The sequence below is a fragment of the Lygodium microphyllum genome, chromosome 13 (genome assembly GCF_053477565.2).
Source record: "Lygodium microphyllum isolate KBCC chromosome 13, Lygodium_microphyllum_v1.1.10, whole genome shotgun sequence".
Lineage (NCBI taxonomy): Eukaryota > Viridiplantae > Streptophyta > Polypodiopsida > Schizaeales > Lygodiaceae > Lygodium > Lygodium microphyllum.
In genome coordinates this window covers 50099018-50171106 of record NC_141147.1, presented here as the reverse complement: position 1 = coordinate 50171106, position 72089 = coordinate 50099018, and positions in this window count along the sequence as shown.

The window sequence follows — 72089 nt, the reverse complement described above, 5'->3', positions numbered from 1 at the left end:
TGTGAGCAGGTAAGCGTCCCTAATACTTTATGTGCTTTAACAATCTCAAAGTGGACTTTTATACTAATCGTAATATGGATCAGGTCGTCTTTTTCCCTAATCCGCAACAAACTCAATGGTGGTATGTAATTCCCATGACATCTAGGAGTATCCCCGTGTTTACCAAAACCCCCGTACCGATCGTAGAAGAGACACCTTTAATAGCGGCAATGACAGAAGGCATACAGGAAACTAGGATGAACTACTTGGAGGACCAAGACATCTCACCTATGGAGATAGAGGAGATAGAGGATGGGTTTTTTGAAAATGAAGCAGAGTCCTCATTTTGTGGAGAATTTTGTATAGATCTTCCAGTGTATACTGAGCTATGTCAAGATGAGATTGTGAAACCCTAAACAAAAGTGTCTTGATCAAAACGTTCCTTCCACTACATCATGTCCTGATTTTGCAAATCGGTTAGGACATTTTGTATGTTTTTGGAGTATGGTGTTTTGTATTGTCTAGTTTTTATTATTATTTTAAAATGAAGTCTTGCAAATTAAGTCTTAGTTTTATTATGTCTTGCAATTCATTATCTAATTGACTTATTTTTCCTTGTATGTGTAGGTTTAGGATTTGGGCACGGACAGTAGGATGAGCCGGGATTTTACAGATGATGACATTGACGCAATGCTAGCGCGTTTCTCACCGGAGCAGCTAGCACGGGCCAGAGATAGAGCCGATGCACAGCTTTCCCGTTCCACCTCAGCACGATCAGCACACTCTAGACGGTCCGATGCTTTGGTCTCCAGTAGACGCAGTCGCAAGTGTTGCTTTGCTTCAGAGTCACATGGTCGAGGAGGAGGTAGCTCTTGTTGTGGGGACGTAGATGCAGTCTCTCCCACTCACACTTCCACCAAGAAGTCAATACCATCTTTCACTGGTGGTGGCGGGCAGACGTCTACTACTCCCACTCCTTCACGCCTCCCACCGTTCACTCCCAGGGACAACAAGAAGTACACGAAACCCACTCCTCCAGGTATGTATTTTCGCATGAAGATTTCCATAGTAGCACTTATCAATTCAAATTGTGTTTGACACATTTGTATTAATGTCCTGAAAGTACCCGTTTGCAAAATCTTGCAGGTTTCTCATATCTCATAGATAAGTCCTTTGGCCATTTATACATGAATGATGATGGGAAAGTTGTCATCTCTAGGATGTGTGAGTTGTGCCAACAAGTATTTCGGCACAACATTATAGACAAGTGGAAGGAGATCCTAGATGCCAGCAAGGAGTACATAATTGATACATTGTATTGAGAGTTCCCGTATCCCTCTAGCAATGATAGATTTTCGAGAGGGTGGATGATGATGCATATGCATGACTATCAGTTGCATAGGCAGTCTACTCCACCTTCCCACAAGATGGGTAGCGATTGGAAGCTCTTGATCTCAGCTTTGCTCTAATACCACTGATGCGCAGATCGGATGCTGTACGCTCGCGTAGTGAATGCCGGAAGGTCCCCAAGAATAAAAGAACTCTACTTTTTGCACAAAACTCAAGGTAAAAAGCATGCACGACATGAACAAGAGACCAATTGGGTGCAATCTCCCCCCATGCCTTGTGTGAGCACTCCATAAAGCATGTATTTTATGTATTAATCATCTTCATGCTCAAAAAATAGCCCAAATTACAAAATAGCAAGCTTTTAGCTTTTGAGTTTGCTTTAGCACAAAATAGGAAAAAAGCTAATGGGCGGTGCCCAAAGAGTCTGGCATACCAAATACAATGTCCAAGTACAAATAACATAATCGTGCGCCCATGCGCATACAAAATAATAAATAAATATCCAACGCCTCAATAAATAGGCGTGACAAAATATAGGCGCCATGCCTAAGGTATGCACCCATCAAAATATAAATGATAAATCGAAAACTCGCTATCCTCCAATGCTTTCCTGCGCCACTGCTGCTATCTCTACACATCAACTAAAGCATTCACAATCGTTAGTAAAATAATACAATTAAATCGACAAAAGTGAATACCTAGCAGTCTTCATCTACATAAATAAATAAACTGGTTAGAAATCAATCCTAACCTTAATTTATTACGAGTGCGCACTCTAAACTCATAAATGTTTATTAATTTAATATGCATTTTGTGGAATCACCCATGTACACACTAAATTAATGAAACGCCCGAAAAGGATAGGCGTCCCCATCAACTTCTCGCACAAAGAATCCACTTTGTGTATGAGCCCCAGTCATCAAAGTTTACGGAATCCACGGTGGCATGGAGTCCACCGTAAAATATGCCTCCTGGCATCAGACAGGGGACATGTTGATTGAGCCAAGCCTCACGATCCCCACCATGTTGGTCGTGAGTGCTAGACATCTTGACAGCGATGTAATGGAATGATAATTTAATAATGATTCTATATTGTATATTGGGACCACTCCACTATATATAGTTGAGGTCTTTTTTTAAAAATTTTCGTACCTATCTCTTTGAGTTTGGCTCTAAACTTATCTATCTTTGAGGTCGGTTCTAAACTATGCTCACACACATACATTTTTATAACAATTAATAGATCTTTCACTATGTCTTGAAAGACACAACTCCTTTTGAAGCCTTTATTGGTTAAACTCTAGTAGTGAGTTGTTTGAAAGTTTTTGGAAGCATTACTTATGCTCATAGAAAGAAATTAGACTCTAAATCTCTCAAAGGTATTCTCATGAGTAATAGTAACATCACCAAAGCATTTTACTTTTATGATCCTAGAAAAAGAAGTATTTCTACATCTAGAAATATCATTGTGGATGAATATGTAGTTTAGAAAGATCTTGCAAAAGATACAATCCAAACAAAAAAAGGATCTCATTTCTCTTTCTCTACATCTCTATCTCTCTCACTCTCTCTCTAAAATTATAATCAAGCAAAACAAGCATCCCCCTTCACACTCATTTCCATTTCTCTTTCTTTCAACACTTCCTACCCTATATACATTGCAAAGATTGAAGAGAACCAACACAAGAAAAAATATAAAAACACTCTCTTCCACTTCTCTCTTTCAACACTTCCTAACCTACATTGCAAATTAAAGCAACACAAAGATTGAAGAAAAACCAACACTTTCTAACCTACATTGCAAAGAATAAAAACCAACACAAGAAAAAATTTGAAAACACTCGCTTCCATTTCTCTCTCTTTCAACACTTCCTAACCTACATTGCAAAGCAATACAAAGCAACACAAAGCAACACAAAGATCGAAGAGAAACCAACACTTTCTAACCTACATTGCAAAGCAAAACAAAGATTGTAAAGAAACCAAAACATGGCATATCGTCATGCTCTCTTCTTCTTCCACGACCTCTTCGTGCGGGTGACGCTCCTCTCCTTGCATGTGGCTTGTGGCTTGCTTCCTTGCTCACCTCCCTTTCTCTTTCTCTCTGCCTTTGCCTTGCTTTTGCAGTTCACGCGCGCGTTTAAAAGAAACATTCGGATTTCCGCGAAATGTTACTAGAGTAAGTCGTCACTATTAGTGTCGCTATTAGCATCCCTATTTAGGTCGCTATTTGCATCGCTATTTACGTTGCTATTTGCATTGCTAAATAGCGACACTAATAGCGATGCTAATACCGACGTATTTTTTGACTTAAAATATTTCGAGGATTAGCAACATAAATAGCGACGCCGAAAAAAAAACGTGCTACTTAGCGTCGCTATATGTGTGTACTCGTGTAGTATCCCTTGAAGAATTATTTGCAGCCCTCATTCGCCAACCATGATCAGTGTCTACAGGCCATGCACCATTTTCATACAATCCCCACTCAATGATATTTATCTCAGACCCATGGTCAAGTAACCCAACACAAGGAGTTTCATGTTCCCCTATTTTCACTACCGTTTCAATGGTAGCTCTAGCCCAATGATTTCTTGTGTAGTGACTTCGAGGAATAAATCCTAGAGTCTCTTCTCCATATTGTTGCATTTGCCTTACTCCACCATGTATATTGCTACACTACAATGCATTTTCAGCCACTTTATTCTCTTTTCCACATGCTATCAATTGATTAGTAGCATCCTGCATAGACAATCTTGTACTTACTTCATTCTTGTATTCAGCATGGATACCCAACAAACCAATTTCCTCTTTAAATTGCAGCAATGCACTAGTGGTGTCACCAAGAAACCGATGCTTCATTTTAATTATCTCAATGATCTCATCATGAAATTCTCGCTTGGCAATGCCAAGCACCTCTCCTAAGATCCGTTCTTCAAGAACCTTCTTATGATCTATGGCTATCTCAATGTCAAATTGCAACTTATATCATGGCTGCTTGCCCTTCTTTTTACCCTCTTGTTTGTTATCTTGTTTTTGCTCTTGATTGACCTCTTCCATAACATATTTAGGAGGTGACTGATTTGCAACTTTAGGCTGATCCACACTTCTTCTTATCATTCTTTTAGATGTCCCTACAATATCTTCATCAATTTTTCATTTTTCTTCCACAAGTACATCCGTGTTTTGTACCTTTGCTAAATATGCATATACTGAATATGCATCTACCGATGATTCCCAACTAGTTATGCCACAAATGTCTTGCCAGGCATGAGACATTTCACTATCAGTGGCCTTTCTCTTTTCAATTGCATGTAAAATATGTGCCCATATTTCAGCCTTTGGACCAACCATCACTTGGCCATGCATTCTATCCAACTGTAGACCAAAAGTAGAAGCATATACCGCTGCATAGGCATTTTGAACAGCCAAGTCTTCCAACAACTTTTGCATATCTCCCTTTCCAAAATTCAAAGCAAGAGGCAATCCCATTTCTTATGCATGGATCTTACCATCTTTCCAAAAGATAAGCTGTTGTGCCAACGCCTCCTGATAGGCAGCATAATCCTTTCTCTCGTGTTGCAAACTATCACACTACATACATCTTTTTCCAGGCTTAGGGACTATTGCCCGTCCCCTTTCCTCTTGTCATTTTTTGTCCAATTTTGCAACCTTCAATTGAAGATCCCGCATGCCTTTTACCAATTCATCTAAGACATGTTCCCTAACAGAGGGAACAATAGCAGGTACAGCCATAGGGTTAGCCCTAGAAGTAGGTGGCTTACTGGATACATAAATTGTCTTGCTCGTAATAGTGCGCAAGCTAGAGACATGCAATCTTTCTCTTCTTCTATACTTCTTCATAAGTGCAGTAATAGCTTCCTTGACATGCCTTCACTCTGTTTTCAAACCTGTCTCTGTAGTCTAATCCTCTAGCAAATCATCAAGCTTCTCTTGAAGCTCAAGATCAGCTGCGTGTAGAAACAATTCAATTTTCTGACTTGCAAGAGCTTGCTGTTCTGCAAGATCCAACTGCTCAAATTGACTTTCAAATTCTCTTAACAATTCCGTAGCCACAAGATCCTTATTGGGTTGTAGAATTCACTCTTGAAAAGTCTTGGGCGTAATCAAAATGGTGTCCTCAATGTAAAATTCTTCCCTGAGTGTTTTCTTGAAGGCCACCAAATCTGCATCTTGGAAGTATAATTCAGTAATCTGTGCTTTCAGTTCATGAACAGTAACACGTACAAAATACCGGCTCCATGCAAATTGAGCCCTCCCAAAGAATTCCAACTTCTGAGCATAGGTATATACATATGCAGATACATTCCTACCATTGAATAGCTTCACCTCATGCTCAACTGCTTGCAAAGCATTCAACACAACATTTTCTGTTGGAGTTGAAGCTTGTATCACCTGTTGTTGTTGTCTTACCTGCATAAGCATATTCATATTTTGCACCAACTGTTGCAAAACATCACTGGAGAATGTATTCGAAGATTCTCCCATCTTGTCTTTCCTTCTTCTGACGACCTTTCTCATTGGGTTCACCAATGTCACAAGGGTTTTTGTCGAAAGGTCGAATCCACCGGGGATCAGAAGGAAGTAGAGATAGGAGATGGAAGAGAAGATAGAGATTACACAAGCGGTAAACACTACAAAGACAAATCACAATGAATTGCATCAATATGTATTGAAAGAACCTAGAATCTTTGCACTACTCAAGCGAATCTCTAGGCATTAGATCTCCTGGAGCTTCTTCATAGAACAAAACGTGCATAAAAATTACAACTCCTTCTCTACTGCTCGAAACCCAAATTTGATGGCTTGGTTGGCTCCGAAAGGGGGGGACACCTGGTCGCGGATCTCCAAGATCACTCCTTCTTCTTCTTTCAGTTCAATCTACAGTTTTGAGTCTGTTTACACTAATCATGATGCGTGCGATTTAATCAATCTGCCCATTTTGTGAAAATCCCCTAATTGGCTGAAAAAGCAACTAGCTTTTTGCATACCATCCTAATCTAGATGCTTTTTTCTAACTTTTTTGGATTTTTACAATTAATAATATCAAAAGTAGGCTAAAATGATCCAGAAATCGAGTATTTTTGGATAATCCATGAAACTCACACTAGGTTTAATGGCTCAAATCATATTGACCTTCTAGATCAATAAAGAAGTCGGATGATGATGCATTCCATACTTTTTCACACAGTGTCCTCATAACATCATGACAGCATATACACTTTCAATGTATATACTCTTCATAATGCATACACTCTTTTCTTTTTACAATACAGGGAAAAGGTTTGGGATTATCATTAACTAGAAAGCATCTTATCCTTGAAGTATAACTACTTTTAATGAAAGGTCTTGCTCTTCTCAATGTACCATCAAACCATCCTTGATGGACTTGAATTTAGTGTAATGATGTTTATATATGTTTGAAAGGATTATGAATATCACAAGAGAAAAGGGATAAATGATTGTTGAGGAAACACAATTCCTCCACCACATTAAGAAATAGATGGCAAAAATATCCAATTCAAGAAAACCATCGTGTTCATACTATAGACAAAGTGTGTTTATGCTCGTTGACTCATAGACATAGACACGTGTAAGTGTGTAAACCTATGCAAGAGCATTTAGAGAGAGACTTTCATCTTGGATGTGCCCATAGCATTTTCAAGCTTTATCATGATGCCCATGTCTAGATATTGAGCAGTTAGGACAATCCAAGAGACTACATGTGGTGCTATTAGCTTTCTTTGAACACTTCTTGCACTTTTATAAACGTAGCACACTTAGCATACATGCTCTCTAATACATTGCTGCCTAGCATAAAATCACAATTTTTCTATTAGCCCCAACCTATGAACCTTAGCTTATATCACACTTATCACATATCCACATCAAACCTTATCAACTCACACTTAGATAAAAATTAGAATGGCAACACTGCATGGAAATATTCATCATCTCAAGAGGAATGCATTAAAAATTGTGCTGACGTAACCCAAAAATAGCAAGGCTAGCTCATAAAATGCTAACTTTGTCTCTTATGAAGCTTTGAACTCACCCATATTCTCTTGCCTATCATAGTTTCCAATATTTGTATAATCAAAATCTACATAAACATTACGCTTTGGAAAATAAGTTGCAATGTTGCTTTGGAGTAACTACAAAACATTTCAAATGCCATTTTTGTTATTGTTGTCATTCCTTATATCCAACAAGAGACACTTGAGAAAGTACACCAGGTTTAAAGATGATCAGCAAATGGCATCACCATGATCATTTCTTTTGCCCTGTTGAAGTATGACTCACTTGGAAATGAGCTCCTACACTCCAAGGCCCATAGGAAGCATATGTAGATAGGCCCATAGGAAGCATATGTAGAAGATATCTCCTCCTTTGATCGCAAAGAAGCCATGGAGTTACTATTATTAGGAGAACATTATGGGTCCACACACCTATTAATCAATATTCATGCAAGGTTTTTTCACATAAAGATTAGACTTGTAAATGCTTTTACTCAGCTTTATGCACCCAGGTCTATGCTTCAAACCTAAAGTGCAACTTCTATGCCTCTACCCGCATTGCTAGCTCTAAAAGTATTCAACATCTCTTGCTAGACGTATCATGTACAAGCCTTTTTTTCTATGTCAAATTTCTCCTTCCCTCATCCACAAGTGACTTATAATCAAAAAGTAATACCACCACATATACAAATGTCATTGAAAAATGTAATAACAGAGTACCTCTATCTTGTTGAGCTGCTTGGAAAACTAGGTATATCTATTTTAGTCTAAGAAGAAGCCAATAATGGCATTTGAAACGGAGTACAAGAGGCAACTTGTTTTGCTGGATGTGAAGCAGTATGGTCGAGAAGGATCCTATGGCATATGGGAGTGCAAGATGAAGAACCAAGTGTGTTGAGATGTGACAATTAGAGTTGCATCGCCATTGCCAAAAATCCAATGTTTCATGTGTGCACCAAACATATAGAGATGCCGTATCACTATGTGTGTGATTTCATCAAGGATGGGATAGTGGAATTGGTGGACTCTCCACAACACAGGAAAATGGAGAGGATATCTTCACCAAAGCACTTACGAAGGATCTGCTTCAAGTTCATCTTCAAAGACTCTGTATTAGGTCGAAGAGATAGTTCACCTACGGGTGGTAGACATTGAGGGGTGGTGTTAGATAAGCTCAATGCCCCACCCTCATAAGGTGCCATTTATGATCCATGGTGCTCAAAGTTGAAAGGCCCCCATTATTAGGTGAAGACATATGCGAGCTTGGTTGAGTCCTCGCCTATATGTCAAATGAGATCTATGTGATAGAATGGAAAAAGGTGACCATTGTGGGTCTAATCTTTGGGTTAGAAGAAGTAGTTAAGCTAGTAGCAACTTGAGGCACATTGCATCAGGTTGTGGGGTAAGGGAGTTATCAGGGGCCCCTATTTTGGGGTCTGGGGTCTGGGGGACCTGACACTAAACAGAATATCTCCTAGAATATTCCCTAGCGGACTAGTGGAGGCTCATATGGTAGGTCCTAACCACCTTCTCATGCTATAAAAGCTAAATCCATTCACAGCCATCTATAATCTATCTTTGACCCAGTCACAGTTAATTCAGCTAGCCTTAAGCTCTTCACCTATCTTCTTTCTAGATCTCCATCTAAGCGCCATAGTGGAAGCGTGTAACGTGTCCATTTGTATAATCCAGGACAAGTCTTAGCAGTCCATCGGAAAGGATGTCTAGAAAACTCCGCTCGGCACTCCCAAGGAATGTTACGGGTTTTGCGATCTAGGTCTTCTCGCGTCTGCCACGTAGCGGAAGTATCCTGGCCGTTTCCCACTTAGGATCGACCGGAATTAGGGTTTTCCTGTTTGGTCATTAGCTAACAGCAAAACTAGCGTCAAACCCGAGCGAACTCTTTATGCAAAAATGCTAGGTCCGAAGCGGATTCACGCTGCACTTGGTTCAAGGAGAATGGGAAACGAGAGGGATGCAAAGCTCAACCTCTCTGCCATAAGGCATAGTCCCATTCCGTTCCCCTAAAACAGCGTAAATCGGGTAAGACGTAACTTTAGGTCATCGTTCTCGTTATTCGTTTTGATGATGATGATCCTTCCACTGTTCTTCGAGATTTTTGAGAAAAGTTCCCGGCTAACCGGGACCACCCAACCGTAGGATGGACCCATGGCCCATCCTCCGCACTTTCCTTGGTTTTTTCTAGTTATGTAATTATCTAACACATTAATTTGACATATAACAATCAGCTTCTTTAATTAACCCTGTTAAGCACTGGTTCCTTCATGTAATCTTATCACGTGACATAGAAAAACAACATCAAGCAAGTTCTTTCAACATTTCATCATTTTATCTTTGAAATACAAGGAGTTCCGCCCGTAGGCTTGTCCATAATCTGCTCGAAGGCTATCCAGTAATCTCCAGGGATCACTATTCCAAGCTTCCGCCCATCAACTAGTATGCGGGCCTCGAGATCCAATCCCGAGTCACGTTAACCTCTTGTGCAGGACCCGAAAGGCGAGGGATTTACGGCCAGAGCCCCCCCTGGCACCCAAGTGTCCTCCTGCTCCAAGTAGAACTCAACGGAGAGACCTCTTGTGGCGGGTTCGGTCCACGTTCCCGGCGCGATCAACAACCCCCTTGGTTAGGGTCAGGCAGGCAGTCGGGGGTAACTGAAGCTGCCTCTCCCTTCAGGCATTTAACCTGAAGTATAGGTACTCATTTAATTTGTAATTTGTATTTCAAACAGAGCTCTAAAATCTCTAGCAAGCATAAACATTTTCGTTAATCAACCGAGTTGTTTGGCAAACTGCTAAAGAAGTTTTCTTTCCTTTTTGAGTGTATCAGCACTCGTTCCCAAGGTGTCTTGTAACTTGGCAAGATCTCTTACATTCCGGTGTAGGGCATACCCAACTTGGTTAACCCTAAGGTGCCTTAGATATCCTAGTTTCTGGTTTACAACTTTCCTTATTTAGCAAGATATCCAAAAATACATCTTTTTGCAAGATAACCTGTGTAGGGATCTGCCGTCCTTGATGAGGGTTTTTACCCTTCTTTTACCCCTTTCTCCTTGTGAATCAATAACAAGACTAAATGATTTCATACTTGTTGCGCAAGTCCTGCGATGAAATAATCTGTTTAGATTCTTTAAGCTGACGTATGTCTGGCCTAGGGTTTCTTCTTTTAAGAACCTTAGGGACAAACCCTAGTTTCTTATCTTTACGAATTTATTGTCCCTACGCTAAGGAAAGTAGTCAAGTGCTTAGGGTATGAATGTTTCTATGTTTAGATTGGTTTAGTTATCTTTCGGAAGGTAACATTAATCTTCTTGTCACGGTTTTGCTATCCTTGTGATAATTTACTTTCCAGTCGATACAGCTTAATTTTAACTTCCGTTTTCCTTACAGATGAACTCATGCCAAATAACAGCATTTGCCTTGCTAAGATGTGCAATTAGCAAAGATAACTTCCTAGTGATTTGAGCATCGAAAGAAACCTTTTATGAATTTAACCATTTACAACGATTCGTTGCGAAAGGAATAAGACTAATGGTGCAAGATATAATTTCAATACCTTAGGATTTAACAAAAATATACTACTATAGTAAATGGCTAATCTTGCTCGTAATTTATAATGCTTGATGCAATTTGAAGAACGCTAAGTTGTATACATTGTCATTCATAAGCTAAACTCCTTCGTTACAAATAACTCAAACAAATATATCCTATCCTTAACAATTTTTCTTTGCATGATCGACTTAAAACCGAATTAAAGCCAAGAAGAAAAACCTGGCTTTGAGGTGAGATATCCACATGGATACCGGGGGATGACCCTCCTGCAGCTACACCTTGGACTTTCTTCGGCGGCATCGTAGTTTGAATGTGAGATAGCCTTTTCCTCTTTCTTCTGGAATTCCACCGTCTTCTCCTTCCTTCGCTTTCTTTTGTCTTTTTCCCACTCTTCCTCCTTCACTCCTTCTTTTTACTCCCTCTACCTTCCCTCCCTTTTTTTTCTCTCACGGCTACTTTTCCCTTACGGGATATCATACGAGGCCATGATCATGAATTGGATTTTTAGGTTGAGGGGGGGAAATAATAAGGGGGATACAGGGGATTATGAGGAAAACTTAGGGAGTTGTGGGAAAAAAGAAGAAGAAAAGAAAAGAGTTATGAGGGTGAAAAGGGCTTAATGGAATAAAACACGGGGGGGAAAAATATAGGAAGGGGGTCTTGGGGGATTTTAGGTCATGGGGGGTGTGTGGACACCAGTTTGTTTGATAAAACTAAGAAAACAAAGCTCAGCTACTAAGAGAGCACATGCATAAAAAGGTCTAAAAAGTGAATGAAGGAATCAATGAAAGAGAATGAAAGTCTTCAAGGTAGCCTAAGGACAAAGTAGCCTATGGGTGTGACTCGATTAGCCTAAATAGCTAAGAGGGGGGGAAAGAAACAAGGGCTTAGGGGGGATAAAACCTGGGGGGAAAACAAGGGCCTTATGGGGATTAAAACCGGGGGGGGGGGGGAGGGGAAACAAAAAAAGGGTATGAAAGGGGGCTTAGGAAGCCCCCTTGGAAGCTTCCAGGAGCTTCAAAGGAAAAGGCCACGCGGGGGGGGGGGGGGGGGGGAAACACGACTTCCCAGGCGGCGATTCGACGGTTAAGAGGCGGCTATGGCGGACTGTAGTGGCAGTTCAGAACGGCCATGGCGTGTCTCGTCTTTCAACAGCAGCAAGGCTTGGTTTTTTTCCCTCTCCTTCACAACCACCCTCTCACTCCACTTCACGGTTGCCCAGCGACAAAGTATCCACCACTCTCTTTCTTCCTCCTCCGACGCCCAGCTTGCAGCGTTCTCGTCCTCATTTATAGTGGAGGGGAGGGGGATCTTCCCTCCCTGCGTGTTGACACGCATGTCCCCCCTCCCTCCATAAGGCTCCAACAAGGAGCTTAATGGCTCCTACTATTTCCCTCCCTCTCCAGCTCGTTAGTCGGGTGGAGAGATAGGGGGAAAAAAATAATAATTATTTATCCAAAATTGTTTCTTATGCGGAATATTACAAAGCGCTAGATAGAGCCATCTTTGTTTAAGTTGTTTGGAGCTAAATATCTTTTTAATTCTTCTCTTATTTGTTGTATACTCTCTACCTCTTTCTCAGATTCTGTTCATTGTATCGTGTAATTTTTACAATATGTAGATTGTGATCAATTTGATATAGTATTTGGAAGGGTATATAGTGTGTCTCTTTTCTCTCTCTATCATATCTCTACATATCTTCTCTCTCTACATTTCAACACGGTATCATAGCTGTCACAATTGAGTACTACCAATTCCTTGAACAAGATAATCAAGAGATATACCTATGTAGTATCTCTTCTATTCTTGATTCATGTTCTTTTTATGCTTAAATTTGATGCATTGTGTATGTTATGAGAAACTTACATTATGAATTTTAAGCATAGAAGAAGTTCACTCGATCATCCTTTAGATTGCATATATGTTGAATTGTAGATATACCTTGCTTGGACACCCTAAAATTTTCTATTTGGAAAACTCTTAGGGAAACAAATTTCTCAAGAAAAATAAGTTTTATGATGTACTAGGACTCACAAGCCTTCTTTCTATCAAATCGATGGTAAATTGGACTTGAAACCAAAAAACAAACACGATAATAGATTTTCGTACAAACTTCTATGACACAAGTTTTTTCACGATTACTCACTCTTATGTTTCTGTGTTTCTGCAAAAATTAGCCAAATCATCATCTATTCTTTGCCAAAAAGTAAAGCGATAACGTTTTGAGCATTGTTCATCTATGTTGGACCGATTTTTTCTATCACACATTTTGTCTATTTTGGGTTACTTTATTTTTGCCCACATTTCATCTATCTTGGGTCTCTTTCTTTTGGAGAATACTTTTTGAACTAAACGTCTTTCCTTACACCATAACTTCAATGTATGATTTGTTGTGTTGCACTTTCGTCTCATCATTTCAAATATGAACTATATGTAATACCACAGTCAAGAGTTTGCTTCAAGTATCTGAGCACCCGCATCCCAACTTTCCAATGACTCTCATCAAGTTTGTTTTATAACTTGCTCAAAACACCAATAACAAAGCTAATATTTGGTCTAGTATTACACAAGTAGATCACACTGCCAACCAACCTCTTGTACCTCCCACTATCTACTAGGGTTGATGTATCCTCAATGGATAACTTTGCATTCACCTCCATAGGTGTAGTTATCTCCTTGCACTCAGTCATGCCAAATGCCTTCAAGATCTCCCATGCATAATTCTTCTGAGAGATGAAGATCTTTTCTGGCTCTTGCTAGACTTCAATGCCTAAAAAATATTGCAACAAGCCTGAGTTTGTCATTTCAAACTTAGAACTCAAAGCCTTTCAAGTTTGGTTGATCATATCTTCATAGTCACTTGTAATAAGAAGGTCGTCCAGATATAAGACAATTACTACAGACTTTTCACTATCCCTACAAATATAAAAGTTTGCATATGAGACACATCTTTTGAAGTTCAAGCTTAAAAAGAACTTATCTATCCGGTGATACCATGCTCTGGGGGACTTGTTTCAGCCCATACAATGCCTTCTTCAACTTACACACTTTTTTCTGAGAATGGGGAACCTCAAACCTTGGTGCTTGAGCCATGTACACCTCCTCCCTACAGTCACCATTCAAGAACATTGACTTAATATCCATTTGGTGAACTAGCCAATGCTTGTGGGTGGCCAATGTAAGTACTGTGCAAATAGTGGTCATTCTTGCAGTTGGGACAAATGACTCTTGAAAATCAAACCCTTCAACTTGTGAAAATATCTAGGCAACTAGTTTAGCTTTGTACTTTTCTAAGGTACCATCAGCCTTGTACTTTACCTTCAAGATCCACTTAGTACCAATAATCTTTTGCTTTGTTGGCCAATCCACTTTCTCCCAAGTATCATTCTTCATTATGTTTTCATACTTGGCTTACATAGAAAGGCCATATTGATTATGTGTGCAAAAGCCCTCCTTTTCTCCTCTATTCTCTAAGACCTCCTTCGTCTCTACCTGCTTCTCAACATATGTAGGCATAGGATTATTATGGTCATAGAGTGCTTCACCCAATGCGGCAATGGCTTTTCACGTGGGGTGATGTCACATTGTTGAAATTTTTCCTCATCATCTGAAGATGATGCTCCCTCCTCCTTAAGGATAGAGGCAGCTCTCTTGGGACATTACGTTCATAGTGGACTACTACTTCGTTTGATGATAAAGCGGAAGAACTTTACTTCTCCTCCTCCCTTGTATGCGGCTGCTACTTGAATAGCACATCATGTCTCGTGATGATCTTCTTTGCCTCTTGGTCATATAATTTGTAGGACTTTTGCTCATGACTATAATCCAAGAAGAGATATTTTCTACTTTTTGGTTTTAACTTGCTTCTCTTTTCATCTGGAACATGTGCATAACATTCACCTCCAAACATTATGAAATGTGAGATAGATGGTTTCTTACTAGTGTAAGCATCATAACGCGGTTTTCCCTTTAGAGCCTTTGTGTATCTCCGATTTAGAATATAGACTACAATATTTAACAACTTTAGCCCAAAATTGATTAGGCAATCCCTTGCCCTTTAGCATGCATCTTGCCATCTCCACGATGGTGGGATTCTTGCATTTCACAACACCATTCTACTGAGGTGTGTGAGGCATCATCAATTGCTACTTGATCCCTTTGCTCTTGCAAAAGTCTTCAAACTCCTTTGAGTTGAATTCACTGCCACCATCTGTTCTAATTTTCTTCACACTTTTCCCTATTTCATTCTCAACAAGTTTTAGCCCTTGTTTAAACTTACCAAAAGCTTGAGCCTTATCATAAAGGAAGTACACCCACATCTTTCTACTGTAGTCAATTACAATCAACATAAAATAAGAAGATCCCCCCAAGGCCTGTGTAGGCATCTTATTGCACAAATTAGCATGCACCAACTCTAGAGGAGCCTATGCTCTATTCTTGCTTTCCTATGGAAATACCTTTCTCTATTGCTTGCCCATCATACAAGCTTCACATGGTTCCTTTGATTTCACTGCAAGTAGGTGAGCAACCATACCTTGCTTGTGCATCTCCTTCAATATTGCAAATTTGATGTATCCAAACCTTTCATGCAAAAGCTTACTTGTGCCCACTCCAATAGTGGATGTAAGAGCACTTAGCTCAGACAGGTTGTTCCTTCTTTCTCCTTTGCCAGGAACTTTGCTAGCACTATTGAGAATTTTTGCACTTGTCTTCTTGAACCTCACTTCATGACCAAGATCGGTTATGGTAGCACTAATAACATATTTCTCCTATTTTTCGGAACATACAACACATTTGAAAGCTTTTTGACTTCACCATTTGCACCAACAAAAGAAATAGTACCTGTGCCCATAGCATGGCATTTTGCATCATTTCCAACCATCACATTAATGGATTCTTATAGAGGCTGCATAGAACTATATAGATCTTTCTTGTTGGTCATGTGACGGGAGGCCCCACTATCCAACACCCATGAGTCACTGGTAGATTCTTCTTGCATCGAGGAGCACACTTCCTCAATGGTCACTAACTCCAACTCTTCTTCAACTGTATTGGCTATCTCTTTCCCTTTACTTTTAAGGATACTATTATTTTCATTTTTCTTCTTGACACGACAATCTGCGATTGCATGTCCTTTCTTCTTGTAGTAGAAGCACTCTCCTTGAAACCTCTTCTTACCGCCCTTCTTTTATTTGTCACCATAATTTTTGGTGTAGGAACCACCTTTGCCTTTTGCAGTGGGTAGATAATGTAGCATCTCCATTGTTGCTTCCTTCTCCAGCTCTCACTCTCAAATCCTTCTCCATCAATAATGCACAAAACTCCTCAAAAGTCAAAGCTTGAGGTCTCACCTGAGTATTAAAGGCAATTATTAGTCCATCAAACTTTTGTGGACAAATCCAAAGACACCTTTGAGCTAGCTCCTCGCTAGTCTTTTGTATCCTAGTGCCAGCCACCTAGTTGCCCAGATTCTTAATCTGAGTGATGAATGCTTCATTCGTCTCTCCTTCAGCAAACTTTTTTGTTGCTAGTTGATTCTCCAAGTTTTGAGTCCTTGTTTGGTTTCATGTTTCATACTGGATCCTTAGTACATTCCAAGCCTCTCATGATTTGGTTGTATGCGCTAAATCAAAGTCAGAACACCATTAGAACAACCTATAACTAAGGCACACAATGCATCTGCATTCCTTTGGTTCCAAGCTCATAGGAGATATGTATTTGGAGGAATCATCACACTAAAATTTAATGGATTGGGGGTAGGGTGTGGTTCTGCATCGGTCCCTAGCATAATCTCCAAAAGCTCATAAGAATCAAGGATATTTGTAAATTTGAACTTCCATAACGTGTAGTTTGTACCATCTAGCTTGCCTTCGCTGAAGGTTGGTGGATGAATCCTCAATGTTTGAATAGTCGGTACAGTAGCAACACCTCCTACACTACTTCTTGATGTGCCAAAACTGCTTTGGGAAGATGATATCGTTCCTCTTTCTTGTTGAAGCCTTTGCCTCTTGTGCACTCTTCAATCCATAGATCCCCCTAGGCCCTAAAAGCACGAGAATTAAAAATAAAAGTCCATGTATTCATTATATATCAAAAGCATTTACATGGGAAGTTTAAGTGCTTGCAACCTAAAGCATGGCCGCAAGCAGTAGGCTCAAAGATGGATCATACATATACAAGAAAACAAGGCCATAGAGGAGGTATGGTGCTCCTCTACAAATCTGTAGAAGAAACATCTTTGCTAGTACCACCATGGCTACTAGCATCGCTATCCATCTCCTCACTATGTTCCACATCCGGGTTCGCCTACACACACAAAAGATCAAGGTTGCTTATGTAGACATGGCGGAGAAAAAGTTATAATTAGCTATACTTTTAATAGGAAAGTAAGAAAAAAATACCTCCTCTGGTTGTCAAATCCTCATAGCCCGGTTGTATTGGTCATCAGTGATGAGACCCTCCTCATAGAAGTGAAGCCATGTGGCTGCGCGGTTATGGCCTCCATGGTAACCTACCTCTCTAGGAGTAGGTATCCTATCAACGATAGTAGTCTGCAAAACAATTATGATATATACAAACAATTATGAGACACAATGTATTAGAACAAATTATATAAAGAATTGAAAGAAATATAAATTTTATTAAACTAGAAATCAAAATATACTTACAAACTCTGCCTCCCATGACTCTCTGCCACCCGATCCGTAATGCGACGATCCCATGGTTTCCATTTGGATCCGTTGCGCCTTTGCGTGCTGGTGACTCTTCACTTTCTCTGCTGCTTTCTTCTTGGCTTTCTTCCACTCTATGCGGTGGCACATAGGTGGTTGGCTAGAGGCTCCACGCTCCTCCTCCTGCCTCCGCATTGAGTCCTTGGCATGTGTCATGAGGTGAGATCTTTTGTTGTGAAGCAAATCCCTCACTTTTGTGCTTCCCCAACCTCTTTCTCTCTCACTTACCCTCAGGATTTGGGTACCTCCTATGGACTGCCCTCAACACCTCCTGCCGCAAGCCGCTTTTCTGATTTTTGAAGGTAATGAAACAATCTTTATACGTCGCATGCACGACACTCCTCATGTACGCCATTACATCCCTTCCTTCATCATCATATAAGATGCCACCAGTATCTCTAACTCTATAGTAATGGCATAGAAGATCCTCTACGTGATCTACTGGTGAGGGTGATTGCTCGCCACCTCCTAGACAACCCCCACACAATCCTCGTCCTCCCCCTCGACTGTCCCTCCTCCCTCTTTGTCGACTACCCTCTCCCTCACTGGATGCACGTGCGTCGGCTGACGCTTGTGCTTCAGCCGATGCACGAACAGGAGTTGCACATGGAGTACCTGCATATGGAGTACCTGCATGTGGAGTACCTGAAATTGGAGTTTGGGAAGTAGAGCCAAGCAAAGACGTCAGAGGCATTCTAGACATGACACTGAACACTTCCTCCGCTGTGGGAGAATGGCCAAGGTGTCTTGTCATCTCTCCATGAAGTCTTCCCTACTAGGAAAACCTCCAAAAAATGCATTGACTCCCCTTCCAAACGAGGCCAATGTATCATTCATGTGATCCAAATCCGGGTCATTGCTAGATGAACCAGGATACGACATCTGCAAAAAAAACACAGGAAAAAGACAAATTTGTTTGCATACAAAAAATCATATATTACCTACATTTTCAAAGAGCTTTCTTTAGACATTGAGCATAAAACTTAAGTGCTAATGCTTCTCATAAACAAGAAAATTGATAAACACAAACATCCGATGGGTCACGTTCATCATTGCAAAAATATATTATTTTCTATCAGAGTTGGAATATCTAGTGCGTGTATAAGCACGTCTAAATTGCAGGTTAGACGCACCCTCAGACACATTCCAGGTCAATGCTCTGCGTGCGCGTGTATACTGCAGAGCACATGCACCAACACACGCGCTCTAATACGCATTCTTAGACACAATGAGAGAAAACATTTTTTCACATCTATACCTGCGTCCACACTGAAATGTAGACGCACTAACAGACGCGCTCAATCGTCTGGTTTTAGTCCGACGATCGCCATTGATGATTTACAAAATACAATACATAATGGAATCAGAAATCCTAATACAAAGACAGAGAAGAGAGAGAAAGAGAGAGACAAAGAGAGAGAGAGAGAGAGAGAGAGAGAGAGAAGGAGAGAGAGAGAGACTCATGTTGGGTGTTTGGTGTGGCACGTGGTAGCGCTTCTTCCTTCTCCTTCTTCCTCTCCTTGGTAAGTTACCCTCCCTTGATGCTTACTTACTTACTTGCTGCTTCTTCTTGTTCTCCTCTCTCTTGTTCTCTCTTTCTTCCTCTCCTTGGCTTTCCTTTTTTCCTTCTTGTGTGTTTGAAATGAAAGAAGAGGTGAGTTATGAGGAGGTGAGGCATGAAGAGACTAGATGAGGCATGAAGAGACTGCATGTCGGCTAAATTCAAGCTTCAGAACCGTAAAAAATGCAAAAAAGAAAAGGCGCAATTTGAAAAGAAATGATTTAAGTATAGTTTGAATTTCAACGTGAGTGTCTACTTTGGTGTGTATATGCGTGTCTATTGTTCATGTAGACGCGAGTATAGACGCGAACATAGACGCACAAATAGACGCTAATATAGATGTGTACGTGAACGTAGATATAACGCGCATTTAGGCCTTATTATAATTTTTTTTTTGAGATAAGTTTTGATAGTGAATTCTTATCATAAGTTTTAATGTATTTATGATGATTTTTGTGTATTTAAAATTGAGATCTTAGAATAATTAATACGCTAGCTTTAAGTTTTTATGTAAACATACGAATGACAAATATTTTGATGTTGTCATGAATTAGGTTTCATCATGTTGTCGTCATCACCTAGTACGGTGCATGCTGATGAGTCAATGAGTACATCCTCAAGTGAGAATGAAACATTGCGTCTTCGTAATCGAGATGCATGGCTATGACGAAAAGTTATTGAAGTAGGTATCAATTCAATTTGGCTTATGAATCATAATATTAATTATTCTATTTTGAAATCAGACAGAAATATATGTTGGTGGTTTTTTAACTCACTTTTAAAAATATATGTAGGTTATTATCACAAATGCTTCCAAAAGGAAACAAATTGCCAACTAAGAGAGAGCAAGCAAGACATTACTTGACATCTCTGGGAGGCCTCAATTATGTTAAGATCCATGCATGTGTCAATGATTGTGTCTTATTTTGTGGGATTCATGAGTTCGCACGAGAGTGTCCTATTTGTGGCGAATCAAGATACGAAGTGGAGATGAAGTTAATGGACGTGCCTCATAAGGTTTTGCGACATTTTTTGATTGTTCAACGTATAAAACTTATGTTCAAGTATAAGTCAATTGGAAAGCTCATGTCATGGCATGCTAGTTATCGTTCAAGTGATGGAAAATGGAGGATCCCTGCAGACACATGCTCTCTGGTTTTTTTTTCCCCCTCTTATACATCACATTGTGCATTTGGGAAAAAGACAATGGATCTAAAAGCAGGAGAATTGAAAATAAAAGTCCATGTATTCATTATAGATCAAAAGCATTTACATGGGAAGTGTAAGTGCTTGCGACCTAAAGCGTGGCCGCAAGCAGTAGGCTCAAAGATGGATCATACATATAGAAGAAAACAAGGCCATAGAGAAGGTATGGTGCTCCTCTACGAATCTAAAGAAGAAACACCTTCGCTAGTACCAGCATGGCTACTAGCGTCGCTATCCCCATCCTTGCTATGCTCCATATCCGGGTTCGCCTAAACGGACAAAAGATCAAGGTTGCTTACGTAGACATGGTGGAGACAAAGTTATAATTAGCTATATTTTTAATAGGAAAGTAAGAAAAATATACATTCTTTGGCTGTCAAATCCTCATAGCCTAGTTGTATTGGTCCTCAATGATGAGACCCTCCTCATAGAAGTGAAGCCATGTGGCTGTGCGGTTATGGCCTCGATGGTAGCCTACCTCTTTAGGAGTAGGTATCCTACCAACGATAGTAATTTGCAAAACAATTATGATATATACAAACAATTATGAGACACAATGTATTAGAACAAATTATATAAAGAATTGAAAGAAATATAAATTTTAAAAAACTAGAAATCAAAATATACTTACAAACTCTACCTCCCACGACTCTCTGCCACCCGATCCGTAATGTGATGATCCCATGGTTTCCATTTGGATCCGTCGCGCCTCTACGTGCTAGCCACTCTTCACTTTCTATGCTGCTTTCTTCTTGGCTTTCTTCCACTCTATGCGGTGGCACATAGGTGGTTGGCAATAGCCTCCACACCCCTGCTTCTGCCTCCGCAGTGAGTCCCTGGTGCGTGTAATGAGATGGGATCTTTTGTTGTGAAGCAAATCCCTCACTTTTGTGCGTCCCTAATCATCGGAGAATAGCTGACCCTCAGGATTTGGGTACCTCCTATCTACTGCCCTCAATACCTCCTGCCGCAAGCTGCTTTTCTGATTTTTGAAGACAATGAAACAATCTTTATACGTCGCATGCATGACGCTCCTCATGTACGCCATTACATCCCTTTCTTCATCATCATGGAAGATGCCACCAGTATCTGTAACTCTAAAGTAATGGCGTACAAGCTCCTCTACATGATCTACTGGTGAGGGTGATCGCTCGCCACCTCCTAGACAACCCCTACACAAGCCTCGTCCTCCCCCTCAACTCTCCCTCCTCCCTCTTTGTCGACTACCCTCTCCCTCGCTGGATGCACATGCTTCTCCAGATGCACGTGCGTCGGCTAACGCTTGTGCTTCAGCCGATGCACGAACAGGAGTTGCACATGGAGTACCTGCATTTGGAGTACCTGCAATTGGAGTTTGGGAAGTAGAGCCAGGCAAAGACGTCAGAGGCATTCCAGACATGACACTGAACACCTCCTCTGCTGTGGGAGAACGGCCAAGGTGTCTTGTCATCTCTCCCATGAAGTCTTCCCTACTAGGAAAATCTCCAAAAAATGCATTGATCCCCTGCCAAACGACGCCAATTTATCATTCATGCGATCCAAATCCTGGTCATTGCTAGATGAACCAGGATACAACATCTGCAAAAAAAACATAGGAAAAAGACAAATTTGTTTGCATACAAAAAATCATATATTACCTAGATTTTCAAAGGGCTTTCTTTAGACATTGAGCATAAAACTTAAGTGCTAATACTTCTCATAAATAAGAAAACTAATAAACACAAGCATGAGATGGGTCACATTCATCATTGCAAAAATATATTGTTTTCTATCAGAGTTGGGAGATTTGGTGCGTGTATAAGCGCGTCTAAATTATAGGTTAGACGCGCTCTCAGAGGCGTTCTAGGTCAATGCTCTGCACGCGTGTGTATCATCGCGTGCAGACTACAGAGCACACGCGCTCTAAGACGCGTCCTCAGACGCAATGAGAGGAAACATTTTTTTGTGTCTATACTTGCGTCTACGTTGAAATGTAGACGCGCTAGCAGATGCGCTCAGTCGGCTGATTTTAGTCCGACGACTGCCATTGATGATTTACAAAATACAATACATAACGGAATCAGAAATGCTAATACACAGACACAGCCGAGAGACAAAGAGAGAGAGAGAGAGAGAGAGAGAGAGAGAGAGAGAGAGAGAGAGAGAGAGAGAGAGAGACTCGCCCTGGGTGTTTGGTGTGGCAGGTGGTGGCGCTTCTTCCTTCTTCTTCTTCCTCTCCTTGGTAAGTTACCCTCCCTTGATGCTTGCTTGCTTGCTTGCAGCTTCTTCTTGTTCTCCTCTATCTTATTCTCTCTTTCTTCCTCTCCTTGGCTTTCCTTTTTCCCTTCTTGTGTGTTTGAAATGAAAGAAGAGGTGAGTCATGAGGAGGTGAGGCATGAAGAGACTAGGTGAGGCATGAAGAGACTGCATGTCGGCTAAACTCAAGCTTCAGAACCGCAAAAAACGTAGGAAAGGAAAGGCACAGTTTGAAAAGAAATGATTTAAGTATGGTTTGAATTTCGACATGTGCGTCTATTTTGGCGTGTATATGTGCATCTATTGTTCATGTAGACGCGAGTATAGATGTGAACATAGATGTGCAAATAGACGCTAATATAGACACGTACGTAAACGCGAATATAGACGCGCATTTAGGCTTTATCATAATTTTTTGTTTTTGTGATAAGTTTTGATAGTGAATTCTTATCATAAGTTTTAATGTATTTATGATGATTTTTGTGTATTTAAAATTGAGATCTTAGAATAATTAATATGCTAGCTTTAAGTTTTTATGCAAACATATAAATGATAAATATTTTGATGTTGTCATGAATTAGGTTTAATCATGTCATCGTCATCACCTAGTACGGTGCATGCTGATGAGTCAATGAGCATATCCTCAAGTGAGGATGAAACATTGCGTCTTCATAATCGAGATGCATGGCTACGACGAAAAATTAAATGCATGTGTGATCGTTGTCGAGGGTGTATTTTTCGAGCACGTCGAATTGCAATGTCACACCTCAGCTTGTATGGAGAATGGGACAGAGAAAAATCACTGGTATTCATTGTTTTTTTTACCAGTAAGATTGCTAGTCTATGTTACGGGAATTATATATCAACTCACATGAAACTCCCTTTTATGGTTGAGCAGGATGCGGTGTCACATCCTCAGATGCTCCCTCCCGGGCGTCGAGAGGCTGCAAAACGTTGACGCGAGGAGGCAGAGTCTTCAAGAAGAGTAGAGACTCACGACCATGATAGTAGCCCTCATGAAATGCCCCATCAAGTCGTAGAGGATGAGATTTTGGACAACATGGTACACCATCTATTTTCGCAACCAGTTCAGGGAGAAGGTCACTCTACGAAGCGAGATGATCCACTATATGTAGCATCATCTACTCCGTTGTATGAAGGTTGTACGTACTCTGTTCTTCGTGCGTCCCTCGAGATACCTAACTTGCAAACAATTTATGGATGGAGTAATGTCAGTTTGGATGCGTTATTGAAGTAGGTATCAATTCAGTTTGGCTTATGAATCATAATATTAATTGTTCTATTTTGAAATCAGACAGAAATATATGTTGGTGGTTTCTTAACTCACTTTTAAAAATATATGTAGGTTATTATCACAAATGCTTCCAAAAGGAAACAAATTGCCAAGTAAGAGAGAGCAAGCAAGACATTACTTGACATCTCTGGGAGGCCTCGATTATGTCATGATTCATGCATGTGTCAATGATTGTGTCTTATTTCATGGGATTCATGAGCTCGCATGAGAGTGTCCTGTTTGTGGCGAATCAAGATACGAAGTGGAGATGAAGTCAATGGATGTGCCTCGTAAGGTTTTGCCGATATTTTCCGATTGTTCCATGTATAAAACCTATATTCAAGTGTAGGTCTATTGGAAAGGTCATGTCATGGCATGCTAGTCATCGTTTAAGTGATGGAAAATGGAGGATCCCTGTAGACACATCGGCATGGCAACATATAGATAATTTGTGGCCCGTTTTCAAAGAAGAGCCAAGAAATTTGAGATTTGGTTTAGGTATGGATGGAATCAATCCATTTGGCATCAAAAGCACATCATACAATGTATGGCCGTGGTATTGGTAAACTATAATATTCCTCCATCCATGGCAATTAAAAAGGGACATGTAATGTTGTCTCTTCTAATTCCTGGAAAGCACAAGGTAAAAAACATGGACATTTACTTAGAGCCTTTGATTGAAGAGTTAGAAATGTTATGGGAAGGTATTGAGGTGCAAGATACAAGTGCATCTGCATCCTCTAGAGACTTCACATTGAAGGCCATGTTGTTGTGAACCATGCATGACTTTCTAGGATAGGGAGAGTGTTCAGGTACATGTATATAACTCTATATTTGAAATTCAAAACTTGAATCAATTGCATTTTATTAATTCACTTATTTTTTCAGGTTTAACCACATCAGGATATCATGCATGTCCTATTTGCGGTCCCTCTCTAGTTTCCTCTAGGCCGGCACGTTTAAAGAAGGTTATCTACGACAATCATCATCGATTTCTTCCTATTGACCATCCCAAATATGTTCTTCCTACTAATGAAATGACTCCACAATCTCTAACCATTCGAGATTGGAAGGAGAGATGGATTAATGCTGACAGCCACCCTCCACTCGGCATGAGTTGGTAAGAAGTGCATTTCTCTCGATTGACTTTAAAGTATTTAGCATGATGAATTGTTTACATAATATATTGTTTGTTTGTTAGGTTCTCTATATTTTTTTGTCTTCCATATTGGACTGAACTCAAGATCAATCACCTGTTGGATCCCATGCACATATTCAAAAATGTTGTATCTACATTATGGGATCACTTAATAGGGGCTCGTGATTCAATTAATGTAAGGGAGGATTTACGTAACATTGGTCGCATGAGACGAGCCTGGCCATGCATTGGACCCAGAGGAAAGATTGAGCTACCCTATGCACCTTGGATGTTGTCAAAGAACGATGGAAAAATAGTGAAGGAACAAATATATATCTTTCGAACACCCACAGGATGTATGAGATGTCTCAAGGGAGCCTTCATAAAGAGAAAGAAAAGAGGTGTGGATCAACTATCTAGTTTGAAGTCCCACGATTGGCACAAAATGATTCAAGTAAGGGTATCTCTAACCATGAATATAGTAATTAGTGGAGTAACTATGTGTAAACTTTGGGGTATGATAACTTTTTTCTCAACTAATCATTTGATCTATGAATATTGTTTACATTCAGTTCGTACTTCCTACTAGCATATCCCATTGTGTATCCAAAGATGTACGTGATATCATTTACAAGATGGGAGAGCTGGTGAGGTGGGTATACATTGTATTTTTTCATTATATATCTTTGAAATTCTACACAAAAATAAACAATTCTCAAATACATCCTGATAGATACGTGAGCTCGAAGGAAATTGATCCAAACACATTGCAAGATGCTCAAGTATTATATGTTGAGGTGGTTTGTTTGGTGAAGGAAATTTTTCCTCGATCCATTTTGACTACTCAATTACATTAACTCGTACATTTGATTGATGAGATCGCACTTTGTGGGGCAGTTCATGCAAGGTGGATGTTTTTTCCTGAGCGCTTCATGAAAACCTTGAAAGATTTTGTTAGGAAAAAAGCACGGCCTGAGGGTTGGTTAGTGCAATCATCCCTTGTTTATATCTCTAAGTATCTTGCTGAAATGGATCCCTCTCAACCATGACTATGGAAAGATGATGAAGACTTGAGGATGACCTCTATAGTACCTCAAGGAAAGGGAATGAGTAAAGTGCTAACAAAAGAAGAGCTTCGTAAGTTAAATAGTTTTTGTGTGCTCAATAGTAATGTAATGAGCAAATGGGTGACACTATATAATGAAGTAGGGGCAAGAAGAAGAAGTGAAAGACAAGAATTTCGCACTAGATATGGATGTAATGTCTCATTTCCAGATCATCTAAATGTGCTCCCACGTCATATTGATATAGATTGGTTACATGAGGAAATGGAGAGAATGGAAAAAGAGGAAATTAATATATCTCAAGAAGAGTGGGAATACGCACGAGGTTGCTTATCAAAGGTGAGACATACTATCAATTAATTTGTTTCGATAAGTTTTATTTTATATAAATAATTGACATGTTTGATCTTTTATCTTTTACTACTAGTGCACATTATTCAATGCACTTTGGTGTGAGGGTAAACATCTTCGAACTCAACGTATAGATGAAAAGAAAAATACCCAAGATTGTGGTGTCCTTGCTCACTTCGAGGATGCCAATGGTACCATGGAAGGTTATTGTGGCTTGATCCAAGATATTCTGAAGCTTGACTTTAGACGATTCTTTATATATGTATTGGATGTGAAGTGGTTTAAAGAAGTGGTAACAAATGGTGAGCATTGCACAATCAAACGTCATCCAAGTGGTTTTGTAATCATTGACTCTACAAAATTTCACCAAAACAAGAATGACACATTAGTACTACCTCAACAATGCAAGCAGGTATATATGCAAAGGCTAATTTTTTTAATATGTATACATGTGATACATATACACAATATAATAAGTATTTAAGTTTCTTGCTTTTGTTTTTCAAATACAGGTTATGTATCATCCAATGGTAAACAATAACCGATGGTGATATATCATTCCTATATCTAATCGTTCAAAACCAATATATGGTAATATTACCGACATGGAGTTAGCAGATGACAATCCAACAATTAATGATGATGTGCATGATGACACCATAATGGATGATATGCGTGATATAGTACAAGATGCACCTCGCGAGGATGTTCAAGGAAACGCAGAAGAAGACAATAATGTGATTGTCAATGATATTGATGAAGTTATTGAGCAATATAGCAACACATCTGATAGTGGGATAGACTTATTTGTTTTGTTACCTCTTGGTAACATAGACCTAGAAGTAGATAGTTTAGCAAGGGCTGATCTCATTGAAGATGAGATGGATCATTCACTGTAACATACTTAATTTGCTTAATGATTCAATGTGTATTCTTAATTCTATGGTTTTTATCATGTGCACACGTGCATACTCAAGAATCAATAGTCAAGTTTAAAGCTAAATTGAATTTTCCATAATAAAAAGAAAGTATTTTTTATCATCTTCAAGTAGAGAAATTATGAGATACATATTGCAATGCTTGCTACTAATTGTAAGGTTTCTGTCGCTTGCCGCTAATTACTTATATCAAGCTTGTCAATTGGAGGAACTTCCATTCATTAGAGAGCAATGAAAAAGTAATTATTAACTCTATTTTTTTAATTCAATGATTCAACGTGTATTCTTAATTCTATGGTTTTTATCATGCGCACACGTGCATGCTCAAGAATCAATTTCAGGTGGTTAGATAATTATTATATTTGGTTTTTTAATTATATTAATTCCAATTTTAGGTGGTTAAATAATTGCGCGTCTGTTGACGCGTCTATATTGGTGTCTATTTGTATAGATATATAGATGCAAAATTCGCGTATATTTACACGCACATATAGACGCAATGATAGACGCGCCCGACTTTGCGCGTCTAACATGCGCGTCTACGCCTCGTTTCTATTGTAGTGGAAGTGGCAGCTCTTCTGAAAGACGAAATGGAAGATAAAGCTTAAGATGATGATGAGCAAAGGACATTGACAAGGCTACAACGAGTGGAAGACAAAGATGGAGCAAATGGACACGAAGAAGAAGATTATTAAAGATAAGAAGGTTGAGAAGCAGTTGAAAATTCAAAAAAAAGAAGCCAATTCAATTTGAGGAGCTTTGCGACATCGAAGGGAGAAAAAAAACAAAAGAAGAAGTTGAAGAACATGAACGCTGAACGAGGCAAAGGAGCTGAAGTCAAAAAGGAGGCCAATAACACAAATTGATGAGGCTACGATGAAGCATTGGTGAGCTCTGCTGAAGGCGAAGGAAGTCAAGGATGATCTTCGATTTGCAAAAAACGATGATAAGGGCATGTTGAACAATCACATTGACAACAATGATGAAAGTTAGCTGATGATCCAATGAGGAAGATGACGTAGTAGAGCAGAAGAAGGACGAAGAGGCGAAGAAAGGTAATGCAGCAAAAGACAAGATTATGGTGACGAGATCTTCCATCCAGTCTCGATTCTTCTAACGAACGTCATTGCCAACTCAATGCGAGTTTCCAGTCTTAGGAATGTCCTCCAACTCTCCTCTTTATCATTCCTCAAATCTACGTCCGAAAGCACCTTTACAATGGATCGTCGTAATCTCTAATGAGCCATCCCTTCAAGGAATTACAAAGTGGACTGCAATCTGGAAGTAAAAGATTACGTCCAAAGACTGAAGTTTCTTTAGATAATTATCATGTGCTATAGGATTAGTCATTATTTTGATGTACCGCAACATCCTTCATCATCTCTTTCTGAGCTGCAGTGAGAATTGTACACTTGGCCTACTCTTGGAAGTTGTTATTTCATCTTCCAAAAGAGTATACAAAGCCTTGTCTCTCCTCTTACAATGACATTATTGAAATCAGCATTGTGCTGTCTAATGTTCAATTTCCTCACTTTTTGTCGAAAAGACATGAAGGACTTCAGTTTTTGAACAGCCAGTTTGTAAATCGAATTTGTTTTTTTTATGAAGCTAAAGATGTTCATGTTGAATAGGGTTGTAATCAAACGTGATCTCGCTTAATTGATCTTCTATCCTAAAATTAGTCAAGGTCCTCTATGGTCGCGACTTTGCTTTTGAAATCCCTTCGACAGCGTCCAATAGATGAGATCGACGCTCCAAACTTGGGCCAGAGTAAGGGAGTGCTTTAGGGTCAAGGGGATGCTGTAGAGATACGGGTGGCAACGAGCCCACGGTTGGCACGGGATATAGGTGCGACTCCTCGCTCTTATGGCAGTTCCAGGGAGCATAGCTGAGGTGGTTACTATGGAGGCACGGACTGCTGGAGTCGCGTCACCTCCAGGATTTGTCACACCTATGGGGACATCTACTCCAGTTACTCTGCCTTTTGCTCAGCAGTTTGCAGGTGGCACCCCTATGGGTGCTACACCGATAGATACTACCCCGGTCGGTACACTAGATATACAGGGGTCTCCTAGATATGCCCAGGAGCGTGGACGCAAGTGGGAGAGGACCCATCTTAGGCATACCCCAGAGGGATATGCCTATCTTGTTGATGATAGATCAGGAGCCATCATCATGAATGATGAGGGGAGGAGAGTGATGGCTCACATGAGAGAGTTGTACCAATAAGTTTTTCGGCGCATCTTAGATCATTGGAAAAACATATCGGAGGGGAGAAAGAACTACATAGTAGCATCCTTGCATGAGGAGTTTCCGATTCTAGCCACAGCAGATACATTTTCTATGGGCTAGATGATGGACTGCATGCGTGCATATATGTCACACAGACGATCGGATGCACACAAGGCACTCAAGAGTGGGGCTGCAAAGCCCGAGTGGCTAGACGTGGACGACTAGCGCCGACTGAGGGAGGAGGCTATAGATTCTCCAAGACATTGGAGTCAGCAGCGCGAGGCAGTGAGGGCACGACTAGAGGCTAGAGTGGTCCATCATCTTGGGAGTGGCGGCCACATGACATATCTAGAGGACTTTGTAAGTTTTTCTTTTGTTTTGCTTGCTTGTTTTTTTGCAATATCCTTTGTACTAACAATCATGTTTCTAACAGTTAGTATTTTTTTTTCTTTGCAGCACTCCATTACAAATTGCGATCCCACCGGCCTTGAGATTCGATATGCAGAGAGGCATGGTGTCGTGGCATTAAGGGTTGAAGGTCTACCACCGGGGCTTTAGTGCAGAAGAGGAGTTTAGGATTCAAGGCTCAGGAAGGGGAAATAGATTGGGGTTTAATAAGATCCGAGATTTAGAAATGATTTAGGTATGGAAAAAGAGTTCAAGCTTTTTCACTATGTATTTAGCATACATGATCGGAATAAATAAGTCTATCTTGATTACATCAAATGCCTCTAGATACGTACATCATATCATAAAGGATATTTCCAGATTCTCAATTCAATTTATGAATATCAAATGCAAGATCTAATGGCATTTATCAAGTACATAGATGGATTTCAACCCTTTGGAACAAGTATTATGTTGATAGTTCAAGAGTTGAGCCAATGATACATGAAATGAATTGAAGAAGCATAATTTTAGCTTCAGCCCTGTTTTAAAACAGAAAATTCCAGCCCATAATCAAGCTCAAAATGAGTGTATAAACTCAAGACAAAACACCTCTAATCATTAATGAACAATGCCCTGATGAAAAGAGGTCATTTCCTTCCATTACAACCACATAAATCCCATGTTTGCTCATAAAAATGGACCATAACAGTGGGCTGCCCTGTTTTTGACTAGTTATTTCAGCCTATAACAGCCCGTATACCTTCAATATCCTCACCCTTTTCTTGCCCCAAAGTCACTCAAGTACTTGGGTACAAGTCGGGCTTCATTGGACTAAGAATAAGACATAAAAAATGAGATAAGTCGTGCATAAGAGCAGGCTGAATACTTTTCTCTCAAATTTCCCTCTTTTGTAGACTGTTTCAGTATGCATTCTTGTCAGACCACAGGGGCAGAGAAGTGGAGCTCTCACCATGTTTACATCTTCAGTAGTTGGGCATATTGATCTTCAGTTTGCATGCTCCAAATCATGCACCATAGCTCCAACTCTCTCCAATTTGCTTCAGACTGTGTAGCCAGCATTTTGCACCGAAAAAATGCGGGCTGCTTCCTGCTCAGCCCCTTGTCACTTTTTGGCCTACCTAGGTCACTTGCTGGTTACTTAAGTCTATTACTCCAGGTCCCATGTGAACCTAGTGGACTTTTGGCAACTTTTGGCAAATTTCTTGAGTTCTGACCATATTTTTGTACCTGAATCAATGTGATTTATCTAGCAGATTGTCAATTACTTCCAACTGACCAAGTTGTAGGTTCCCATAGACTTATTTTTCATAAATATACATGGTATAACTGAAAATTATATGCTAAATACAAAAGAACTTGTGTAACTAAGGTGGTTATTGGATAACAATGTCTGAATTTTGTATGCAAATTCCTCATATAACTTCTAGTGAAGTTCTTCTATGTTCATAAGAATCCCATAATTTATATTATGAACAGTAAACTCTTTGGCATTCACCCCCTCCTAACCTGCACATCCTCTAGCATGTGCCATTTCATAAGATTACAGGTCAAGGAGGGTCTTCTTCATCATCTTCATTCTCTAAGTCTTTTTCTTCCTGCATGTCTTCAAGTAGAGGGCTCATATCTAAGTCATCAAGTTCATAAGTTGAAGATTCTCTTTGTTTAAAGAGTTTGATTCGTTTCCCAGATATTGGAATCTTAATCATGGTCCCATCCATTTTAGCCAAAGAGTAAGTAGCATTATTATGTACTACTTTTACAACGTATGGTCCAAACCATCGCTTGGCTAACTTCCTATGAGCACTATATTGATTGTCCAGGCTGCTATCATAGACAAGAACCCAATCATTCTCTTGAATAGCTCTTGGACGGAGTTGATGATGCTTGTCAAACCTCTTCTTATTCTTTAATCTTGCTGTTTTCAGCCTTTCAATGGCTGTTTTGACATCTTCTGGCCTTCTTTCAAGTTACCTTATGCGCAAAGACAGCAATCCTTCTCTATTCATGCCTTCATCCCAAGGCAAGATACTCCATGTGACAATGGATTCCTCAATAGGCAGAACAGGTGGCTGTCCATATATAAGTTCAGCTGGTATATATTCTGTCACTGCACTATGGGTAGTTCTATCAGCCCATAATGCGAATGGTAGAATTTTAGGCCATTCCCTCAACTTTCCTTTGCATGATTTTGCTAAAGCTTTAAGAATTGGTTGATGACCTCTTTCACTCTTACCATTGCCTTCAGGGTTGTAAGCTGAAGTAAAAGATAGCTCGATTCCCAATTGAGCAAAGAAATGGCAAGCCTCATCGGCATCCAATTCCCCTCTATCAGCAGTTACTTTAGCAACACATCCATACTTGCAAAATACTTCTTCAAGTAAAAATCTACAAACAGCATGAGTAGACTTTGTTGTCAAGGCCTTTCCTTCCACTTGATTTGTGAGATCTTCTCTAGCAAGTACTAGATATCTCATGTTCCAAATTCCTGTAGGCATGGTTACTAAATCAATAACCCATCTATAGTGAATGGATAAAGGATAGGTAGGTTGAAGCCCATCCCTATGCTTTACCATAGAATACATTTGACAAACATGACAAGACTCAACGAAATGCTCAATATCTTTATACATGTTTTGCCACCAAAATTTCTCTTTTATTTTGGCAAAAGTGTCCCATATGCCTCTATGACCAGCCAATAGGCTTTCATGAAATTCTTGCATGACCTGTCTTTGTGTCTTTTTGTCTCCTAAGACACGAACAAGCGCCCTTCCTTTCTTTCTCGCATGCCTCCAAAGGTAACCATCTTTAAGAAAAAAACCATAAGCTTTTCTCTTAATTCTTTTGAACTCTTCATTAGTCCAATCTTCCTTCTTTGTCATAGTGCTAAAAAATTGGCCAATTTTTAGCCAATTATCTGCATAATATTCTTCTTTAAAATGTGAACAAACCATAACATAACATTGAACATGCTGTTTACTAGCTATCCATTGTCCTTGTTTGGTTGTTTCATCCTTCCTTGCTGATGTAAAATTTGTTTTAACAGCTGAACCTGTTGTTCTTGCTGTAATTTTTGTTGTACCTACATTAACAGCATCATTTATAAACTCTGATTCTTCTTCATCCATCATTTCTTCTTTATCCATATATCTGGCACGTGAAAGCATGTCAGCAACTGGATTATCTCTACCTGAAATATGTTTCAAATCAGGATTTAAGGATTTAATATAGGCTATCCATCTTAGCATGGCTATGTCGGGAGTGGAACAGTTGGCGATCATGCCCAAGAGTGGAAGGCAATCTATTTCAACTATAACATGTACGCCCATAAAGTACTCCCTGTCACATTTTAATGCAGTTACTACTCTCCAAAGCTCTCTTTTAATTTGAGCATACCTTCTTTCTCGTTCATTAAGAACCTTTGCTCCAAAGAGGATTACATATCTGTTGCCTTCAATATCGTCTTGATCAACTGCCCATCCTATTCCAATAGGACTTGTGTCTACTGTGAGTATAATGGGTTGTCCATTAGAGTAATTAGCCCTCTTTAAAGTGGGGGCTGAAGTCAGCATTTTCTTGAGTTTCCGAATAGCCTGAGTGTGTTCTTTTTCCCATATAAACCTTTGGTCCTTTCTTAGAAGCTGATAAAGACTTTCAGCAACATGGGCAAAATGTGGAATCCAAATAAGGTAGAAGACACATGCACCAAGAAATCTTCTCACTTCTGAAACATTTGTACATTCTTCCTGCATTTTGCTGATAGCATTTATTTTGGATGGAGAAGGCTTTCGGCCATATGGAGCACACATATGACCGACCACAAGGACTTCTTCGACTCCAAAAATAGATTTAGCTCCTGAAAGAGTAAGATGGACTTCTTCTAATTTAGACAAGATTTGAGCACAATCATTAATATGATCAGAAACAAACTTTCGACATCCAAGCTCATTGAGTTCTTCATTTTTCTCATGAACTTCACATCCTTTGATTGGAACATCATCAAGAAAAGGAAGAGTCAATTGAGGAATATAGTCTCTCAATACTTTATGCATGGCATTCATCATGTGAGCTACTGAATTCATAGCCCCTTGAGGTAGAGTACACATGCGGACTAGGCCAAGAGGCGTCTTCATTGTGGTAATGTCACGGTTTTCCAAAGCAAGCTGAAATTGATCGTAGCCTGAATATAAATCACCCATGGAATAGATTGCCCTACATGCAAAAGCTTCAGCAAACTCATCCACAATTGGTCCTGATCCAACATTTCTAATAGTGACTTTATTGACGGGTTGTAAATCTTGAATGAATCATAAAGATCCATTCTTCTTAGATACAGTAAACCATCGGTTGGAATATGGAGCTGAAGATGGCTCCAATATTCGCATTTTTATCTTTTCATTTAGAAGTTCCAATAACTTAGGCAAATGAGCTCTTGGAACCGGAATAGGTTTAAGATTCCAAGAAACATGTGGGACCGTAAAAATTATCATTGGTGCCACAATGCTTGGATCCACACAGCCAATTTCATGTGGCTGAAATGAAAAGGCTTTACCATGGTTTTTTAACATCTACATGAAGATTTGCTTTTCAGCCGCCGGCAAGAGAAAAGTGTTTTCACCAATTTTTAGCTTTTGTAGACTTTTTGCTGTAAATTGGTGACCAATATCTTTAGGATCACGAAGGCTTGGTTGTTTGGATACCCTTTCTGCCAGTCCTTCACTTTCAAGCGGTAGAGGAGTAGCTACTGGCTTGACCTTCTTATCAACTATTTTATACTTTTTTTCTACTCTTACTTCATCCTTGTTTGGCTGTCCAAAAGCTTCATAATCTGCAAATTCTTGAATTATGTCATACATATCCAATGTACATACCTGTATGGACTGATTTTCAGCTTGATTTTCAGCATGAATGGCTGTATAAATTTCAGCCATTGTATCATTATAATTCAGCCCATAAAATAGTCCTGAAATTTCTTCATCTTTAGGTAAAACATCAATTTGCTTCAGCTCTTGCTCCATATGACTCAAATACTTTCTTTCAACCCTCTTCATGGCTGAAAATTTTTTATAACAGCCCACACCATTGGCTGAAAAAACCTGCAAATCAGCTTTTGGCCTTGCCTCCTTCATATGTGGAGGCAATTTTTTGTGACATGATGCACTGCCATAGTCTCCACTTATAGCAGCGCTACCCGAAAACCCTTAAATTCTCAGGCATTAGGAGGAATAGGATGATCTCTCAATCGATCCCTATTCCGGTGGTGATTAACACAGATAGTTAGGAATTGAACAGCTTTATCATTATCTTTGCTTCTTATCCGAGCATATGATGAACCATCATCAAGAGCCTTTGTCTCTAAACGAGACTCGAAAATAAATGGTTGTCCAAGAATGATAGGATAACTGCAGGAATCTTGAACAAAGAAATGAAATTCATCTTTTACATTACCAATAGTAACTTGTACATAAGGACATGCTGCATAAAGATCTCCAAAAGAGTTATTGGCTGCCTTCATGCGCCATCCTGGGTCCACATCAATGGGCCATCTACCATTCTCATAGAGATTTCTTGACATAACATTAATTTTCGAACCATGATCTATAAGGGCAATGCATGGAGTTTCTTTTTCACCGATTTTAACAATAGTTTCAGTAGTCGCCCTTGCCCAATGGGTACGGGAATAGTGACTACTAGGAATAAAGTGAGCTTCACTTTCTTCTTGCATGTTGTGAAGAAGAGTCTCTTTCTTACGCATGGGCTGCACTTTAGATTGAGAAGTCCCCATCATTATGGCTTCTTCAGCTTCAGCTTCATAAACGTCTTCATCTTTGGCTTCTATGGGTGCAATCAATTCTTTGATTGCCTCCAATCAAATCCCTTGAGTTTTTAGCTTCTCTTCATCCTGCAAATACACATGAAGTACTTGCAAAAAAGCATGTACAGATTCTTCAGTTTCTTCACCAACATGTTGTCTTTTTCGTTTAATTACATTAATTATTACATCATGAAATCCTCGTTTTGCAATACCGAGAATTTCACCTAATGTAAATTCAATTCTACTTCCAAGAATCCTTTCTTCTAGGATCCGTTTAAGATCTGTTGCGGTCTCTATGTCAGACTGCAACTTGTAACTGGGATGTTTGCTTTTTCTTTTTCCTTCTGTCTTCTTTGCTTGAGGGGCATCTCCCATGTCAAATTATGGTGGCGGCAGATTTTCAGTAGCCTTTTGTTGGTCTGGTTTACTTCTTGTTATGCGTTTAGTCGGTTCTGAAGAAGAAGGACCGGCAACATCTTCTTCTCTTCTTCTCTTTTCTTCTATCATGGCTTCTTGATTATTAATTTCAGCTAACCGAGCAAAAGCTGAAAATGAATCTACAGGCTCGGACCAACCGGTTCTCCCTCGAATACATTGACTAGCAGTGGTTAAATCATCTTTAATTACCTTGCCTTGCTCCATGCATTCCTAGGCCTGCGTCCACACTTTAGATTTTGCATTAATTTTACATGATTTAATAATTTCATTAGTTGGCTCAATTTGCAGCCCATAAGTTGCAGCATCAACAGCTGTATAGGCCGTTCTTGTAGCCAAATCCTCCAATCTTTTCTTCATGCCACCGTTATCGAAGTTTGGCTCAAGAGGAAGCCCGGTTTCGGTTGCATGAATTTTACCATCCTTCCAAAAGACTAATTTTTGTGCTTCAGCTTCACGGAATGCACCGCACTCCCTCTTGTCATGCTGAAGGCTATCACACCAAATGCAACATCTTTTGAAGCCTTCTCGTGCAGGCCTTTGGGCAATTGACCGACCCCTTTCTTCTACTTTTACATCAAGCCTTTCTACTTTAGAATTAATTTCTGTTAAGTTAAGATGGAGATCCCGCATGCTTTTAATTAGCTCGTCCATGACATCCTTCTTTGGAGAAGGAACATCAGAATTTCTTGGTTGCTCGGCCATAGAGGCAGGAGATCGAGAAACTGGAACAGGCTCCTTCATAGATTCAGTTGTTGCAGGGGTTGATCCCCATCTTAGGCACAATCGCTCTCTTCGAGCAATCATATTAACTGCTTCAGTGACATCACTCCAAGCAGTCTTCAATCCTAACTCAGAGTTAGGATCTTCAAGTCGGTTAGTTAGTTTCTCTTGAAGAAAAGAATCTACAGCCTTTAAAAATAATTCAATCTTTTGACTTTCCATACCTTGTTGGTCATCAAGATCTAGTTGGGCAAATTTACTTTCAAATTATCGATGAAGAGCAGTAGCCGTTAGACCCTTATTGGGCCTCTCGACCCATTCGGTGAAGACTTTCTTTGTCATAAGGCGAGAATCTTCAAGGAAAAATTCTTCTCGAAGAGCCTTCTTGAACACAGTCCATCCTGCATCTTTTTGAAAAAGACCATGAATTCGGTCTTGGAGACCATGCACAGCCAGACGGGAAAAATAACGGCTCCAGGCTTATTGAGGGACTCCAAAGAAGACCATCTTGTCAGTATAAAGGCAGATAAAAGAGGATACATTTTGCCCATTAAATTTCTTGAGCTATTGTCCAACTGCTTCTAAGGCTTTAATGGGAGCAGCATCAATCCGCTCTTCTTCTTGTCTTCATTGTTGTTGTAATTGCAATTGCTGTTGAAATTGCAACTATTGTTGTTGGCTTTCTTGCATTAGACAAACCAACTGTTGCAAGGCATCTCCTCTCGAACTTGATGATTCTCCCATTGGACTTCTTCTTCCGCAGCGGACCTTCACGTCGGGTTCACCAATGTCTTCGCGTTAAGGGTTGAAGGTCTACCACCGGGGCTTTAGTGCAGAAGAGGAGTTTAGGATTCAAGGTTCAGGAAAGGGAAATAGATTGGGGTTTAATAAGATCCGGGATTTAGACATGATTTAGGTATGGAAGAAGAGTTCAAGCTTTTTCACTATGTATTTAGCATACATGATCGGAATAAATAAGTCTATCTTGATTACATCAAATTCCTCTAGATACATACATCATATCATAAAGGATATTTCCAGATTCTCAATTTAATTTATGAATATCAAATGCAAGATCTAATGGCATTTATTTCAAGTACATAGATGGATTTCAACCCTTTGGAACAAGTATTATGTTGATAGACTCAAATGCATTCAAGAGTTGGGCCAATGATACATGAAATGAATTGAAGAAGCATAATTTTAGCTTCAGCCCTATTTTAAAACAGAAAATTCCAGCCCATAATCAAGCTCAAAATGAGTGTATAAACTCAATAAGAAACACCTCTAATCATTAGTGAACAATGACGTGATGAAAAGAGGTCATTTCCTTCCATTACAACCACATAAATCCCATGTTTGCTCATAAAAATGGACCATAACAGTGGGCCGCCCTGTTTTTGACTAGTTATTTTAGCCTATAACAGCCCGTATACCTTCAATATCCTCACCCTTTTCTTGCCCCAAAGTCACTCAAGTACTTGGGTACAAGTTGGGCTTCATTGGACTAAGAATAAGAAAGACAAAATGAGAGAAGTCGTACATAAGAGCAGGCTGAATACTTTTCTCTCAGATTTCCCTCTTTTGTAGACTATTTCAGTATGCATCCTTGTCAAACCAAAGGGGCAGAGAAGTGGAGCTCTCACCATGTTTACATCTTCAGTAGTTGGGCCTGTTGATCTTCAGTTTGCATGCTCCAAATCATGCACCATAGCTCTAGCTCTCTCTAGTTTTCTTCAGATTGTGTAGCCCGCATTTTGCACCGAAAAAATGCGGGCTGCTTCCTGCTCAGCCCCTTGTCACTTTTTGGCCTACCCAGGTCACTTGCTGGTCACTTAAGTCTATTACTCCAGGTCCCATGTGAACCTAGTGGACTTTTGGCAACTTTTGGCAAATTTCTTGAGTTCTGACCATATTTTTGTACCTGAATCAATGTGATTTATCCAGCAGATTGTCAATTACTTCCAGCTGACCAAGTTGTAGGTTCCCATAGACTTATTTTTCATAAATATACATGGTATAACTGAAAATTATATGCTAAATACAAAAGAACTTGTGTAACTAAGGTGGTTATTGGATAACAATGTCTAAATTTCGTATGCAAATTCCTCATATAACTTCTAGTGAAGTTCTTCTGTGTTCATAAGAATCCCATAATTTATATTATGAACAGTAAACTCTTTGACAACGGTCTCACTATATTGATCGACCGATTGTATAGACGTGGCGGCCCTGTAAGTCACTCATCTTTCTTATCTGTAGTTATTATGTTTAATTAGAATGCATTATTGTATGGTGGACTGATGTGGAGCTCACACACCCTTCTTTTTTGGTCACCTGATCTATGGAAAAATTTTCTATATAGTAGTGATATATTATCATGATTGTTCCAGTTGCTTTCATTATGCGATCATGTATTTATTTCATGTACCAATGTTATGATTTAAGAACACTTTGTTTTTGTTTACACGAGCATTGTACACAGTGCAGAAACTATTTTGTATGGCCCAAATAAAGCACACAGTGCTATATGTGGCACCACATCAATTTTTTTTCTTATTATCATCGCTATTAGCGTTGCAAATTTACCTGCACGCGTCGTTATTAGCGTCGCTATTTGTGTCGATATCAGCGACGCTTGATATTGACGCAAATAGCGACGATGATAATGACGCTAAAACCAACTGTTCTATGGCGTTGCCAATAACGATGCTTTTTGTGACGACGGTGGAAAATTTTGTTATTTATATTTTCGTCACTTTTAATGTCAGTATAAGGCCTATATCTTGTAGTGATTATTTTCAAATAAAGTGGGGTAAAACACATATGTCTTGATTACCCAATCCATTTGGCTCATGGCTTTAATCTCCAATACATTTTCCATTACAATACCTTAGTATTTATAATCTTTGGTAGGCTTGATTATAGTAGGTGACTTAGGCAATGTGTCCTTGAAATCAACCTCAATTAGGCTTGATTATAGGTGATATGCACACTCTATTTTTTAACTCTAACCTAATTTGGGTTAACCAAAGTGCAACAAGCTTACATATGTGAGAAAAATGAAAAAGTTTAGCCTTACCAACATGGAATGCCACATCATTATGATAATTTTAACCTCAAATAATGTTTGATTATAGTAGGTGACATGGGCAATGCGTCCTTAAAATCAACCTCAATTAGGCTTGATTATAGGTGACATGCACAATCTATTTTTAAACTCTAACATAATTTGGGCTATCAAAGTAACTGCAACAATCTTACATATGTGACCAAAATGAAAACATTTAGCCTTACCAGCATGGGATGTAACATCTTTCTATAATTTTAATATGTTTATTTGGAGGCTAATTATGTTGAACCTTTTCAAGGGTAGATATAGTATATTGATGCTTATTTTAGGACATATACCTTATGAAAAAGTAGATTATTTTCATATCATTTTACAATGCACATGCATTAGAAATGTGTGGAAGAATATGCAAAAATGACATGCTACAATTGGTTCCTAATTTCCATGAGTTTTGAGCTACCTCACATGGTGGTCAATATTAAATTATTGATCAATAACATCACATTTATAGGGCTTGGTGCATCACGAATTAATCTTTATAGAATTGAGAAGAATTTTATTAAATTTTGTAATCAAAGATAAGAAGCAATGTTGTATTATTGAATGACTACTTAATTTAAGTCTAATTTGTTTGGCGACCATTTTCCACAAACTATTTGGAAATTTCCATGAAGTATATGTTCTTGATACATCTATTTGTAGTCTAAAATGTGAGGAATGGAGTTCCCTAGTTGTGTGGCTTAAAATTCCCTACTATGTTATATGTGGGAAACATGATTCCCTAGTCATATGACTTAAAAATCCATAGTTTAAGCTATGGGGAATAGAATTCCCTAACTTGGACACCCTATTTGGTTGCGAGCTACTCAACTTTGGAAGCTTCAATGCTTTATGCTTTAGGGGCTTGAGCTACTTTGGAATTTAAACTCTAGATTTATCCTACTTGGAGGTCAGATATCTAATGATATGTACTTGATGTATTTGAGTAGGGCTTGCTCTGTATGCATATGACTTTCCTTCCAATGGGAGATTCTGGCCTATTTGGATGTACATAGCACTTGGACTTTGTAGTTGAGCTTGAGATTGTGGGAAATTGACATGTGTCTGCTCTCTTTGTGCTTCATGTATGCACTTCATGCTTAGTGGGCTAACCCTACTCTTGGGTAGGCACCTATCTCTGTCATGGTATTGCCAGTTATGTATGCATCTTGAATGGCTTTGCATTGAGCTTTACACACAGTGCTCTATCCGTTGTGCATCTGCTTGGTCTCTTTTGTTAACGTGAGACTTGTTCTATGCATGACTTTTATGTCTACGAGATATATCTTGTCTGGCACCTTGCTTGGTTGACAGTTCTTGTTACAGTTGGTCATGTATCAGTAATAGCTCTGCTTTTGGCTTCTTTTACCTATTGCTATGATTTATTATAGCAAGCTATAAATTGCATATTGTAAGCATTTACTAAGGACAATCATTAATGTTTGACATCCTTTCAGTTATATTTGGTAGACAGCTAGTCATTTTAGTAATTTCTCTTATTTTCAGCTTGTTTTAGTAGTGATTTTTGCATGTTCCCTGCTAATTATAGCAATTTTTTTTTCACATAGTCTATCCCTATTTGACTCATTATGGCTAGTCATCTCAAAGATATGGTTTTGTTTAACATTGCCTACTGTTGTGATTTATTACAACAAGCTATAAATTGCATACTGTGAGCATTTACTAAGGGCAATCATTACTGTTTGACATCCTTTCAGTTGTATTTGGCAGCTAGCTGGTAATTTTATTAATTTCTCTTATTTTCAGCTTGTTTTGATAGTGATTTTGGCATGTTCATTACTAATTATCGCAAAATATTTTTTACATAGTCTACCCGTGTTTGACTTATTATGGCTAGTAATCTAAAAGATATGGCTTTGTTTAACATTGCCAAGTTGGATGGCACCAATATGGCAATTGGAACCCTCCAATATGGTAGGTTTTGGTGCAAAATTTAGAGATTCAGTCACTAAGCAACAAGGGTATTAAACCTGAAAACATGGATGATGATGACTGGGTTGATTTGAATACACTATATTGCAAATCCACTATCATTTTATCACTCTCTTAAGAGATCCATAATAATGTTATTGAAGATGAAGATCATAGTGCATATAATCTATGGGAAAAAATTGAAGAACTTTATGCAAAGCAAAGCCTTGCTTTGCAAATGTATTGGCTTAAAGAGTTGATGGATCTTTGCATGAAGGAGGAGATCCCATTGTCTATTCACTTTAGCCAATTTCATTCTATCATGAAGAATCTTCTTTAACAGGGTATTGAGTTTCAGAATAATATAAATTCTTTGTTTCTACTTGGCACTTTACTTGAGTCTTGGGATGTATTTCACATTGCCAACTATACCAACAAACTTGATGGGCTGAAATTGGAGGATGTAGAGAGTGCTCTTTTGACTAAAGAAATTAACAAGAAAAAGAATTATCCTTCTCACGTGCTTTATCCGTTAGAGGTGGCAGAAGTGAGAAGAAAGATAATGATCATCATGAAAAGGACTCTCAGAAGTCCTGCTCTAAGTCACATGGACATAGTAAGACCCGTGGAAAGAAGTTAGAGTTCCCACATTGAAGTCTTTCTCTCTCTTGCTCCTACTTCTTCCACCATAGCTCTTGCTCATGCTCGTGCTTCCACTTCAGGGCTCACCTCCCTTCAATTTCCACAAAAAAAGAATGAGATTTCATTAATATAGATAAGAAATGTCTTTGATAGTAATATTCGTAGGATTCCTTTTGTTTCAAACTCACTTATATGAGTTATGAAACAGATCTATTACTATACATTTTGACCATTTTTTTCTACTTGTGATTCTTATATCTATGATAGTAGAATGTCTAATATCTCTATTATGTTGGTATCACATTTCAATCATTGGGATTCTAAATGGAGCACACAAAGACAATCATTCTATACAACTGTAAGGAATAATGATGGAGTGGTCCGCATGGAGTAAATGCATAAAATGACAAGGCTACAAATAGACACCCTAGATGAAGATAGTATATTAATTGTGTTTAACCTTTCATATTGATCGAATCACCATTTATTCATAGGCATCATGTTAATTGCCTAGAGGACATGCAATACAATCATGATCATATAAATATAGCCTTGTCTTCACACGAATCATAACAGTACTAACTAATTAACTAGCATTTCATATATCTTTTCCCTTTTCTAAACCCCTGTGTTTATTTTTGTCCCTTCTCAACCAACCTAAAAATAAATGTGAAAAGGGGGAATATCTATAAATATTGGAAATTTTTAACGTATTCTTATCTAAATACCTCTAAATGTTGGCAAAAAGCCTCTTATCTTCCCTAGTTGAAGGTTTTCCAACTTTTCAGAAAAAGATTTATTTCGAGCATTGCAGGCGATGCGCCACTGTTTATCTAAATTGTAGGCAACACTTTAGACAGTAGGGTGAAATTTTTCAGAAGACGAGTCCAAGTCCCAAGAATGGTACCAAGTCTTTTTAGCGCAACGCCAATGAATTGATGCCTTCACGTGGTAGCGTACCGTTCCTGCTTGCACGCTACCATTGCACGTGGAAGTCATCATTCGGCCACGAGCTACAGCTGCAGGGATAGAGCATGTGCTGGCCGTGGTATACATACGCGGCGCGGTTATTGGCTGGAATAGTGTCATCATGATTCTGCATGAGTTGTGCGGCAGGTATGTGTATAAATCGGTCGGAGGGGCTCTGCAGAGAGGAAGACAGCAGCAAGAGAGAGAGAGAGAGAAAGAGAGAGAGGTAGCTGGGGTATCACAATGGCTGAGAGCGCCACCCAAGTGGAGCAGGAGGCCGTCGACCCGGCTAAGAATTATGAGATATTGCCGTTTGAGCAGCTGCTGCGCTTAGACGCAGGGAAGAGCGCACCTGCCCCGCGCAAGCTTACGCAGGCAGCGCAGGCGCTAACGACTGAGCTGGCCGTCGGCGACTTTGATCCCTCGGAGATTGTGAGTATGGTGTCGAAGTGGCTGAAGGGATTCGCTTCTGGCTTAGGTACCAACCAGGACCTGGGCCAGGTGACGCAGGACATCGTGGAGCACTTCCTGTACGCCTTCCCCAAGTGGAACGTCATAGTGGTGAATCCCCCCCACATCGCCAGCTTTGAGCAGAGCGTCCACCAGGACATCAACGTGCCCTACGACTACGTTCTCAGCCGTCACTACGACGTCTACATCTTCAAGTCCGGCAGTTTCACGCTCCTCGGCGACGGCGGCTACGAGCACTGGTGCTTTGGCGGCAACTTCTCGCGCAACGGCAAGCACGTCACCTTCTACGAGCGCTAGACGGAGCGGGCATGAGGGACTGCTGTTTGTGATCATTGATGATCAGCAGCAGCGCGAGCGTTAGTATATGTATGAGTGCTCGGCATCCATCGAGGCTGAATAAATACTAAGATGGACCAAGTATATGCCTGGGTTGTAATCAGCGTAAACGAGGCCTCAGTTATTGAATCATCATTCCTGCACATGTCTCTCTCTCTCTCTTTCTCTCTCGTAAATTTCTTGAAATTGAATTCAAAAACTGATGTGGGACTCATTACAATGCATTTATTTATATGAGGGTATAATTCAAAGACAGCCATTGGTTTTCAATAGAATAGGTAAAATCTGTGGTTGGTGAGCCTTTTGGCTTCAAATGGTGTGGCTAGCAATTACTAATAGATTCTTAGAGAGAATCTAGTTCGACTTTTCACACTTCCCTTCAAACTAGATTAGAGCATTTCTAGTAGTGCTTCTCCCCCCAAATATGTGAAGAGTAAAATGATAGTACTAGAAACTTTGAATAGCAAAGGGTGATGAAATGGAATTAGTATTGTGTTGGGTCTTTTAATCTAGCAACATGAGTACATAGGTTATGTTATGTACTCATGTTTGTTAGCAAGGAATCCCCTTGTGAGCAAATCAGGTGGATTTCTATTACTAAGAATATATATTTTTGAGATATGTGTGTGTGTGCATCTTTTCTTCTTAAGTTTGTGCAATTTTTGCTAGTCATCAAGTAGAACATGCACAAACTAGCCAACATGACAATAGTAGTTTCCATGTTGAAAAAACATGATGACCGATTATAAGGAAAGGTTAAATGTTCTTAGTCTTCATCTTAATGGGCCATTAGAAGTGGATGCCCTTTTAAATTGGTGATGCTAAAATAAAATATTAGGAAGAGGTCATAGATGACTTTAAGAGCCAATGTATACTTTCATGTTATAGAATATGTGACGAAACTTGTATTTTAGACTTTCGAAAGTATGACGATTTATTTTCTAAACCAAAGATATCCTATAATTGGTTGGCAAATATTTTTAATGAAAATAATAAAGTAATAAATGGTTTAAAGTGTTATTTTTGAACTCAAGATGGTAAAGTTTTCTTCATAATAACGTTGAAAAAACATTGAATGAAAGATAATTCAACCAATGACTGTGTTATTGCAAAGAAAATAGTACAACTAAAACAAGGTAAATCAAGTCAATACACATTGATTAAAGCTCAACTTTTCTATGAGCAAATACGTATAAAAAATGTATTGATGAGCCAGAATGCAACATTCACTTCGATTTTCTATAGAAAAGCTTCATCATTTAGATTGATTACACAAAGAGCAACTTGATTATCTTAGGTTTGCCATCCATCAGTACTAAGAACTTCATCATTTTTATGTAGTTTTGTTAATGATGATAATGGTACTGATGTCGACCCTTTGTTGATGTTCAATTGATTTCGTCGAGTATTAATTGATATCCAATATGCCAAAGCTTACTCATAGGGAAAGTTCTCTACTGAGTACTGATGGGAAACATACAATCTCATGCAAGTATCCAAGTTTGTACTTAAGTTGTTGTGCACCTTGTTTTCTAAAAACACCATAACACTAAGCATTCTTTTATCCTCCACGGATCCTAAAGTCATTGCTTGAGCCAAGTCATACGATCTTGGAGAACTTGACTCATGCTCAATCTATTTTTAAAAAACGCCATAACACTAAACAATCTTTCATCCTCCATGGATCCTAAAGTCATTAATTGTTTAAGCCAAGCCAACAAGTTCAAAATATTTAGGCATACGATCTTGGAGAACTTGACTCATGCTCAATCTGTTTTAAAAAAAGGTCATAACACTAAACATTCTTTCATCCTCCATGGATCCTAAAGTTATTGTTTGAGCCAAGTCAACAAGTCGAAAATATTCTGGCATACAATCTTGGAGAACTTGGCTCAACATGTTCCATGACACTACAAGATATAGACCTTATAGCGACGTTTAAAGCGACGAAAATACAAACAACAAAATTTGCCCCCGTCGTCGGAAAAAGCGTCGTTATTGACGACGCCATGGAATCGTCGCTATTTGCGTCGCTATATGCGTCGCTATTTGCGTCGCTATATGCGTCGCAAATGCGACGCATATAGCGACGCAAATAGCGACGCATATAGCGACGGTTGCAGAGAATTTGCGACGCTGATAGCGACGACAATAGCGACGTCTGCAGTAAATTTGCGACGCAAATAGCGACGGTAACAGAGGAAAAAAAAATTTTGTGGCAGGGCAGCAAGCTGCCCTGCCACATATAGCACTGTGTGCTGTATGAGAGCCATACAAAATAGTTTCTGCACTGCTGCATACAAAGCGTTTGCAAACAAAAAGAATCTATACTGAAATCATAAAACTGATAGATGAAATAAATACATGATATCGCATAAAATGCGATTGGTACAATCATAAAACAATATCACTAATACATAGAAAATGTCTACATAGATCGAGCGACTAAAAACTAAAGGTATGTGAGCGCTAAGGATCCGAGGGCGAGCTACAAATCGTCGTCCCCCGAAAGCTCGTCCCTCTGCAAAGGAGCATCAAACGGATTCTGCAGAAAAAGAAACAACATATCAATCCACCATACAATAATGCATTCAAATATCTCATGGTAACTACGGACATGAAAGATGAGAGACTTACTGGGCCGCCGCGTCTGTACAATCGGTCGATCAATGATCTGAGACCGTGCCTCTCTGCATATTGAGTCTCAAGGCCTTGCGGATCACGATTTGTAATGGAGTGCTGCAAAGAAAACAAAATGCTAACTGTTAGAAATATGATTGTCAGTACAAATAATATCTCAAAAAAACAAATAAGCAAAACAAAAGAGAAACTTACAAAGTCCTCCAAATATGTCCTGTGGCCGCCACTCCCAAGATGATGTACCGATCCGGCCTCGATTCGTGCCCTCGCCGCCTCCCGCTGCTGACTCCAACGTCCTGGCGAATTTGTAGCCTCCTCCCTCAGTCGGCGCCAGTCCTCTGCATCTAACCACTCGGGCTTTGGAGCCCCACTCTTGATTGCCTTGCGTGCGTCGGATCGTCTATGTGACATGTATGCACGCATGCAATCCATCATCCAGCCCGTAGAGAATCTATCCACTGCGGCTGGCACCGGGAACTCCTCATGCAAGGATGCTACTATGTACTCCTTGCTCCCCTCCGGTATGTTCCTCCAATGATCCAGGACGTTGTGCCGAAAAACTTGTTGGCACAACTCCCTCATGCGAGCTATCACCCTCCTCCCCTCATCATTCATGATGATAGCTCCTGACCTGCCATCCACTAGGTATCCATAATCCCTAGGAGTGTGCCTCGTATGGGCCCTCTCCCATCTCCGTCCACGCTCCTGGGCATATCCAGGAGACCCCTGAACATCCGGTGTACCGACGGGGGTACCCTCTCCCGGAGTGCCACTGAAAGGGGTGCCACCAGAGGGGGTGCCACCAAAAGGAGTGCCACCAGAGGGGGTGCCACCAAAAGGAGTGCCACCAAAAGGCGTGACATCTGCCGACGGCTGCGCAAAAGCCGGAGTAACTGGAGTGGACGTCCCCACAGGTGTGACAAATCCTGGAGGTGACCGAGCTCTAGCTGAACGACGAGACGGAGACACCGCATCCGTGTCTCCACAGCAGCACCCCCCTGATCCTCCTGCAGTCGCAGTCCCTCCCTCTGGCCCAAGTCGCGAGCGTCGAGATCGTCTGCTCGAAGCTGAAGCATCTGATCGCACTGAAGCTGATCTAGCAGAGCGCCCTGACGAAGAACGAGACAGCTCCTGATCTGCTATCTCTCTGAATCTCGCGAGCTGATCTGGAGACATACGTGCCATCATCTCCTGAAACTCCTCATCGCTCATCCCTCGACTCATCCTGAAAATAAAGATACCTGCAGAGATAAAAAATAATGTTAGAATAATCAATTGAAACTATACAAAGCGCATTAATATAAATCATTTTTGAAAAATCCATCTTAAAATGCATATCTTATCTACCTTTATGGAAGATCTAAACAACGAATTGAGTAATACAATTCTCCAAGAATGAAGTATTCTATGGTCCCATGTTAATCTCCTGACATAACTCTGCATACACTGGAAGGTCGATAGACATGTCACCACAAAAGAACGAGTCTGCCTCGTTCTCAAAAAATTCTACGACTTCTGTATTTCCATCATTGTTAGCCGATGCGGGCTCCAAGCTTGCGGTGGCCTCCACCCCTTGTAATTTCGATCCCTCTATTTGCATATATTCTTCATCTATGCCTGGAACATCGCTTTGATCGTATACTCTCGCACCTCTAGGAGTTGAAGGTATAACATACCACCATCGAGGTTGTCGGGGATTTGGATAGAAGATTACCTGTTCACAAACACTTACAAACCGTCTTCAAACCATTGTGACATAAAGCATGTCGTATTACAATTAGCAAGCAAATGACTAGAAGATTACCTGTTCACAATGTGCCGGCAACACAAAGGTGTCGCGCAAATCCATCCATTTTTTTTCGGAATCTATTTCGAGAAATCCAGATGGACCTCGTCGAACCGTTGCGCCAGCTCCTCCAAGTACCACTTTGAACCACTGCACATCGAATATTATCATGGAGAAGCTACGGTAATCCACCGTAATAATACTTTGCAAATTCCCAAAATACTCCATCTCATCCACAACCGTGTTCGGATCCATTGCTCGTCGCCGGCTCTCTTGCTCAAACCTTGCCATGACACCACAGTCCATTGTGGAGCGCATTTTGTCAATACGCTCCACCCGAAAATGCCGTCCGCGCGACCACGCTGCACTATATATTTTGTACTGCACATTGAAACACTCAAATTAGATGTAGCAAACAAATTCAGATACGACACATTCTAAACCCCTCATTACCTTTGGACTACATCCCCTCGAGAACTCCCACTCCTCCATTGAGACCTCTGCCCCTTCGCTGGATGCTGCGATCAAGGCTCCATGCAACCATCGTGTTGACATAAACCGCGGCATCTCCTCCATGCCTTCGGGATATCGAATCGGTCGGTGACGCGTACTGCGTCGGAATTCAGCTCGCGCTTCCTCTCGATCTTGCCTTGCAATCTGGTACTTGGCGAGCCACGTCTCCATGGAGGCATGGTGCAACATACAAAAGCGATTCACTTTCTCTTCCATTGAGGCATCCATTCTTTTTTCTACCCCATTTCCAACCACCACATCTCCAGTCAGCCTGTCATCGTCCTTGAGCGTCCATAGCATTTCATTGTCTGGTTCCACCGTTGGTAGCCATTGTGAGATATGCACTAATGCCTCTGACACCAACCAACCCTCCGCCATGCTACCTTCCGGACGAGCTCGTTGTCGCACAAAGCCTTTCAGGGTTTTCATGAAGCGCTCCAGGAAGAACATCCATCGCGTATGGACAGGTCCGGCAATCTCCACTTCGTCCACAAGATGCACAAGAAGGTGAACTTGTATCGTGAGCATGCTAGTGGGCAGGTATTTCTCAAAGAGACAGACCGTCTCAACTGCTCCCCGCCTTGCGGATTCAATAGAGGACGTCTTAATCTCTTTCTGTGAGATCCATTGCACCAAAGTCGACAGCTTGTAAATGGCCCCACGAATTTCTGGAGTTAGGCATCCCGCGATCGCGATCGGTAGGACAAACTGCCACAAATGAGAAAGCATTAAGAATAATGGTCACTTTTCAAATTTCAAAATGTCCACGCTTATTAAAATCCATTCTGTTCACAAACCTGACATATCTTATGCCAATCATGGGATTTTAGCCCAGACATTTGGTCATCTTTAGAAAATGCGGACCTGAGAGAACGCATCATACCCGTCGGAGTGCGGATAGACTTGATTACTTGCTTCACAATGCGCTCTTCTTTGGTAGACAAAACCCAGGGAGCGCGAGGAAGCTGCACTCCCCCTTCAGCACTCGACTGCGGCCAAAGCGCCTCCATCTTACCTACCTCCTTTAAATCCATTCGTGACCCTATAGTGTCTCTCTTTCCTGTGATGTGGTCCCATAGCAAGCTGCCCACATTTTTGAAAATATGCATGGGATCCAACAAGTGGTTGACCTGTAAGTGGGTCCAATATGGCAACTCGTAGAAAACTGAGAACCGTCGCATTCCATTTGGATGTGATTCCGGGTTTACCATTTTCAGCTCGTACCAGCTTGCAGCGTTCATACGTGCTGGAGGTCGTCCAAGAAAACCTTCCCTGAGTTCATGATCCTCCGGCAAGAAAGTGGCGTGTCCTTGATATACCATCTTCTTCATGGTTCGTGACCTTCGGGAGTCTAACTGTGGCCCACACAATGGACATGCATGATAACCTGAGGTAACGAGACCTGCAAGGCGATCCACGACCTAGTGAATACTTGATTGAATGAAATAAAATATAGATATTACTGGCGTGAACAAATGTCTGCTCACCTGAGCACTCTCCCAATCCCGGAAATTCATGCATCGTCCACATGAGAATGGCTCGAATGTTGGCTGACCGCCGACCATCGCGCCTGCTCATATCTTGCACCGTGACCCCCTCCTCCCACAAAATCTTAAGCTCATCGACTAATGGACGAAGATACACGTCCATATTTTTTACTTTGTAGCGGCCCGGGACGAGCAAGCTAAGGATGAGATGTCCTTTCTTCGTAGAAAGCCATGGAGGAATGTTGTAGTTGACAAGCACTATAGGCCACACACTGTAAGAAGTCGAGCGCAGACCGAATGGGTTCACACCATCCATGGCGAGACCGAGCCGAAGATTCCTTGGCTCTCGCGCAAAGCCTGGGAAGGTAGAGTCAATGTGGCTCCATGCGCGCGAATCTGCTGATATTCGTTGCACTCCATCCGTAGACCTATTCTGCACATGCCACGTTGTCAAGCTTGCCATGGCAGACGTGCGAAACATGTGGTTTATGCGGGGGATGAGCGGAAAGTGTCTGAGGACTTTTTGAGGGATGGTCTGCCCTTGCAAGTCCTGTCGATACCTGTGAGCACCACACTTTGGACATGTCTCCATAGTCTCGTATTCATCTCGAAACAATATGCAGTCATTGATACATGCATGGATGTTATTGTAGTCCATGCCAAGCTTCCGTAAAACATGTCGTGCATCATCACGAGACTCAGGCATGGTGTTTGCAGGTGGCAATATATGATATTTCAATAACCTGAAAACATCATAAAACACCTTGAAAAATCCATCCATATTTACAATAATACTGTTTAAAAAAAAAACAATGAAGTCTGTATGCAAGGTACCTGAATAACTCAGTCACACTCGTATCGCTCCAACCGTATTTCGCTTGCACACTTAAGAGTGCAAGCAATGTCTTCAACCGAGATACTCGGCACCCATCATATAATGGTATGGATGCTTCCTCTCTAAGCGGGTCAGATGTCTCAACATCCATGGGAATCAATGCATCGATCATTGCCTCCATCTCAGGCTCCAAGATTGTAGGCAAGTCGGGAAGGTTGTCTGTCTCCTCTGGCATTGACGATATAGATGGGCCTTGCGAGTGGTCTATTGGCTCCTGCCATCCATCCATCTCACGTCCACGAACTCTTCTAATTGGCCGCAAAGGGTGCTCTCCCCCTTGGGTCGAGACATCACCCCCCTGGACACAAAATTTGCCAACAAGACCCAATCTTATTGTGTATGGTTTTCAATTAGCTTGAGAGTACAATGCATGAAAAATGCTAACTTGAAAATACCGTTTGCTGAAAATCTGCAATCGCCTGATCAATAATCTCAGGTTGAAACTCGCCAAATCGTCGTACGTGTTCTATAGACAATCGACGTTTTCGTCTAATTGCCAACTTGCATTGAGAGCAAGGACATGGGACACGCTGATTAAGATACGACTCGCGGTCTTGAACAATAGGACCTTCTTCGTTTGCCATCTTATCTACATTACAGCAAACGAGGCTTAAATGGATAGCTTTTTGGAGATGTACGTCAACTTGCAAGTTGACCATAAACCTTGCATTGTATATAGTAGTCGAGAGATTTTCCGATGTTATATCTCGGCCTTGTATCATGCTCAACGATTTGTTTGTCCCGGTAGATAATTTTTTGTTATATCTCGGCTTTGAGTATAAGTAATCCATTTTAAAATTAATGTGCGCCATCTATGAAATTTTACAACTATAGTAATAAAATTTATTTCAATCAATTCTACTCATAGTCATAAGACCTGAGAGAAATTATCCTATACTCAATTTAAGGGATCTCCACTTCTATAACAATAATTTTGGGTTAATTTTGATGAAGTACGTGGCCGTATGCAAAGCACATTGCATACCATTATCGATACGTATATTATCTTAAATTTCATTCCCTTCCCTCTCCCTCTCCCTCTCCCTCACCCTCTCCCTCTCTTTCTCTCACCCTCTCCCTCACCCTCTCGTTCTCTTTCTCTCCCTCTCTCATTTCCTCCCTCCTCCTCCCTCTCCCTCTCCCTCCCTCTTTCTCCCTCTTTCTCCCTCTCCCTCTCCCTCGCTCCCTCGCTCCCTCTCCCTCCCCCTCCCTCTTTCTCTCCCTCTCTCATTTCCTTCCCCTCCCCCTCCCCCTCCCTCTCCCTCTCCCTCTCCCTCTCTTTTTCTCCCTCTCCCTCTCTATCTCTCTTTCTCTCTCATTTCCTAAACAAGCAAAAAATAAAGTGATTTAAACATCCTCCAAGCAAAAGGGAGAGGGAGAGATACAATGCACTCTCCCTCTCTTTCTCTTTCTATCCCTCTCTCATTTCCTTCCCCTTCCTATCCCTCTCACTCTCTTTCTCTCTCATTTCCTCTCCTAAACAAGAAAAAAATAAAGTGATTCAAACATTAAACAAGCAAAAGGGAGAGGGAGGGAGAGAGAGAATGCACTCTCCCTCCTTCTCCCTCTCTTTTTCTTTCTCTCCCTCTCCTATTTCCTCCCCCTCCCTCTCCCTCTCCCTCTATTTCTCTTTCTCTTTCTTTCCCTTTCCCTCTCCCTCTCCCTCTCTTTCTCTCTTACTCTCTCGTTTCCTCTCCTAAACAAGCAAAGAAGAAAGTAATTTAAACATTAAACAAGCAAAAGGGAGAGAGAGAGAGAGAGAATGCACTCTCACTCTCTTTCTCTCCCTCTCCCTCTCTTTCTCTCCCTCTCTCTCCCTCTCCCTCTCCTTCTCTTTCTTTTCCTCTCCTAAATAAACAAAAGAGAACGATTTAAACCTTCAACAAGTAAAAGAAAGAGAGAGGGAGACTCACCAATGAGATATGGCGAGCGTGGGCGGCTTCTCTTTGCAACGAGGGCTCCTCCTCTCCTTCGCGAACAACGACGGTGGCGGTGGCGGCGGCGGCGGCAACAAGTCTCTTCCTCCTCTTCTTTCACAAAGCCTTGGCTCTCTCCCTCGCTCTCGCTCTCAAAAGGCGAAGAAAACAAAATGAAAACGGCGCTCTGGTTTCGGCCGCGCTTTTTTTTCCCTGCGGCGTCGCTATTGGCGTCGCTATTTGCGTCGCTATTTGCGTCGCAAATGCGACGCAAATAGCGACGCATATAGCGACGCCAATAGCGACGCCGATAAACGCCGTCGCTAATCGGCGTCGCTATTGCCCCAGTCCCTTGTAGTGTGATCGAGTAATCGCACCTGATTTTGTAGGCTTCAAGTTCTGTAAATTGATGCCACATGGTCTCTCCAAAGCATTGTGATTGTTGTAGAAGTGTATCTCCATCTCTTACCGAGAAGACTGCATCAGACTCTTGCAATTGTAACATTTTCCCAAAGTGATATTTAAGAACATGAACTCTTATCTTGAAATTTGCTTGAAGAGCACGCATGTCTTGCTGATAGTTCCAAAATTGTGGATATACTATTGACATTGCCTCCAATAGTTCATCTTTTGGAAACCGTTCTCTTATTTCCTGTGACATAGACCATGTAACTTGTGCTAATGTGATTTTAACACTCTCCACTACATTATACAAAGTTTTCATCTTTACAGGTTGTCTTCTAAAAACAAGTCATCCTTGAACTCACTTCCTAGAGACATAAAGATGTACCAACCTTGAATGTACTTTGATGCATATTGTACCATTTCTGTTTATCTTTAAAAAGCCCTTGCTAGGTTTCGATTGAAAGTTCATGATCTCATGGCATCTTTTGAATCTCTCCTTATGCAAAGGATGATTCAACCTTTTCACTTTTTAGTTATTCACAAAGCATTGCCATTTTTCCATTTCAAGTCTAATAAGCCCTATATTTTTTATATGCCACATGAAGTCATAAACACTTGGCTCACAAAAGTAACTACAAAGTTCTAAAATGACTAATATAAATATAGCCCTAGATAATGGAAACTTTACAAAGATTAAAGTAAAATATTTACTAAAGTTTAGTTTCTTAAAGGAAATTGAACTTCTTTACAAAACCAACTCTCCCCTCATATGACAATAAAATCTTTACCTTAGGACATGGATATCAATCTTAGCATATGTATGCACATTTTCCTCAAAATCATATATTATATTCTAGTTGTTAGTATACACAATATGATCTGCAATAAATCTTATAATATCTAGCATTGATTCTTATTCTCCTGGCACCAAGTTTATAGGACTTAGGATATCCATATACCAATCTTAGTGCAAGCATTAGGTATGTGCATTAAAACATAGTCCTATCTTATTATAAGTTAAACTTGAAACATAAATACTAAGATTAAAATTGATCAACTTAAAATAGATCTTTTTAGAAATTATAACTAACTTGGTATTCCATATGATTACATCAATCTTGATATCCCTTGGAACTAAGTTTGTAAGATTTGAGACGACTTGGGACATTCATATTGCCATCAATACAAGCATATTTTGTACTGCTTTATATTTCTTTGTTCCAAGGGAAAGTTGGAACATGGATAATCAAGCTTAAAGAAAGCTACTTTTAGGTATTTGCAACAAACTTTAAATCTTATAAGGTATTACAACTAACTTGGCAGAATACATATGATTGTATCAAGTCTAGGTATAACTTATGGTGGCAAGTCTATCAAAGTTGAAACATAGATAGCAAGCATAGTTCAAACATCAAACCTCTCTCATAGCTTGAAGTGAGAAATGGATGAATCTTTGGTATATACTTCAAGAGGCTATCCAAATAAACAAATTTTCTACCATACTAAGGGGTCTCTAGCAACCAATTTGTGTTTTTCTTAAAGAACATAATAATAATATACAAAAAGTAATGGGAAACACAAAGTATCATACTTCTAAGTTAGCATTTATCTCACCTTAGTAATTTGATGATTCTAGTTTGGCTTTGATCTTCCTCAAGACCTCCCCAATTTCCGGCAATATTGCAAGAGGTGTGGTTGTTATACATATCCCTATTCTTGTATAGTTGCAATAGGAAAATAATAGGGAAAGAAAGGAACCCTATGTGGTCATAGTAGGAGGCAAAAGATTCAATAAACATTTCATTCTCTCTAAGTGCATGTAATCTAGTATCTTGCTTTCAAAGAGGTAGTTGTGGTGCTTAAGGATGAGGAAGCAGAAGAGATATTTATAGTATTATCATGTGTCAACAAGAATCACTAAGGAGTTTCTTTGGACCAAATAGTAGATTTAAATATACCATGGCTTGCCTTTGTAGACCACAAAGACTATCATAAGATCTAGGTCCATCTATGCTAGTGCATTACCCTCCTACTATTTAGGATAATCTAGAATAAATTTTCCTCAAAATCAATAAGTAGAGAAAAATTTAAATTTCCTAGCCAAAAAAATTCAAGGTCAAGAGAGTTCACCTATCTTGCAAACATGCTATCAATGTTGAATTCCAGCCTTGGACCTACAACAAGCTTCATAGGAAAAAACTACACAATTCCTAAAAAGTTCAAGTCAATCAAGAGTTTCCATAAAAAGAAATAGATGTTTGCTAACTTATATTTTTTATTCTCACAAAGTTTTGCCTTGCCTCTACTTGTCTTTATGTCTTTACATAAACTGAACACAATTGACAATCTCATCTATCATGATAGATTTTCTAATTACTTGTCCTTTTTTCTAGCATGATCTCGCATTTCTATAGCCTAGTCCTACAAATATCTCATTCTTTCATTTGTGTTCTTTTTCTAAACCTACATGTGACATGTTTGCAACACAAGGAGATGGATTCATGAGACAGTCATAAACATAATCATCGATATATTGTATCGACCTCAATGTGTAGAGCCATAAAACATCGATATGAAACTTTAAAGATATGAGCATTATGCTTACCTCTTAGCTATGCAATGATTGTTTATGGCTTGATCTTTCTTTCCCTATGATGGATATAGTCAAAGGCTTTGGTGGTCCAGGAAGCCTTGAGCACTCTTTCACCGACTGATGACACCAAAAGAAGCATAAAAACAAGGCACAAAAATGTCCATGCATATATCACAATTTCATCTTTTGTAAAAAAGATAACAAGTACATTGTTACAAAATCACCAAAAAGAGATAGAGATATGAGGGGGCCACATCCACATCCACATCCACCATAATAAATAAATAGTATACACAAAAGTGTTACGTGCATGCATTGGTGAAGGGTAGGAATACTCAAAATTAAAGGCCAAAGGTCTTATAATATCAAATGTATCAAAGTTTCAAAGAAATAATAAAAATACGAAGGGGTGTGCTTTTTGGGGAAGAGGTGGGGTGGAGTGCACGAATGGTTATGTGCCTCTCTCCCTTCCCTCTCTTGTCCAATCGCACATTCTCTTTTTGGTGGTGCAAAAAGTTGTTCTCTCTCCTCTCTCCTCTGTCTTTTGTGCAGAAATTCTTCTTTTCCCTTTTGTTCTTGTATAATGGTTGAAGATATGGATGAAGATGATGAAGATAACAAATCGGTTGCTGTCATTTTGGTGCACAGCCGGGGAAATATCTCAATGCTGGTGGAGAATTTCAAGGACGAAGATTTACAATTAGTAAAGTTTCTCAGGGCAATAATTTGCATTAATGGTGGAGCAATGATGGCACTATAGTATTTGAAGAGAAGTAGAATGCAAATTTGAAAATCTTAGGAGATAAAAGTGTGTATCAGGGAAGGTTTGAAGAAATTTGATGCAAAAAAAAAAAGAGACAGATAAATAGAAGAAGAATAGGAAGGAGGACGTAAAGGAGAAGTATAGAAGGACAAATAGACACATGTATCTTTTGAAAATCTCTTCCTTTCTTGCTTCTCCATAGTTGTCCTATAATTCAGAATTACTAGCATAATAAGGAGAAGAAGATGATGAAGAGATGCAGAGCATACGAATTATAATGGAGTAGTCAAGATTCCACATCTATATTGGAACTTAGTAGGACAATACAAAATTTAAGAGAAAGAAGATTAGGTCTCTCCTTGTGGAGCACAGCCTTGGAGCAATATGGAAGAGAGTATAGAAAGAGTGCTTTTATTGTAGCCATCGTGCTCCATCTTCTTCACTATAAAAAAACCCATTTTCACAATAGCATGTTTTCATGCTTTCCTCTTTCCCCTTGTCAAGTGTTAACGAATTTCCCTTGGGGCTACATGATGGAGTTTTCTTTCTTTCCTCTATTGGAATGGAGGAGTTGTGCTTGTGATCCCTTGTCAACGACAAAACCCTATCCTTTGAAGACTAGTAAAGTTTTTCAGTGTGGGAGTATTTGAGGCAGGAGTTCCCTTACTCTGATGGTCATGGATTTGGAGTCCTATACCCTACCATGGCTAGGCCTCATCCTTATGATTGAAGTTGTTTTACTAACAATTTTGGAAGTTGTTTATGTTAGACAGTGGTTCTTCTTTGACAAGGTTCACGAGGACGCTTCACATTTTAGTATGGGAGGAATATGATGACACCAAAAGAAGCATAAAAACAAGGCACAAAAATGTCCATGCATATATCACAATTTCATCTTTTGTACAAAAGATAACAAGTACATTGTTACAAAATCACCAAAAAGAGATAGAGATATGAGGGGGCCACATCCACATCCACATCCACCTTAATAAATAAATGCGCAGTTTAGGTGTTTTAGGTTTATGCCAATTTGGTTAACTCTAGAAGATAATTTCGAGATTACTTCCACATGATTTGTTGTCTATGCGTAAATTGATTTTTCAACCCTAACTTATCGATTTGAGGTCAGGCATAGGTTAGGTTAATTTCAACTAATCTTCCTATAACTTGCAAATAAAATTTATGCTAAATAAGCAACCTTTTACTTGATAATTTATGCAGTTGACAAAGGATAATTTCATAGAGTTTATGCATTGTAAGAATCATTTCATGCTTTGCACTTTCCATGATGATTCATTGCAAAGATGATATGGGTTAATAGTGCAAGATGCAGTTTATACTTCTATGCTTAACCAAAGTATACTATTTTAATGGATAATAATCTAGCTTATAATTCATTCCAATGCATAAAGCTATTTGCTAGAAATGCATTTATGCTTTCTTTATTTTGCATGTTTCATTAAAAGTATTAATGACTAAGTTCCTTCGTCATGAACAACTAGGACAAAAATATATCCTACTTCTAACAATTAGCCTTGCATGATTGAATTACAATAATATCAAATAAAAATTAGGAAGCAAAACCTGGGCTTGCGGTGAGATGTCCACATGGATGTTGGGAGACGACCCTCCCGCAACTGCACTTTGGACTTTCTTAGGAGGCATTTCCCTCTTGGAAGCAGCTTTACAACTCCTTTTTGATATTCCACCGTGGCTCTCTTTTGCAATAACTTGCACCATCCGTCGAAAATAGTTTTAGAAGGCTTCCTCCTTGGAGTCGGGAATTCGAAAGGGGTGTTTCAGAATCTTTCACGACTAAGACCCATTAAGCCATGGGGAAGGCTTAATGGCCTTTGTAAGGACTCGCACGAACGGGAAATAACAAGGTGTGGAATCCCTTACGAGGGTTTTTGAGTGGGAAAGGGAGATGTTAAAAGCCCCCAACACTCTCTTTCATTTTTCGAGTGGGGAAAAAAACAAAGCCCCAAGGGTATTTTGCATAAGGCAAGGAAAGGCTAAGGACAAATTCTCTTGGGGGAAAAAGGGCCTTATAGAATCCTAAGGGAGGAACTCCAAGGGGGGAAAAAGTAGCCTTAAAGGCTATTGGAAAAGGGGGCCTAAGGAGGCCTTAGAAGAAGATATAAGGGGGGGTAGTCCCGAAGGTTATAATGAACAAGGGCCCTAAGGAGGAAATAAAAACTGGGGAGATAAGACCTTCAAGGCCAAAACCCTTTTATGGGGCAAAATCTCCAATCCCACAGGAAGGGGCCCTAAGGGTGTTTTTTTAAAGACAAGGGGGGGGGGGGGGGGTTTCCAAAATGGCACAAGGGAAGGGGGCCAAGGGTTTAAGAACGGAGGGGAGCCCAAGGGAAGGGGGATAAGAGATTTTTGGAGCCCGGGGGGAGGGGTGATTCCAAAACCAAGGGGTAGGGGTTTAAGGGATTAAACATGGGGGGTAAGGGTAATAAGACCTTTAAGGCCTTAGTTCTTATGGGGGGGAGAAGGGGGCTTATAAAGCCCCCTTAGAAGCGTCCCCTCAGAAGCTTCTATAGCTTCTTACGTGGTAGGAGGGGGGAATCAAAGCCAACGCCGAAGGTGGCGTTTTGACGGCGGTTGGGCGCGGCCGACAGTAGAGGTGACGTCGTCCAGGCCCTCGACCTACATCAATGCCTCGTCCTCTCCCCCTCATAGCGTCAGCAGGCGCAACCTTTCTGTCTTCTTTCCGATTTCTGCCCCCCCTCTCTCACACTAGCAGTAGGCCGTCACTTGTCCTTTTTTTCTTCTCCTTCACGGCGAGCCCCCCCCCCCCCCCCCCCCCAATTTATATAGGTAAGGGGGAGGGACTCCTTCCTCCCCTACGTGTCTGCACGATGGCAGATTGTGACCAGCGAGCTTCACCGAGGAGCTTTTCCCATGCATTCTATTCCCCTCCCTCTCCAGCATGATAGTCGGCTGGGGAGAGGGATAGAAAACAAAAAGTTGCACTATCCTTAGGAAATTTCAAAAATGCTATATCATTATCCCCTTTCCTATAAGAGGTAGTTCATGCGAAGAAAATTTAGAACGTTACATTAATCCATTCCACCCCTCGCCCCTTCCTTCTTCCTTGGTATGCAATATAGTGGATTCGAAAGAATGAATATTGCAAGGAATGGTGGTCAAGATTATTGTTCAAAGTCTTAGTGTAAAATATAAGTGTGTTGCATGTCATTTAGTGGTCCCACCCAAAGAATGTTGTCCTTATTTTAAGAATGTTTCCTTTTCTAGAAGAGGTGTGTGTGTGTGTGTGTGCGTGCGCGCACGCACATGTGGGCACATAAATATGTGTATGTGAATGAGCTAAGGTTAGAACATCAAGAGGTATATATAACAGAATACTTCATATATGGGTACACTCAAGGGGAGAGATCTCATCCCTAAATATGTATAATTAGACATATAATTTCTAATCATCAGACAATCGGTAGTTAACATACTTGATTATATATATGAAGTAATAGTGATTGTCTCAAGACTAGGGATTAAATGTAGAATGCATATATTACTTCAATGTGGACTTTACTTTCTTCAGAATATTACTAGAAGCACATTCAAGCAATATGCAACTATCCACGTTATCTTTCAATTTCCTTGTCACCATTATTGTGGATGTAAGCACTATGAGTTATGCCATTAATCAACTCTCTATCTATACATATTTGTATGTGTGTTCCCCCCCCCTCTCACTTATACCCTACCTCTCCCTTATTTTTAAGCTTAAGGAGGGAAATTAATGGGGGGCCAAGCCCAACGTTGTCGGAGGGGTTTTTGTCAAAAGGTCGAATCCATCGGGGATCAGAAGTACAAGGAAGTAGATATAGGAGATGGAAGAAAAGATAGAGAATACCCAAGTGGTAAACACTACAAAGACAAATCACAATGAATTGAATCAATATGTATTGAAAGAACCTAGAATCTTTGCACTACTCAAAAGCAATCTCCAGGCATTAGATCTGCTGGAGCTTCTTCGTAGAACAAAATGTGCATAAAAATTACAGCTCCTTCTCTGCTACTCGAAACCCAAATCTGATGGCTCCATTGACGTTGAAAGGGGGGTAAAATCCTAGGACACTTGGTCACAAATCTCCTAGATCGGTCCTTCTTCTTCTTTCAGTTTGATTTGCAGTTTTCAGCTTGTTTACAATGATCGCGATGTGTGCAATTTCATAAATCTGTCCCTTTTGTGAAAATCCCCTAATTGGCTGAAAAAGCAACTAGCTTTTTGCATGCTATACTTATCAAGAAGCTTTTTTCTAACTTTTTCAGATTTTTACAATAAATAATATAAAAAATAGGCTAAAATTATCCAAAAATCTAGTATTGTTGGATAATCCATACAACTCACACTAGTACTAATAGCTCAAATCACATTGACTCTCTAGATCAATAAAGAAGTCGGATGATGATGCATTCCCTACTTTTTCACACTATGCCCTCATAACATCACGACATCCACCCCCTCTGAACCTACACATCCTCCGGTATGTGCCAAAATCCTAGTTGTCACTGGATTCTGAGTCCTCCTCATCCTCTGTAATCATATCCTTTACTTCTTCATCTTCCATATCTTCTTGGCTAGCCCCTGTATCAAGACCACTAATTTCTTCCAATTTTGGCAACTCATAGGTAGTAGATTCTTGACTTTTGAATAATTTGATTTTTTTTCCTGCTACCGGAAGTTTGATGACTGTCCCATCCAGCTCATTTAATGCATAAGTACCATTATCAAACACCTGTCTTACCATATAGGGTCAAAACCATCTTTTGGAAACTTTACGCATGGCACTATGCCGGTTATCTAAACTGCTATCATAAACCAATACCCAATCCCCATCTTCTAAGGTTCTTGGTCTCAGTCTATATATTTTGTCAAACCGTTTCTTGTTCTGTATCCTTGCTGCCCTTAACTTTGCAGTTGTTGTCTCTATGTCTTCCTACTTTCTTTCAAATTGTCTAATACGTAAGGCCATCAACTCCTCTCGATTCAACTCCTCCTCCCAAGGTAACACACTCCATGTGACTGTCATCTCTTCTATCGACATGATAAGTTTTTGACCATAGATCAATTCTGCATGCATATATCCTATAATAGCACTATGAGTTGTTCTGTCAACCCACAAAGAAAAAGGGAGCAATCGTGGCCACTCTTTTACCTTCTTTCCACATGCTTTTGCCAATGCCTTCACAATAGCTAGGTGACTTCTTTCACTTTTTCCATTTCCTTTAGGGCTATAGGCTGAATTTAAAGCAAGATTAATCCCCAACCGTGCAAAGAATCATGAGCTTCATCTTCATCCAACTCACCCCTATCTCCTATAATTTTTTCCACACAGCCATACCAACCAAAGATCTCTTCTAAGAGAAAAGTATACATAGCATTTGTTGTCTTAGTAAGTAAAGCTTTCCCTTCCACTTGATTAGTTAAGTCTTCACAAGCAAGCATAAGATACCTCATTTTCCAAAGACCTATAGGCATTGTGACCAAATCTACCACCCACTTAAAATGAAGAGACAATGGATATGTGGGTTGCAATCCATGCCGATGTCTCATAGATGAATACATTTGATATGTCGTACATGTTTCCAAAAAGTGAGAAACATCCTTATATATACCCTGCCACCAATATCTTTCTTTGATCTTTGTAAAAGTACCCCAAATACCTCTATGACTAGCCCACAAGCTTTCATGAAATTCTTGCATTACTTTTACTTGTGAAGCTCTATCACCCAAAACTCGCAATGGTATACCTTGTTTCTTTTTAGCATGTTTCCGTAAGTACCCATCTTTTTAAAAAAACCCATATGCTTTCCTCTTGATTTTCTTAAACTCCTCATATGACCATTCATCTCTCTTTGTTAATCTACCGAGGTATTGACCAATTCTCAGCCACTCTCCTATAAATTTGTCTTTCAAAAACACTTCTACACAAGATAAAATACATCTAAAGTGTCTTCTCTTCATCATCCCATCTTCATTCTCATAACACGCTTGAGATAACATGTCTACCACTAGGTTATCTCTTCCTATAATATGCTGAAATTTAGGGTTCAAAGATTTGATGTATGCAATCCACTGAAGCATACTAATGTCCAGAGTAGCACAACTAGTAATCATACCCAATACCGGTAAACAATCGGTCTCAATGACTACATGAGCACCCATAAAATACTCCTTATCACATTCAAGGGATGTCACAATTCTGCATAATTCTCTTCTAACCTGTGGATATCTTCTCTATGGTTCAGTCAATACTTTAGTACCAAAGAGAATTGCATATCTTTGTCCTTCCTCATCATCTTGCCCAATTGCCCATCCAATTCCAATTGGGATTGTATCAACAGTAATAATGACAGGCTTTCCATGTGAATAGTCAGCCTTTCTCAATGTAGGAGCATATTTTAAGAGTTGCTTCAATTTCATCGTTACTTTCTGACACTTCATTTCCCAATGAAATTTCTTACCTTTCCTTTTAGAAGCTAATAAAGAGTATCGGTTACATGTGCAAAGTTAGGAATCCATATCAAATAGAACACATATGCACCCAAGAATCTACGCACCTCTGATACATTTGTGCATACATCTCGCATTCTATCAATCCCATCTATTTTTTCCGGTGATGGCCTTTACCCATAAGGCCCACACATATGCCCAACAATCAAAACCTCTTCAACTCCAAAGATAGACATTTGTCCAGAAAGAGTTAAATGCACCTCTTCTAGACGTGTTAAAATCCTCTCACAATCCAAAATATGGTCTGCAACAAACTGTCTACATCCATAAGCATCCAACTCTTCATTCTTTTCATCCACTACACACCCTTGGATTGGAACATCATCCAAGAAGGGCATAGTCAATTGTGGTATAAAATCCATGAGTATCCTATTCATAGCATTTGTCATGTGTGTCACTGAGTTTGTTGCACCCTGTGGGAGAGTACACATCTGTACTAATCCCAAAGGAGCCTTCATGGTTGTGATATCCTTGCTTTTAATTGCAAGTTGAAATTGATCATAACATGAGTAAAGATCACCCAAAGAATAGATCGCTCTACCTGCAAAATCCTCTGCAAATTCATCAACCACAAGACCTGCACCCACATTTCTTATGGTCACTTTATTGACCGGTTGCATGTCTTGAATAAATCTCAAAGCCCCATTCTTTTTAGGCAGAGTAAACCAACGATTTGAGTACGGGGCTAAAGAAGGCTCCAAGATCTTCATGTGAATCTTTTCATTTAGCAAATCCATCAGCTTTGGCAAGTAAGCTTTAGGCATTGGAATAGGCATCAAGTTCCATGGTACATGTGGCACAGTAAATATGACCATAGGAGAGACAACATTTGGATCCACACAACCTATTTCACTTAGCTAAAATGCAAATGCCTTCCCATATCTAGCCAACATCCACATAAAACAGTCTCTCTCAGTAGGCAAAATAAACCCTTCTACACCAACTTTGAATTCCTGTAATGTTTCAAATGTAAATTGATGACCTATATCTTTAGGATCCCGTAAGCTTGGCTGCCTTTATACTTTTTCATACATACCCTTACTCTCTGGTGGAAGTGGCAAAGCAATTGGTTTCACATTTTTGTCAATTGTCTTATATTCTGTCTCCAGAAATGCTTTAGCCCATTGTAATCCTTCATGTTGAGCAAACAATGCTATAATATCATACATATCCAAAGAACATACTAACAACACTATGTTTTCATCCTCATTTTCTACATGTATAGTTGCTGAAAGTTCAGCCATAGTGTCAGTAATATTCAGCCCATAAAAGATGCTTGAAATGCCATCATTTTTAGCTAACAACCCCAATGCTCTCAATTTCTTAGTAGCCCATTTCATAGATATGCATTCAGCCCTACACATAGCTTCCATAGGCTTAAAACAACATGAAATGTTTGCCATAAACTGAGAATTACCAATAGTAAATACATGCTTCATTTGATCAAGAGGCGAGTACACCCACCGAACATCACTACTGTAGCCCTGCATTATAGCAATGCTTAATGAAAATCCAGGTCTTTGAATTCCCTTGCATTTGGAACCAAAGGAGACTCTTGAAGCGTATCCCAATTTCTAGGATGATTAATACAAAGAGTAAGAAATTGGACTGCTTTTCTCCCATCCTTACTTCTGACTCTTGCATAAGCAGAACCATCATCAAGCACCTTTGTTTCCACACGCACACTTGTAGTATAGGGCTATCCCAAAATCACTGCATATGAGAAATTATCTTGCACAAAGAAGTGTTTCTCTTCCTGTACATCACCAATCATCACTTTTTCATTAGGACATGCAACATAGAGCTCTCACTACAACATATACATGCTATAACGAGGTTTTCTTTATATATGAAAAATATCCCCGTCGTCGCTATTAGCATCGCTACAAAACTGTCACTATTTGCCTCACTATTTTCGTCGCTAATTTTGACGCTAATACCGACAAAATTAGAGACGAAAATAACGACGGTTACAGAGGAATTTTGACGCCAATATCGATGATTAGAGAATTATTTTGCGACGCTAATACTGACGGTTGCAGAAAAAAAAAATTGTGGCAGCGCTGCAGATGCAGCCCTGCCATAGTTAGAGCCACACAGGGCTAAGAGACAATTCCTGCTGTCAAAGAAGTTAGACAATCGATCCCAAATAATAACAAGACTTTGCAAACAAGTACTTTCATGACATTAATTAACACAAATGTGCACTGCATTGATAAAGAAAATAACATAACTTAAATTGAGAAGTGCTATTGCGACAAAGCAAATATGTATACACCTGTACATCAATATGTGGTGAATAACATGGAGATGTGTATATGGAGTCATGCTACAACAAAGAAGTTCGAATCATATACACTTAGCTATTACATATGGAGGATAGAGGCCATAAGGCCTTACATAATACAAGATGGGGAGTAATCCTATGTAGCCTAATCTGCTCTCTACGACTCATCCACATCAGACAAACTCCTCTCGCTGTAGTGGCATATCGAAGGGAGCCTGCAACAGCAAATACATATATAATTGTGAGTACCAAATACAAACTGACATATAATGACAGATTTCTCAAATTAGGAATGATATTTATTACTACTTACCGGTCCTCTGCGAGCATAGAGCTTCTCGATCAGGGCACTCAAGCCATGCTTCTCCCCGTATGTCACCTCTAGTGCAGTGGGGTCGCGATTCATAAAACCTTGCTGTGGCACACAAACATTGAAAAACAACGTACTTGAGATTCATGTTCAAAATACATACATCAACATGGATGTCATTAAATTAGAGCACTGTATCCTATTAATGCTTATGAAATCTGCTAGGAATGTTGCGTAGCCGCTGCTACCGAGGTGATTCATCGATTCTGCGTCCAAGCGCGCCTTTGCTGCATCCTTCTGCTGCTTCCACTTGTCTGGAGTGGATGTCACCTCATCCTAGAGATTACTCCAGTCCTCTGTATCCAGCCACTCTGGCTTCGATTTGCCCTGCTTGACTGCTTCGCGTGCATCAGACCGCCTATGCGACTGATAGTCACGCATACGCGGTCATCCACTCTGTCAAAAATGTATCATTGCTAGAGGACAGAGGAAACTCTCGATACAATGTATTGATTATGTACTCCTTGCTAGCATCTGGGATCTGCTTCCACTTGTCTGTAATGTTGTGCTTAAATACTTGTTGGCATAACTCATGCATCCTAGAGATGACAGCTTTTCCCTCATCATTCATGTATAAATGGCCAGTGGCCTTATCTATGAGATATGAGTAACCTGCAAGATTTTGCAAATGGATACTTTCATGACATTAATATAATTGTCTCAAACACAACTTGAATTGATAAGTGCTACTGCGAAAAAGGATGCGAAATCACATACCTGGAGGAGTGGGTTTCGTGTACTTCTTGTTGGCCCTAGAAGTGATCGGTGGGGTGCGTGAAGGAGTGGGAGTAGTAGATGTTTGCCCGCCACCACTAGTGAAAGACGGTGTCGACACCCTGGTGGCAATGCGAGTGGGAGAGACTACATTTGTATCCCCACAACAGGAGCTGCCTCCTCCTCGACTACGTGACTCTAAAGCAAAGTGAGACCTGCGACTATGTCTACTGGAGACCGAAGCATCGGACCGTCTAGAGTTTGTCGATCGTGCTGAGGTGGAATGGGAAAGCTGTGCATCGACTCTATCTCTGACACGTGCTAGCTGCTCTGGTGAGAAACGCGCTAGCATCGCGTCAATGTCGTCATCTGTAAAATCGTGACTCATCTTGCCGTCCGTGCCCAAATCCTAAACCTGCACATACAAGGAAAAATAATAATATTAGATAATGAATTGCAAGACATAATAAAACTAAGACTTATTTTGCAAGACTTCATTTTAAAATAATTTAAAAAATTAGATAATACAAAACAGCATACTCCAAAAACATACAAATTGTCCTAACCAATTTGCAAAAAGTGGCATTGCTGTAGTGGGAGGAACGTTTTGATCGAATCACTTTTGTTTAGGGTTCCACAATCTCATCTTGACATAGCTCAGTATACACCGGGAGATCTATATAAAATTCTCCACAAAATGAGGACTCTACTTCATTTTCAAAAAACCCATCCTCTTTCTCCATAGGTGAGATGTCTTGGTCCTCCAGGCAGTTCATCCTAGTTTCTTGTATGCCTTTTGTCATTGCCGCTATTAAAGGTGTCTCTTCTATGATCGGTTGTGGGTGTTGTGGATACTCCTAGATGTCATGGGAATGACATACCACCATTGAGGTTGTTGCGGATTAGGGAAAAAGACAACCTCATCCATATTATGATTAGTATAAAAGTCCACTTTGAGATTGCTAAAGCACGTCAAGTATTAGGGACTCTTACCTACTCACAGTGATTTGGCAAAACAAATGTATCACTCAAATCGGTCCACTTCTTTGTTGAGTCAATCTCAGCAAAGCCACTTGGTCCTCGCCGAACAGTTGCACCTTCTCCTTCGAGAGTAACCTTGAACCATTGCACATCAAATATGGTCACGGAGAAACTTCGATAGTCCACTGCAAGGATGCTCTGTAAACATCTGAAATACTCCATCTCTGCAACTACACGGTTTGGATCTGTGGCACGTCGTCGGCTTTCCTACTCAAACATTGCCATCACTCCACAGTCCATTGTCGAGCATAACTTGTTGATGTACTCTACTCTGAAATGTCGTCCATGTGACCATGCTGCACTATGGACCTTATACTGGGAGAAGAACAAGTATATTAGTTGTGATTTGCAGTATAGATTGTAATTTCTTGGGATTGCATCCATACCTTGGGATTGCATCCACATGAGAAGTCCCACTCTTCTTCAGTAACTCTTTCTCCATCTTGAGATGCTTTGGTTAGGGCCTCATGTAGCCATCTAGTGGACATGAGTAGAGGCATCTCCTCTAAGCCCTTTGGATATTGAATGTGCCATTGCCGCGTACTTCATCGAAAGTCAGATCTTGCAGACTCTCGCTCAGCTCAAGCATCCTTATACTGTTGCAGCCACTTCTCCATCGTAGCGCTATGTAGCATACAAAATAGGTTCACCTTGGACTCCATGGATGCGTCCATCTTCTTCTCTATTCGGTTTTCCACTAGGACATCTCCATTCAGACGATCATCCTCCTTAAGTGACCATATCAAGCCTTTGTCCCAGTCCACAGTGGACAACCACTTAGAAATGTATACCAAGGCCTTCGACACTCACCAACCTTCAGCCATGCTACCCTCAGGATGAGCCTGTTGTCACACAAATCCCTTTAAGCTCTTCATGAACTGTTCAAGGAAAAACATCCATCGACTATGGACTGGACCTGCAACCTGCAATTCATCTACAATATGCACTAGAAGATGGGTTTATATCATGAGCATGCTAGTGGAAAGATACTTCTCCAAAAGACAAGCAGTCTCTACTACCATGTATTTCGCGGATTCAATCGATCATGTGTGAATCTCTTTTTGGGAGACAAACTGAACAAATACTGACAATTTGTAAATGGTTGTCCGTACCTTCAACGTCAGAGACCCCGCGATTGTGATCGGCAATATGAACTGTGAAAGCCATGTAATTAATATTGTGTATAAACAAACGGAGATTCTGAAATCTAATATGCAAAATCATGCCATACACAGCCTCATACCATACATACCTGACACATCTTATGCCAATCATGGGATTTGAGTCCTGTCAGTTGGTCATCCTTTGTGAATGCTGTCTTGAGAGAACGCATTAGGCCAGTCAGTGTGTGAAAGGACTTGATGTTTTCCTTTACTCATCGCACTTCATTACCAGACAAAACCCAAGGAGTGCGTGGCAATTGCACTCGACCATCGACGCCACTTACAGGCCAGTATGGTTCCATCTTTTCCACTGCTTTCAAATCCATCCTCGCTGCTAGTGTGTCTCACTGCCCAGTGAGGTGGTCCCATAGCAAGCTACCCACATTCTTAAAACTGTGCATGGGATCTAAAAGGTGGTTAATTTTCAGTTTTTTCCAATAAGTCAACTCATAGAAAATTGAGAAGCATCGCATTCCACTTGGAAACGAGTCTTGGTCCGCCATCTGCGATCAAACTAGCTCAGTGCGTTCCTTCTCGTAGAAGGGCGACCAAGAAATCCTTTGGCAAAAAAGCCCGATGTCCCTCAAATACCATATTCTTCATAGATTTTGACATACGAGAATCCAACCTTGGTCCACACAGAGGACATGCATGGTAACCTGACGTGACTAGCCCTGCAGAACACACATGTACAATGAGGCATGTCGTAACATCAACATCGCTCAAAGAAAACTAGCAAAATAAGAAAACACGCTTTATGAGAGCATTCTCCATAACCTGGAAAGTCATGCATGGTCCACATAAGAATTACCCTTATAGTTGTGGATCGCCTACCAATATGTTTGCTCATGTCCTCCACTACAATTCCCTCCCACAACTCCTTTAGCTCATCAATCAGTGGAGAGAGGTAGACATCCATATTCTTGACTTTGTATCATCCAGGCACAAGCAAGATGAGCAAAAGGTGTCCTTTCTTGGTAGAAAGCCATGGCAATATATTGTAGTTAACAAGGACCACAGGCCATATACTATAGGAGGTGGAACGTAAACCAAAAGGATTTACCCCATCCATGGCAAGACCGAATCGTAGATTCCTCGCCTCTTTTTCAAAGTCAGGGAAAGTCTCGTCAATGTGACGTCATGCTTCTGAGTCAGCTGGTGTACACTGTACATCATCAGTGGATCAATTTTCCGCATGCCATGTAGTCAACTTTGCAAAACTCTTGGTTCGAAAAATGTGACAAACACGTGATATCAGCGACCAAGTGCCTCAAAACCTTTTGCGGAATAGTCTTTCCTTGCAAGTCATTTTGATACCTGTCCGCACCGCACTTGGGACATGTGGCCAACAATTCAAACTCTCCCCGGAAGATAATGCAATCATTGGGGCAAGCATAAATGCAATTATAATCCATACCTAGCTTTCACAGCACTTGTCTTGCATCATCACGAGACTCAGACATCGTGTTTTGGGTAGGCAAAATGTAAGATTTCAATGTTCTACAAATTGCAATGAAGCACGTTATTAGAGTACTACATAGCACATTTTAATGGCTTTCAATAAAGAATCATACACATCATAATATACCTGAATAGCTCTGTCACACTCGCATCGCTCCATCCATACTTTGTTTGTATGCTCAACAATGCAAGAAGTGTCTTCAAACGGGATACCCTACTCCCATCATACAATGGAATGGCAGCCTCCGCAATTTAAGGATCTTGGGATTCCGAGTCCGTCGGAAGCAATGATTCGATCATGTCCTCTAACTCGGGCTCCAAAAAAGCATGAGGATCGTCCATGTCTCCAGCATTCTCACCCACAGAAGGGGGTTGAGAGTTATCACCTTCTATGAGACAGTTAGTTATCTCAGACGGCATTTGTATAGAGTGCGGACGAACGCGTCTTACTGGACACAAGAGATTTGCAGACTGCAATGTATCGACATGGCCCTGACCCTGTAAAGGACATTAAGGAGCTAACTTCTAAGATAACCCCAAATTGTTATACTTAAATCAATTACATATCATATAGTAATGAGAGAGAACTTACCACAATCTCATAATTCAAGACTGCTTGATCGATTATCTCAACTCGAAACTCTCCATACTGTTGCACATGCTCTATGGACAAATGATGTTTCCGACGAATGGCCAATTTGCATTGCGTGCATGGACAGTGATGCGTAGATCGGATGCTGTACGCTCACGTAGTGAATGCCGGAAGGTCCCCAAGAACAAAAGAACTCTACAGTTTGCACAAAACTCAAGGTAAAAAGCATGCACAACATGAATAAGAGACCAATTGGGTGAAATCTCCCCCCATGCCTTGTGTGAGCGCTCCATAAAGCATGTATTTTATGTATTAATCATCTTCAAGCTCAAAAAATAACCCAAATTACAAAATAGCAAGCTTTTAGCTTTTGAGTTTGCTTTAGCA